Source organism: Nerophis ophidion, linkage group LG06 (assembly GCF_033978795.1).
Source record: "Nerophis ophidion isolate RoL-2023_Sa linkage group LG06, RoL_Noph_v1.0, whole genome shotgun sequence".
Lineage (NCBI taxonomy): Eukaryota > Metazoa > Chordata > Actinopteri > Syngnathiformes > Syngnathidae > Nerophis > Nerophis ophidion.
The window spans coordinates 52996307-53068395 of record NC_084616.1 but is presented as its reverse complement, the minus strand read 5'-3'; the positions used below and the strand labels follow the sequence as shown (position 1 = coordinate 53068395).

Genomic DNA, 72089 nt, shown 5'->3' with positions numbered 1-72089 from the left:
GATCTAGAACTTTGAAAGGTTCTAAAACCGTCAAACAGTTTTAGAACAAAATTTCTCAACAAGCTATTGCAAAGAATTTAGGGATTTTACCATCTACGGTCTGTAAAATCATCAAAAGGTTCAGAGAATCTAGAGAAATCACTGCACGTAAGCGATGATATTACGGACCTTTGATCCCTCAGGCAGTACTGCATCAAAAACCGACATCAGTGTGTAAAGTATATCACCACATGGGCTCAGGAACACTTCATAAAACCACTGTCAGTAACTACAGTTGGACGCTACATCTCTAAGTGCAAGTTAAAACTACTATGCAAAGCGAAAGCCGATTATCAACAACACACAGGAACGCCGCTGGCTTCGCTGGGCCTGAGCTCATCTAAGATGGACTGATGCAAAGTGGAAAAGTGTTCTGTGATCTGACGAGTCCACATTTCAAATTATATTTGTTCCTCCGGAACAAAGAGGAAAATAATCATCCGGATTGTTATAGGTGCAAAGTTCAAAAGCCAGCATCTGTGATGGTATGGGGGTGTATTAGTGCCCAAGGCATGGGTAACTTACACATCTGTGAAGGCACCATTAATGCTGGATGGTCCATACAGGTTTTGGAGCAACATATGTTGTCATCCAAGCAACGTTGTCATGGACGCCACTGCTTATTTCAGCAAAACAATGCCAAACCACGTGTTACAACAGCGTGGCTTTGTAGTGAAAGAGTGCGGGTACTTTCCTGACCCGCCTGCAGTCCAGACATGTCTCCCATCGAAAATGTGTGGCGCATTATGAAGCGTAAAATACGACAACAAGACCCCGGACTGTTGAACAACTTAAGCTGTACATCAAGCAAGAATGGTAAATAATTCCACTTTTAAAGCTTGAACAAATATTTCCTCAGTTCCCAAACGTTTATTGAGTGTTGTTAAAAGAAAAGGTGATGTAACACAGTGGTGAACATGCCCTTTCCCAACTTCTTTGGCATGTGTTGCAGCCATGAAATTGTAAGTGAATTATTATTTGCCCCCAAAAAAAGTTTATGAATTTGAACATCAAATATCTTGTCTTTGTAGTGCATTCAATTGAATATGGGTTGAAAAGGATTTGCAAATCATTGTATTCTGTTTATGTTTACATCCAACACAATTTCCCAACTCATTTGGAAACGGAGTCTGTATGTATGTATATATATATATATATATATATATATATATATATATATATATATATATATATATATATATATATATATATATATATAAAAGAAATACTTGAATTTCAGTGTTCATTTATTTACACATTTACACTCACATAACAATCATCTACTCATTGTTGAGTTTAGGGTTGAATTGTCCATCTTTGTTTTTATAACCATATGCATGTACAGTAGATGGCAGTATTGTCCTGTTTAAGAGTGTCACTACATTGCTGTTTGGCAGACGAACGGACCGCTGTTGTTTTGGGTTGTTTTACCGTCCTGGGAGGATGTTAATGTAACTGCCTAACAATAAACCCACATAAGAAACCAAGAACTCGCCACCGATCATTCTACAGTTATAATGTCATTGGACAAATACGCTCTGGAGGGGGCGTGGCCTCCAGCTCCGCCTGAATTTTGGGAGATTTTCGGGAGAAAATTTGTCCCGGGAAATTTTCGAGAGATGCGCTGAATTTCGGGAGTCTCCCAGAAAATCCAGGAGAGTTGGCAAGTATGGCCATGAGTCATGCTTCAAAGCCCAATTGTATGCGTTTATTCCACGCACTTTTTGACCACTTTTTTACAGACGGTCGCACTGGAAACAAACCTGCAGGAACAGGAAAGCGCATCCTTGACCGGAAAAAAGTTGAAGGAATCCTAAGTAAGTTTTCCCAAACTGAGGGTGTTTTCAGGCCAAAGTTGTGTAACAATAATTAAATAGAAGTTCTGTACGTGAAAGTTTGATCCCTTATTGATTACAGCACACTAGAAACATAACTGAATGTTGCATGATTACAGTTTGTGATTGGCCAAAAAACTAGCATTGTGATAGTCAATATAGTGTTATGTCCATCTACTTGAAGTGTGGTTGTGTGTATTAATGTACTGTGTGTGCAGGGTTTTCGCAAGACATTAAATCATTAAATGGATTTTGTGTAAATTAAGGCCTTAAAAAGCATTAAATGCGTTGTCCAGAGGCATTTAAAAAATGTATTACAATTGTAGGACATGGCCGATAAATGAAAATTAACTTAAGAACGTTACCGTCATCGAAATTGCTACATCTGTCTGTGTTTCTTTTTTTAACTGCAGCTGTCAAACTGCATACCAGAAGTATTGTAAGGTGGGAACGCGACAAAAGAATTGCCTTAATTCGGCAAAACAAAACTGTTCTGGAGGCCTAAACTGTTCCATTCTTTGGTCACTGTAGGTGTGTAGTCCTTAATTGTGACACTATGTCAAGATAATGGGGAAGCTGAGCTTTTTTCGTACACGACTCTTTTATTTCAATCACCTCCACTTCAACACTTATGAGCTAACTTGGCTAACATCACCAACTGTCGGGACGCAGGCGCCTTAAGTTATTCTACGCTGGCCTTCAATTGACAAACAAGGCAATTTTCACAGCAGACCACAACAAGGCAACCAAGAGAGCCGACTCCACTCTCGGCCAGTATCTAGTCTGCATGGATGAGCGACGATGCGTCTAAGGAACTGAGGTGTCCGATACCTGCTCATTCAGCCAAGACCTGTCTCTTCATCCGCATCTCCTCCAGTCTCTCCAAATGGACTCTGGTGTGGCAGAGACCCAGCAGCTGGTCTCGATGGCCAAAAGGCTGTCATGATCCATGGTCCGGATCATGTTTTTGTTATGTTCTGTTGGTTTTGAACTCCCTTAGTTCCTATTTTTGTGCACCCTTGTTTGTTACCATGGGTAATTATTATTTCCACCTGTCTTTGATTAGTGTTCGCCCACCCACCTGCTTCGCGAGCACTAATCAGATGCATTATTTAAGCTTGCCTTTGCCAGTCAGTCGTCCTGGCATCACTTTTTGCTTCATTCCTTGCCACGTACGTTTTGTTTGTTCATGCCACAGTTTGTGAGTTTTGCCTTGTACATAGTCCATGCTAGGTGTCAGCCTCTGTTTCCTGCGCTAAGTTTTTGTCCTTTAGCTCCAAGTGCGATCAGCGCGTCATGCCTTCACCTTGTGTTCCTTTTTGTTTGTGCCTCTTTGAAAGTTGAGAATTAAATCATGTTATTACCTGCACGCCTTGTCCACAGTAGTCTGTCAGCGGAAGGAGAACGACCCCGCAGTAAACTGCAAAAACCACATCGTGACAAAGGCTCCTGGGAGGCAGATCCAAAGTCCACAAAAAAGCATTGCAGAAGTCACGAAAGTTCCACCCCTTGTCACACAGTCCCAAAGGGTCCTGAACCAAAAGACAAAAAAGAAATATATATATATATATATATATATATATATATATATATATATATATATATATATATATATATATATGTGTGTGTGTACTGTATGTATGTATAATAACACATGAAAAAAAGGATGACATCTTGGAAAATCTTTTGGAGGACAAGGGAGACATAGCCTGAGGACTTTTTGAACAGGTAGTTTTGGTCTCCGCTATATGATAGATTAATGCAAATAAGTCAAGTCTGTGTCTTGTAGACGGCCCACAAGCTCATTGATTGAATATAGAGTTTTATGTTAAAGCGTCTTTGGCCATCACTGTTGTCACTTAGCGAATTGGCCATCTGCCTGGAGGAAATCTGCGACTATTGTAAAATATCAATTATTTTTTGTTCTGTCTCGGTCACGTCAGCTTGAAACATTTTAATATCAGATATTTCTTTTTTCAACAGGTTGACGTGTGTGTGTTTAGTAATTACAGGGTCGGCTTTAGATCATTTGACACCCCAGGTGAGCGTGAAAAAGTAGATGCTGGGGGAGGATGAGTAAAAAAAAATCTCAGACTTGGCTCCTATGGGTAAGGGGCAGAGGTGGGTAGAGTAGCCAGAAATTGTACTAAAATAAGAGTACAGTTACTTCAAGTAAAAGTAAGGAGTAGTCACCCAAATATTTACTTGAGTAAAAGTAAAAAGTATGTTGTGAAAAAACTACTCAAGTACTGAGTAACTTATGAGTAACCTGATTACGGCAACAAATAATGCACAAAAACATAAAAATAGAAATGAGCAAATTCAGAGCCAGGAATATCTCTTAAGCAACTAAAACAATAATATGTATTAAATAATAGTACATTAAAATAAAATGAAAAAATGGCACTTTGAGCCACAATTACTTAACAGCACCTTAGCCTCAGTAGGCATTCATTGATTTGATTGATTGATTGATTGATTAAAATTTGTATTAGTAGAGTGTACAGTACAGTACATATTCCGTACAATTGACCACTAAATGGTAACACCCCAATAAGTTTTTCAACGTTTATCAATTACTTAGTAAATGACCAAGTCGGGGTTATCTACCTCATATATACATATACATACACACACACACATATTTCATTTATACACACACATATCATACATACACACACAAATCATTTATACACAAACATATCATACATATATATATATATATATATATATATATATATATATATATATATATATATATATATATATATATACACACATACATTTATATATACAGTATATAATTTATATTTATTTATTTTGCCGTTTTTGTTCACATGTTGAAGGTGTTTTAATGAATATACATGCATGTTTAACATATAGATTCCTATATTTCATGAAGACAAGAATATAAGTTGGTGTATTACCTGATTCTGATGACTTGCATTGATTGGAATCAGATGTCCGCGTTTTCAAATGGAGGAGAAAAAAAGTTCCTCTTTTCTGTCCAATACCACATGAAAGTCGTTGGTTTTTGGCATGTTATCTGTCCAGCTTCCATATTCGTTTTTATACACTTTACAAGAAACACATTGGCGGCAAACTCCGTAGCTTGCTAGCTTGTTTGCGCTGGCTTTCGGAGACTCTTATTTTGCTAACGCAGGCGCGGTGGAGTGGCGCTTTTATTGTGAAGACAGGAACTGTGCGATCAGTCTTTAGGCTTTTGACGGGAAGTGCGGTTGAAATAAAAAGTGTCTTTTTTCCTTTACACTTTTGATTGATTGAATCTTTTATTATTAGATTGCACAGTACAGTACATATTCCGTACAATTGACCACTAAATGGTAACACCCAAGTAAGTTGTTCAACTTGCTTAAGTCAGGTTTTACGTGTGACGGTCATGTGACCGCCTGGCTCTGTTTGATTGGTCCAACGTCACCCGTGACTGCATGTTATCGGTGAAACGCAGGCATGCATAGATCCTACGTCGAAAAACCAAAACAAACATTAATAGATAAAAAAAAAAGGAGCGAGTAGCGAGCTTAATGTGGATAAATGGAGCGGAGTAAAAGTAGCGTTTCTTCTCTATAAATATACTCAAGTAAAAGTAAAAGTATGTTGCATAAAAACTACTCGTAGAAGTACAATTTAACTTAAAAGTTACTCAAGTAAATGTAACGGAGTAAATGTAGCGCGTTACTACCCACCTCTGGTAAGGGGGCATAGACTAGGGCAGAGAAAAATGTGATTGCCAATAAGCACATACACACATGTTGACACAGAAACCACAAGACTTGCAACATTTTACAAAAACAATGTAAGTATATTTTTGTATAATATAATAACAGAAACATTCACAACAACATGTAATATATACAATATTTACAGTATTTTAGTCGATTTATGCATTGCCAGAACTTCTTTCCTCAGCACAATTCTTTCCATTTCCATAGCAGCGCACCTCAGACTTTTGGCAACAAATGTGTGTTCCTACTTCCGGAAACAAATGCTTGTGTTTTCTAATCATGGTAGACTTGGTAATAGAAGACAAAAATGGCAAGTTTGGGACAAATGAGGATTCACAACCTTATCTTTTTGAAGCCGAATATACAGAGGATGACTGCTGCTTCTAGAAGCGAGCACGAAGAAGAGGCCGAAACAATGGCGCAGAGTAAAGCCAAGACAATGAGGTCGGTGTGACTTGGTCATGGTGTAAATGTGGAACTTGCAGCCAAGCTGACATAAGTGGAGTGCTTGAAAAAAATAAGCTGAAAAAATTCCCTGGCCTGCTGAACCAAACAAACAACTGTCCATTGATTGAGTCACTATAATATTGCTCATGACACACATACCCCTTCATGGTTGTTATTTCACCTACAGTACATATGCTGTCGTGTTAAAAATTAGCCAGCTAGCCATCTTTGCTGAAATTTACATTTTCTAAATGTTAGCTGTTTAAAAACTAAATATGAAATAATACTTTACAGATAATGTAATATGATTGTTCATGTTTTTGAGTCAGTACAGATTGGTGTCCTATCGCATTGTGTTGTGCATTACAAACTCAAAAGTAATTTGGGTCATTTGGGTGCTGACATAAAAGCTAGCTTACCTCTTCCGTAGCTAACTTACGGCTAATGCTGTAGCACATCGATGTGTTACGACGCAGGAAAAGGTGTTACTCCTTGTTTGCTATTACAATAACAATGACTGCTTGATTATTAGACAGGTTATGGGCCGTAAATTCAAGTATTCGTGACAGTTTTTGAATGCATTTTTAAAGTGATTTAGAGGTACACTTGATTGCTCCCATTTGCTGCATTGCTAGCTACCTACAACAAACTGAATTTTGCAAATTAGAATGAAAAAAAAACAACTAAAACCTTTTGCCTTTTTTCACTCACAAGGATTAAGAATTAATTACAGTTTAACAGGTTTACAACCTTCAGTAAATAGTGAAAACAGCCCCATTTATTTGCTTAATCTATTCCATAATTTGATTCCACATACTGATACTGTATATTAAAAGGTCTTAAGTCTTGTACATGCACACACATGTTTTAAATTGTATTTTTCAAAGGAAATTTATGGTAAGGTAAACTATTCTAGATTAAAATGTAGCTAAGAAGTGGTGGAACAAGTTAGAGCCAGTCTGGGCAATAAACCCAAGCAATGAACCATGGGTGTCAAACTCTGGCCCGCGGGCCAAATTTTGCCCGCCGTGTAATTTCTCTTTGCCCTTGAGGCAAAATCAAATTAACATTAGAGGTGGCCCGCTGATGTAACACCGTATTCACCGCTAATACTCTTACTTGCCAACCCTCCCGATTTTCCCAGGAGACTCCTGAAGTTCAGTGTCCCTCCCGAATTTCATCCCGGGCAAAAATATTGGGGGTGGGCCTTAAAGGCACTGCCTTTGGCGTTCTCTAATACCTGTCGCCATGTCCGCTTTTCCTCCATACAAACAGCATGCCGGCCCAGTCACATAATATATGCGGCTTATACACACACACAAGTGAACGCAAGGCATACTTGGTCAACAGCCATACAGGTCACACTGAGGGTGGCCGTATAAACAACTTTAACACTGTTACAAATATGCGCCACACTGTGAACCCACACCAAACAAGAATGACACATTTTGGGAGAACATCCGCACAGTAACACGACATAAACACAACAGAACAAATACCCGAAACCCCTTGCAGCACTAACTCTTCCGGGCTGCTACAATATACAGCTCCCGCTATCACCAAACCCCGTCAACCTCAACCCCGCCGCCGAAAAGAGGCATTCCATTTTTATTTAAATTGTATTTGATATGCCATTGATATTTTTTAATTATTATTATAATTTGAAACTCGATTTTGCATGTCACTATAAAGTTATATACTGTAAGCCTTGCTTGTTCAAGATTCAATGCAAAACTTTAAAAGTTAGCCAGCTAGCCATCTTTGCTGAAATTTGCATTTTCCCAACATGTATTTATTTTATCGCTTTCGCCACAGCATCAGCACGTCACACACTGCGGAACAATTATGAAAGAAGATCTGATTTTTTTATTTCTATTTTGCCTATCATTCACAATCCTTATGTAAGACAAGAACACATATGTAAATACTCACCGTCCGTTTCACAACCGTCTCTCTGTGTACAACTGACTGATAAGTCATGTGGTGGACGGTTGTTGATTATTTTACCCAAGTCCAAGTGTATTCTGGGTAAATGTTGACAATATCGTCATCGGTGAGTCACTTGTAAATGATTTGCAAAGCGTAAAGTGTGTCAGGTTGGCAGAGGTGGGTAGTAACGCGCTACATTTACTCCGTTACATCTACTTGAGTAACTTTTGGGATAAATTGTACTCCTAAGAGTAGTTTTTATGCAACATACTTTTACTTTTACTTGAGTATATTTATAGAGAAGAAACGCTACTTTTACTCCGCTCCATTTATCCACATTAAGCTCGCTACTCGCTCCTTTTTTTTGTATCTATTAATGTTTGTTTTGGTTTTTCGACGTAGGATCTATGCATGCCTGCGTTTCACCGATCACATGCAGTCACGGGTGACGTTGGACCAATCAAACAGAGCCAGGCGGTCACATGACCGTCACACGTAAAACCTGACTTAAGCAAGTTGAACAACTTACTTGGGTGTTACCATTTAGTGGTCAATTGTACGAAATATGTACTGAACTGTGCAATTTACTAATAAAATGTTGAATCAATCAATCAAAAGTGCAAAGGAAAAAAGACACATTTTATTTCAACCATACTTCCCGTCAAAAGCCTAAAGACTGATCGCACAGTTCCTGTCTTCACAATAAAAGTGCCACTCCATCGCGCCTGCGCTAAAAAAATAAGAGTTTCCGAAAGCCCGCGCAAACAAGCGAGCAAGCTACGGAGTTTGCCGCCAATGTATTTATTGTAAAGTGTATAAAAATGAATATGGAAGCTGGACAAATAAGATGCCAAAAACCAACGACTTTCATGTGGTATTAGATAGAAAATAGGATTTTTTTTTTCTCCTCCATTTGAAAACGTGGACGTTAATTCCAATCAATGCGAGTCATCAGAATCAGGTAATACACCAACTTATATTCTTGTCTTTATGAAAGATAGGAATCTATATGTTAAACATGCATGTATATTCATTAAAACACCTTTAACATGTGAACAAAAACGGCAAAAAAGATAAATATAAATTATATACTATATGTATATGTATATATATATATATATATATATATATATATATATATATATATATAGATATATATATATATATCTATATATATATATATATATGTGTGTGTGTGTATATATATATGATATGTGTGTGTATGTATATGATATGTGTGTTTATGTATATGTATATATGAGGTAGATCACCTCGACTTGGTCATTTATTAAGTAATTGATTAACTTTAAAAATCTTATTGGGGTGTTACCATTTAATGATCAATTGTACGGAATATGTACTGTACTGTGCAATCTACTAATACAAGTTGCAATCAATCGATCAATCATTGAATGCCTACTGAGCCTCGTTGCTTTTAAGTTATTGTGGCTCAATGTGCCTTATTTTTTTTTATTTTAATGTACTCATTTTTAATATATTATTGTTTTAGCTGTTTAAGAGATATTCCTTGCTCAGAATTTGCTCGTTGCTCTTTTTATGTTTTATTTGTTGCTGTAATCATTAAACAAGCAGGTTACTCATCAGTTACTCAGTACTTGAGTAGTTTTTTCACAACATACTTTTTAATTTTATTCAAGTAAATATTTGAGTGACTACTCCTTACTTTTACTTGAGTAATACATCTCTAAAGTAACAGTACTCTTACTTGAGTACAATTTCTGGCTACTCTACACAACTCTGCAGGTTGGTCACTAACAGTTTAGTTATGTTTTAGTTTTTCCTCTGTTGGTCTTTGTTTCCTGTCAGCTCTGTTGTTTTGGTGGTTTCCAGCTTGTCTCCCTGAGCGCTGTTTCCCCTCAGCTGTGGCGGATTGGCACCTGGCCACACCTGTTGTAAATCAGCAAGCGGCTATTTAAACCTGCCTTGCCATCCAGTCTGTGCTGGAGTATTGTCATCATCAATGTCATTATGACTTGTCGTTACTACCTTTCGTTGAAGCTCTACCTGTATCCTGATGCTGTTTGCAGCGTGCTGTCTTTTCGTTCCTAGTTTCTGTTTCCTGGTTCCTGTTTCCCGGTGTCCAGTCTTCCTGTCTCCTAGTTCCTGGTTTGTGTTTTTTTTTTCTTAAGTTTTGGACATTAAATTATGTTTTTCTGCACCAAGCCTGCGTTCTCTGCATCTTGGGGTTTGTCACCAACTCATTGTGACAAAGTGAAATGTGAGAGTAAAAATAAAGCCAGTTATACCAGCACAACATTTCATTCATTATTTTACACCTTCCCAAAGTCCTCCGGACTTGGTCTCCGGCCGCAGGAGAGCCCCACACTCCCCAGCCATACCTATAGCTTCGCCCCTGAGCTAAGCTACAAGGTCAACTATCCCCAGAGAATTGTAGCAAGCTACTTTTGCAGTGTAGCTTGTAGTTTCAACATTATATATATTTATCATTATACGTATATCTTAACTCGATGTTCAACTTTCCACCAAACAAATACTGAAGCAGAGAAAAAATATTCAGTTCAATTGTTTATTATAATAAACAATTTGCCCTCTTTTGTTTTTGTGTTTGTTCTGTTGTTTTTGTGTATGTTAAGAAAGCAATGACGCACTGTGCCCAAGACAAATTTCCCCGCGGGGACAATAAAGTTGAACCTTGAACCTTGAACCTTGGCTTTTAAACATTTTACCATTTCTTAAAACATCTCCTCCCCAAGTGGTTTGCTCACACAAATGTGCGCTGTCGGGTTAGCCAGAACAAAATAGAATGTTTGTAAAATGTTAAAAATATTTTAAATTAAATAAAAATACTGGTAAATGGCCTATTCATTCACCCTGGAAGAAACATACATAGGACAGCAAACAGAGCAGCAAAATGTCCTGGAAAATGCTATGTTTATGGAGTGCAAGGATTTATTTTGGAAGCCTTCCTAAGCCAACAACGTTTTACATTCTGGTTGAGTTTACACCCGTGCATGATCTCGCACCAGGAGATTCAATCTCAAGTGGTTTCTGATGCCGCTGCGGGCTGTGTTACGATTTTACTACCATGGTTGACCTGCCCTATTTTACAGCTGATTGGCCTGCTAGTTATGTTTTGCTCTAACCTTACACTCCTGCGCGTGCTCTGAGGTCGAGACTTAAAACCAGGGAAGACAAGGCCTTCTCTGTGGTCGGCCCTAAGCTCTGGAACATTGCCCCTCCATGTTCCGAATGCTACCACAGTGCAGTGTTTTAAGTCTCGTCTTAAAAGACCCACTTTTATTCTCTGGCTCGTAACACTACGTGAGTTGTGTGGTCCTCTGTGTTTTTAAATGTAGATTTGTATTAATTTTTTAAATTGGTTTTACCCTGTAAAATCGTTTTTAATCATATTTATTTTTATATTGGTTTCATAACTATTTATTTTTAGTTTTTTATTCAGTCATTGGTGGAACTAAGGATAATATTTGATGGACAGGACTCTCACATTATTAACCGTATCCTCTCGGCATCCATAACCCAGGGGGGATCCTCACATCTAAGGTGCCTTCCAAGGTTTCTCATTGTTCCCATTGTGTTGAGTTTTTTCTTGCCCTGAATTGGGATCCGAGCCGAGGATGTCATTGTAGCCTGAGCAACCCTTTGAGACATTTGTGATGAGGGGATATATTGATTGATTGATTGATTGATTGATTGATTGATTGATTGATTGATTGATTGATTGATTGATTGATTGATTGATTGATTGATTGATATATTGATTGAAATAAATAGATATTAGAGTTGTCAAATATAACATTTTAATCAGATTAATCACACTTTTAAAATTGCATAAATGAAAATAAATCACACTTATAAATGTGGACTAATCATGAATAATCACAGGTTATTACTCAGCTGCATAATTTATATGAACTTTAAAAAACTATATTTTGACACAAATTCAATTTTATTGCCAGACTGTCATTCTGGAAGATCTTTTTTACATGTTTTATTTGAATGCACTACATTTCTTTGCTTGAAATGTGGTAACTGTTTTATGTAAAGTCCAGTCAAGGTGTAGTTTGAAGTGAAATTTGCCAGCAAGGACACCAGTAAAAGTCTCCTCTAATCATCTTTGACATATGCATTGATCTGATCACTGACCTTAAGCTAACAAGAATTTCAGGTAACCATCCATTGTTGAGGTAAAGAAACATGTGCATACAAAATGAATTATGTGTGTGATCTGTGTATGCACATGATTGTTGCCCTCAAGGGACACAGATCGGAATTTTTGGCGAGTATAAACACTCCAAAGTGCTTCAAATCGGATCTTTTTGCTTCCGATTCCGGCCACATCAAGGGGCAGTCTGAATCCGATTGGAAGGTTACCTTTTCAAATGTTACTTCAGTCTAAACGGCAATGCAACTTTTCGTCATGTTTGGGCGAGCTATATTATTTGTGTGCACGGGGAAAGACGCAGCCCACCGCCGGTAGAGGATACTTCCGCAAAACATCCGGTTTTGTTGACCAGAGTCTCTTTTTGCCGGCCGAATTTTCGGTGCATCACGAGTCAGCAGTGCTCAAATAATAGACGAGATGTAAATATATTTTCCTACTGAAGAAATATTGATTGTTGAAGGACCGGAATTGACACTGTATTTACTTACATGTTACATTGCGTAAGTTGTTTATGTAAGTGGGTTAAAAAATAAAGTGAAATTAGATTCACCCGGATCCCTTAACAGCCATAAAAAAATAGAACCCTCTCAAATATATATATATATATACATATATATATATATATATATCCATCCATCCATCCATTTTCTACCGCTTATTCCCTTTTGAGGTCGCGGGGGGCGCTGGCACCTATCTCAGCTACAATCGGGCGGAAGGCAGGGTACACCCTGGACAAGTCGCCACCTCATCGCAGGGCCAACACAGATAGACAGACAATATTCACACTCACATTCACACACTAGGGACCATTTAGTGTTGCCAATCAACCTATCCCCAGGTGCATGTCTTTGGAAGTGGGAGGAAGCCGGAGTACCTGGAGGGAACCCACGCATTCACGGGGAGAACATGCAAACTCCACACAGAAAGATCCCGAGCCTGGATTTGAACCCAGGACTGCAGGACCTTCGTATTGTGAGGCAGACGCACTAACCCACGGTTATATATATATATATATATATATATATATATATATATATATATATATACATATATATATATATATATATATATGTATATATATATATATATATATATACATATATATATATATATATGTATATGAATTTATACATTATGCGACTTTTATTTATTTTCACACAAAAAACCCACTCATTTTTAAAGCGTGGCAACTTTTATTTTATTTCGTAGTAGTAGTAGCGACTTCCTTGTTCATTTTCATCTTCTTTTCTTTGCACTTAATCAAATTGCACATGCAAGTGACATTGGGGCCACATAAAAATCATATTTTACTTGCGGTGTAGATCAGATTTTTTTTTAAATCTACTTTAGCCCCATTGGTTTGCACTGGGAACGTAGTCCTAGTGACAGTACTATTGTAGTATTGATGTGTTTTTTATGCTTTAAAATACTTAATTTAGGCCAAAAATACATAAAATCTGCTTTATAAAAATGTTTTATTTGCAAAATCGAGAAGCCATAATCTTTGTATTCTGACTACATGTCGCCAAACAATTCATTAGTTCTATTGAGCATTTTTCAAACTATGTCTGATGAGTGGCTTCACGGTGGAAGAGGGGTTAGTGCGTCTGCCTCAAAATACGAAGGTCCTGAGTAGTCCTGGGTTCAATCCCGGGCTCTGGATCTTTCTGTGTGGAGTTTTCGTGTTTTCCCCGTGAATGTGTGGGTTCCCTCCGGGTACTCCGGCTTCCTCCCACTTCCAAAGACATGCACCTGGGGATAGGTTGATTGGCAACATTAAATTGGCCCTAGTGTGTGAATGTGAGTGTGAATGTTGTCTATCTGTGTTGGCCCTGTGATGAGGGGGCGACTTCTCCAGGGTGTACGCCGCCTTCCGCCCGATTGTAGCTGAGATAGGCGCCAGCGCCGCCAGCGCCCCCCGCAACCCCAAAAGGGAATAAGCTGTAGAAAATGGATGGATGGATGGCATTGACTGCAAATTTGGGGAAAATTATGGAGAAAATTATTCAATAAATACTTGTATATCAAATAGAATCAAAATAAATAATAAAAAGCTACCAAATTGGATTTCGAAAAGGAAGAAACTCAAATGACCCAGCTGTGAATTTGGAGGAAGAAAATCGAAAAGGGCAAGTTAATAAAGGAAGCCGTATTTTTTATATCGAAAAAGCATATGATTTGTTGTGGAAACAGAGATTGCTGATGGAAGTAAATAAAATTTGAATTAAAGGAAGAATGTATAGATGGATGAAACACTTCTTAACAAGTAGAAAAAAAATGTGATAATAAAGAACAAATGTAGCGGAAAATATGAATTGGAAAATGTAATCCCTCAACGATGTATAATAAATTTAGTACTATTCTCAAAAATTATAAATGAAGTGTTTACTAAAGTGGAAGGATTAGTGGGGATGGAGTAATGTGGAAAAGTGGTAGTAATACAAGTCATAGAGAAAAGAAGATTCAAAATGCTGTAAATAAACTACAAGAATAGGGAACAGCTTGGGGTTTAAGATTTTCAGTTAGGAAGACCAAAGTCAAGAATTTTACAAAAAGGAAGGTTCAAAACAAGTTTCAGATTAAACGTTATCAAAATAATATAGAAAAGGTACATGTGTTTAAATAATTAGGAAGAGAAAAGTAAAAAGGTGTTGAATGTAAAGAGGGCTTTGAGGGGTAAATATTGGGGGTCCCCATTGGGGTAGGGGGAAATTGTTAAAGAATACAAGTCTAAGTCATTATCAAATAGAAAAAAATCATTGAGGATAAATATTCAGAACATGTCAAAATATATACAGATGCATCGAAAACTATAAATGATAAAGTAGGCCTTTCAGCAGTTATTTCACAAAAAAAGCATAGTATCAATCATCCATTTTCTACCGCTTATTCCCTTTTAGGGGTCGCGGGGGGCACTGGCGCCTATCTCAGCTACAATCGGGCGGAAGGCGGGGTACACCCTGGACAAGTCGCCACCTCATCACGGGGCCAACACAGATAGACAGACAACATTCACATTCACACACTAGGGCCAATTTAGTGTTGCCAATCAACCTATCCCCAGGTGCATGTCTTTGGAAGTGGGAGGAAGCCGGAGTACCCGGAGGGAACCCACGCATTCACGGGGAGAACATGCAAACTCCACACAGAAAGATCCCGAGCCTGGATTTGAACCCAGGACTGGAGGACCTTCGTATTGTGAGGCAGACGCACTAACCCCTCTGCCACCGTGAAGCCCTAGTATCAATCAATCAATGTTTATTTATATAGCCCTAAATCACAAGTGTCTCAAAGGGCTCACAAGCCACAACAACATCATCGGTTCAGAGCCCAAATAAGGGCAAGGAAAAACTCACAACCCAGTGGGATGTCCATATGAATGACTATGACAAACCTTGGAGAGGACCGCAGATGTGGGTCCCCCCCCCCCAACACCCCACCCCCCAAGGGGAGACGGGTTGCAATGGACGTCGAGTGGGTCTAGCATAATATTGTGAAAGTCCAGTCCATAGTGGATCTAACATAATAGTGAGAGTCCAGTCCATTGTGTGGCCAGCAGGAGACCATCCCGAGCGGAGACGGGTCAGCAGCGCGGGGATATCCCCAACCGATGCACAGGCGAGCTGTCCACCCTGGGTCCCGACTCTGGAAAGCCAGCACTTCATCCACGGCCACCGGACCTATGCCCCCCCTTCCACAAGGCAGAGTGGGGCATAAAAGAAAAGTAACGGCACATCAACTGGTCTAAAAAGGGAGTGAATTTAAAGGCTAGATTATACAAATTAGTTTTAATATGGGACCTAAATGCTTCTACAGAGGTAGCATCGCTAACTGTAACAAGGAGGGCATTCCAGAGTACTGGAGCCCGAATAGAAAACGCTCTGTAGCCCGCAGACTTTTTTTGGGCTCCGGGAATCACTAATAAGCCGGAGTTCTTTGAACGCAGATTTCTTGCCGGGACATATGGTACAATACAATCGGCAAGATAGGATGGAGCTAGACCGTGTAGTATTTTATACGTGAGTAGCAAAACCTTAAAATCACATCTTAAATGCACAGGAAGCCAGTGCAGGTGAGCCAATGTTGGCGTAATGTGATCAAACTTTCTTGTTCTTGTCAAAAGTGTAGCAGCCGTATTCTGTACCAAACGTAATCTTTTAATACTAGACATAGGGGGACCGGAAAATAATACGTTACAGTAATCGAGACGAGACGTATTGAAGGCATGAATAATGAGCTCAGCGTTGCTAGTGGACAAAATGGAACGAATTTTAGCGATATTACGGAGATGAAAGAAAGACAGTTTAGTAACACTCTTGTGTGACTCAAACGAGAGAGTTGGGTCAAAGATAATCCCCAGATTCTTATTAGTATTGAATAAAAGAATTAGCGACAACGTATCAGTTTTTAAGGGGGAATTTGCAGCAATTTACATTGCAGTTAATTGGATTTAGGAAAATAAAGCAAGAATAGTAGTCATGTGCTGGGATTATATCGTGCATTAATCAGCATAGAAAACATAGCTTCTGAAACAATGCAGGATTTAACATATGAAATAGTACAAACAATCTTTAGGGTAAATTAAGGTAATATTTTTTTATTATTTCTGGGGGTACCTGCTCACGTTGAAGTTGAGGGAAAATAACCAGCAGATAAATGTGTAAAGCAAGCAACAACTAAAACTGAAATAAACACGGATATCAATCACAGTAAAACAGAAGTGAAAAGTTTAGTTAAGAAATAACTTAATGAAAATGGCTGGATAGTTGGAATAAATAAGGAAAAAGGAGGCAGTATTATAAAGTCCAGTGGAGTGTGGGAATAATAAGAGGAGGCAATAGAAATATTATGGAGGAGGACATTATTACAAGAATGAGGTCAGGACACATATCTCAATAGTTCATTGAAATGAATAGGGAAACATTCTGCACGGGCGTACGATCATTGTAATCAAATAGAGAATCTCAAGCACGTAAAATAATAATGACATATAAAAGAGATAGGAAAATAATAAAAATAATTGGTGAAAGTGGAGTAGTTTAACAGTGGACGATATATTAAGATTGAATACGAAACATGTATGGTAAAAATCAATAAATACATTTTAAGAATGACAGGGTTAAATAGAATAATTTAGAGTAGGGTTCCATCATATTTCACGCTCCATATCAGTAAGTGGCAGTAATGCGCTTCTCAAGCTCTCTTGCCAACTGCCAATAAAAGAGAGAAGAAGAAGATTGTTCACCGTTTGTTTCTGTCCTCCAACAACGGAAAGGAAAAGCTGGGACCCTGGAAGTGTGTATAATAAGTCCAGTGCTATTTTCCATGATGATAAATGAAGTGTTTAGTGAAGTGGAAGGGTTAGTGGAGGTGGCACTGTTTGCTGATGATAGGGTGATGTGGAAGAGAGGTGGAAATATAGAAATCATATAGAAAAGAAGATTCAAAAAGAGGTAAATAATGTTCAAAAATGGTGAACAGCTTGGGGTTTAAGATTCTCTCTTGGAAAGACTAAATTCATACATTTTACAAAGAGGAAAGTTCAAAACAAGCTCCAAATTAAACGCTATGGAGAAAATATAGAAGAGGTACACATATTTAAATATTTGGTAATATGGATTGATAAATATATTAACTGGTCAACCCACATCAGCAAAATGGAGAAAAATAAAAAGGTGTTAAATATAATGAGGGCTTTGAGGGGCAAAGATTGATAGGCAGACATTGAAACCAATACATGTTACTTTAATTCAATCTGTATTTGATTATGGATGCATCATTTACCAATCTGCTTCAAAAATATTACTTGGGAAAATAGACAGGGTCCAGTCACAGGCTTTGAGGTTATGTTGTGGAGCTACTAAACATGAGACATTAGACATGAGAAGAGATCAACTATCAGCAGTTTATTGGGCAAACATAAAAGGGTCCAAGCAAGGATATCCTACTCATCAAGTGTTATTAGTAAACTGCCAAGAAAAGAGAAAAAAAAGACTGAATTGTTTCAGTGGGAGAGTGGCCGTGCGCAACCCGAGGGTCCCTGGTTCAAATCCCACCTAGTACCAACTTCGTCACGTCCGTTGTGTCCTGAGCAAGACACTTCACCCTTGCTCCTGATGGGTGCTGGTTGGCGCCTTGCATGGCAGCTCCCTCCATCAGTGTGTGAATGTGTGTGTGAATGGGTAAATGTGGAAGTAGTGTCAAAGCGCTTTGAGTACCTTGAAGGTAGAAAAGCGCTATACAAGTACAACCCATTTATCATTTATATGTGAAAAAGCTCAAATTGACTACCCGTATTTTAAAGTTAGCCCGACAGTACCAATCCCTGCAATTCCGCCTTGGATGCATGACAACCCAAATATATATATGCAATTATTAAAGAATATAAATTTAAATAGTTACCAGGTAGAACAATGGATTGAGGGAACGTTTTTAAACAACATCATGGGATACACAGATGAATCAAAAACTACAAGCAATAAAGTAGGAACTGCAGCAGTTAACTCACAAGGAAATATTAAATAAAAGAATCAATGATAAGTTATCTGTTTTTACGGGGGGAATTGGTCGCAATGTATATGGCAGTTATTTGGATAGAGGAAAATAAAGCAAGGAAAGCAGTCGTGTGCTCGGACTCCAGCAGTGCATTGATTAGCATAAAAAACATACAGAAACAAGACAAGATTTAGATTATGAAATAGTTCAGGCAATCTGCAGTATAAATAAAGCGGGAGGAGTGGTAACATTTCTTTGGGTTCCTGCTCATTTAGGAGTTGTGGTGAAGGAATTAGCAGTTACGCAAAACAAACAACCACTAAAACAGAAATAAACATGAAGATTAAAGGCCTACTGAAACCCACTGCTACCGACCACGCAGTCTGATAGTTTATATATCAATGATGAAATATTAACTTTGCAACACGTGCCAATACGGCCTTTTTAGTTTATTAAATTGCAATTTTAAATTTCCCGCGAGTTTCTTGTTGAAAATGTTGCGTAATGATGATGCGTACGCGTGACGTCACGGACTGTAAGGAAATATTAGCGCTGCCCCACTAGCGGCTAAAAGTCATCTGCTTTAATGGCATAATTACACAGTATTTTGGACATCTGTGTTGATGAATCTTTTGCAATTTGTTCATTTAATAATGGAGACTATAGAGAACAATGCTGTTGATGGAAAGCGGTGGATTGCAGCTGTCTTTATCACCGAGACACAGCCGGTGTTTCTTTGTTTGTTGTGAAGCAGATCGGTCAAGCGAACATGTTTTCTCTGCGCCAACCAGCATGTCTTTGGATGGGATAATTGTGATATTAATTCTTACCGGAGCAATCTATGAATTATGGGACTTTCTTCTGTAGCTGTCAAAAAAGGCAGCTGTGAGCTCGGCTCCTCGGCTTCTCTCTGTGCGTGTTCACCGCAGCCATCCGACCTCGAGGTATGTCTTTAGAATCTCACTAAAACACTATTAAAACAATAAGCAGATAAGGGATCTTCCAGAATTATCCTAGTAAATGTGTCTAATTACATCTGAAATGCTCACACTGCCGCCGCCCACAGCCATCGCTTTTTTTTTTTTGTAGTCCTTCACTATCAATATCCCAATTCACAAATATTTCATCCTTGCTCAAAGTAAAGGGGAAATTGTCGCTTTCTTGGTCCAAATTGCTCTTACTGCTGGTGGCTTCCATTAAAAACAATGTGAATATGTGTGGAGCCCTGCAACTCGTAACGTCACGCTTACATACTTCCAAGGGTAAAGGCAGGGCTTTACTATTAGCGACCAAAAGTTGCAAACTTTATCGTCGATGTTCTCTACTAAATCCTTTCAGCAAAAATATGGCAATATAGCGAAATGATCAAGTATGACACATAGAATGGACCTGCTATTCCTGTTTAAATAAGAAAATCTAATTTCAGCAGGCCTTTAAGCACAGTAAAGAAGAAGTGAACAAGATAATTAAGATAGAACACAATAACAAGTTTCAGGATAATTGGAATAAGGAAACAAAAGGTATGGAGTATTACAATGTCCAGAGGAGAGTATGAGTAATGAGAGGAGGCAAAATAAATAGGAAGGAAGAAGACGTTATTACTACAATGAGATTAGGACATACATAAATAAAAGGAAACATAATACAGGACTGTGTGACTATTGCCACCAGAGAGAAAGTGTAGGACATGTTTTAATACATTGTAGGAAATAAAATAGAGAAAGGGAAATACTGGAAAGTAAGTTAGCGAAAGAGAAGATTAAATTAGCAGTGGAAGATATTTTAGGTTTGCACTCAGAACATATAGGTTATAAAACATTATACACATTTTTAAAAAACACGGGGTTAAATAAATGAATACAGAGTAAAGAAGAAGTGAACACAGAGTTGATACAATACAGAGTATTCTTTTATTTATCCACACTCTATTACAGTGGGTGGCGGTTATACACACCAGAAGGTTGCTTGCCAACCGCCATTAAACAAAAGAAGAAGAAGAACGGAAACGCGGTGACTTGTTTTCACGTCGGAAGTAAATTCACGGCGGACCATTACACCCAACGCGGAGCAGCTGGCAGTTTTCAAGTGCAATACTACTTATTTTTGTAAATTGAAATTAAATAACAAACTATTCTTTCATCTATTCAGATTTAAAATCACCGTTTTTGAATTGTACGAGAAAATGTTTACCAAGCCGTTTCGCGTTAAATCAAACACCGTAATGAAGGCATCGGATAGGTGAGTGAGTCATTTGCTTATTGCTCCCTATTATTAAAATACTCACCCTCTCATTTTGTCATAAAGACAGAAAAAAGTCTGTTCATCAATCACCGTAACAGTGCAACATTATTATTTGCTTGTCCAGGAACTGCTGATGTAAAAGCACATCTGAACCATTAGGTTGAGTAGTGTATTTTTCCCACTGTACAAAACAAACATGTATTATCTTCATCCTAGTTTAATGGTATTTCAAAACCCAAGTTAGTTTGGCTATTTCTCCATAGTGCCCTATTAAAGAAAACTGTATTTAATTACCTTTGAGTTTGTGAGTTTGTTGGTAATAAGCCCACACATATATAGGTGCTGTAAGCACAATACCAATGGCGCGCATTTTGCAAATTTAATGTCATATCAAATCAAATGTTTATTGGATTCATCACTATACAGTGTACATCCACGACAGAACTACTGACTAAACTACTACCAAGTGTGGATTCAGGCCGGGTGGCCTATTGCAAGTTCCAGGTAACCTTACATTATTATATTTTATATATACTAAACCAAGTTGTGGTAGTAGTTTAGTCTATAGTTCTGTCGTGGATATAAACTGTATAGTGATGAATCCAAAAAACATTTGATTTGGTTTGATTTGACATTAAATTTGCTAAATGCGGTTGCGCATTTTGCAAATTGCGCGCCATTGGTATTGTGCTTACAATATAGGCAGTACGTTCATGCTAAAATCGGCTAATAATTTAAGCATCCATTCAGAAGAAAACAAGAGTGACTATTGGGTTTGTCATTCTTGACTTTAAATAAATTACATTTGAATATTTATTTACCGTATTTTTCGGAGTATAAGTCGCTCCCGACTATAAGTCGCACCTGCCAAAAATGCATAATAAAGAAGGAAAAAAACATATATAAGTCACACTGGAGTATAAGTCGCATTTTTGGGGGAAATGTATTTTAATTAAACCCAACACCAAGAATTGACATTTGAAAGGCAATTTAAAATAAAGAATAGTAAACAACAGGCTTATTAAGTGTACATTATCTGACGCATATATAACCAACTGAGAAGGTGCCTGGTATGTTAACGTAACATATTATGGTAAGAGTCATTCAAATAACTATAACATATAGAACATGCTATACGTTTACCAAACAATCTGTCACTCCTTATCGATAAATCCCATGAAATCTTATACGTCTAGTCTCTTACGTGAATGAGCTAAATAATATTATTTGATATTTTACGGTAATGTGTTAATAATTTCACACATGAGTCGCTCCTGTGTATAAGTCGCACCCTCGGCCAAACTATGAAAAAAAACCTGAGACTTATAGTCCAAAAAATACGGTACATGTTACCTTAAAACATTCTTAAGGATATGTCTCATTGCCGTGACATACAGTTGTGTTATGTCTTTAGGAGAAAGCTTAAGGCTGATATATCGGCAGCCTTTCCCTCCCTGTCTTCTGATGAATTAACTGAGGTGGTCCCCAACAAAGAGGAATTAAATGTTGTGAAGATTTACGCACACAAGGGAGACACGGTGACATTATATGTTCTTCATAGAAACCCACTGTTTTTTCAACTGGAGAAAAACCTGTATCCTACAGGTAACGCAAATAGTCAAATCGGTCTCACAAAAATGACAGTAACTTAATTTAATTTCACTATGTATGTATTTATTTAACTGAATGTTCATCTTTTAATAGTCTATATGCTTTGGCGCTACCCTGATGCTCTACCAACATTCAGGACATGGCCTCCTGTACTTCACAAGTTGATTGGAGGAGCTGGTAAGCTTCTTTTTTAATGCCTGTAAAGACATATTTTACAAATGCATATGAGTATCACCATATATGATGTATTCTTATTTAAAATACAATAGAACCTCAACATACAACTTAGTTGGGTCTGTGATGGTGCTCTTACCTCAAAACACTTGTATCTCAAATCAAGGTCTTGCATTTACATTTATTGAAATCAATTTAATCTGTGCTTGGCCCTCCCAGGACATACAAATTTTAACATGTTACAGCCCTTTCGAAAAGAACAATAAACATTTAGATTATAAATATTGTATGATAAACATTACAATAGAATGTAGTAGTCACAAATTCAGTAGTTTTATGTAGGAACGTAATAATAATGTACAGTATGTACCATGGAGAATGGACTTCCATGGTATCTCTTTCTAACTGCTTCCCCATGAAACAAACCATTAGCAATTTCTCAATTTTTTCATTAATAATTGGTCATTGTTTCGTTATTATTTCAACATCTTTGTTTGATGTTATTGACTATTTGCTTCAGTGTGGTGCAGAATAGCAATGCTTGGCTCCGACCGCTACATCAAGTTGGCCAGCTGAATGCTTGGTCATATTTTTATTTCTTTAATCTAATGACTACAATCCACTACTTTTTGTAGCACTGTCCTTCACACTCACTTTCATCTTTTCCAAGTTTGGAAAAAACAAATCTCTAGCTTTAAGCTAATGCTAACGAGTAAGACCAGTTGTTTTGGGCAGATCTTACATTGTTCACTGTGGCATTTGCTATGCCAACTAATGTTGGAATTTCTTGTAACTCAAATGTTTGCCGGCATCTTAATCCTTGATCCTGCCAGTAGCATATGCTTGTCTCAAAGATTAAGCCATGCAAGTGCAAGTGCAAACGAGTTTGACAGCCCTTATCTCGAAACACTCTTAATTTGAGTTATTGTACCAGTGGGCACTGTGTATTAAGCATGTACAGTTTCTGAATACATTTTTGTCCACAGATCTCATGCTTCCAGGTGTGGTGCCGCCTTGTAGCGGACTCCCAGACTTAAAACAGGGAGACAGCTGTGCTGTGACAATTGTCAATAACAGGTACAGATCATATAAGGTTTTGAAAAGTTTTTTTTATTAGACCCGTTACAGTTTTTGACATAACTCCTTGTAATTATTCCAGAGCTCCATTTGCAGTTGGCACAGCGGCAGTTTCCAGTGCAGAAATGCTCAGTTTGGGTATGAAAGGGCGAGGAGTATGCATTTTGCATACATACATGGATCATCTCTGGTGAGTAGTTTCTTTTTTTATTGGCCACACCTTCAATGACTAATGGAATAGTTTGGCCTGAGCGTGAGAAGATCACACTTTTTGATATCATTTAGGTTGATTGTTCCTTGCATATTCCTATGATGACACATCTCTGCTCAGTGGTTGTATTGTCATTTGTTGTGGAGGCAACAGAGCACCTTACTTAGTACAATGCATACATCTTGTAGTGTAGGGATCTGTTCAATTAGTTTTAGTTGCTGAATCAGTGTTAATGTTTTATCTAGGGCCTTTGGAGAAAAGTGTAGTCCCCCCGTTATACCAGACCCAGAGGGTAAACAACCTGTTGCGAATGATGAAGAATGTGAAGATGACGAGCAAAGAGATGAAGAGGAGGAAGGCAATGGAAGTGCAGAGCAGGAGCTGCGACAAAACAAGCCACTTGTAGATCAAACCTGCCCTGGTGTGGGTGAGCTGAGCCTTGCTGAGCAGGAGGAAGGAAGGAAGGAGTGGGAAAAAGCAGATGAAGAAGGGGAAAATAATCAGGATGATCATAAATCACCACAAGGTACCTGTTTCAGTATATTTAAAAACAAACATGGGTCTGTTTGTAGATACATTTTTTGGTCTTTTTTATGTGGGACACTTACTCAACATGACTTGAATAAATTGTGAACCCAATGAATTAACAGATGTATTTTTTTTACAATGTAATGCTGTCGCAATACCAATGCCATGTTTTGTCTGCATGGACCGATCTTGTTTTTTTTTATCTGATGTCTTGTTCTTTGGACCAACCACAGTGGAGACTGAATAGATGGTGTCCCTGCTGGCTGCATTACGTTAGGGACAGGTACTAAACCTTGGTTCCTTAATAGCGCTGGTGCCGACGTACACAGTATTAACCAGACCACAAAAATAAGTAGCTATTGATGCCTCATTTTGGTCCTAAATGGATGCATTGAGAGAGTTTTACGCTCTTCTTCAATTTAAATTTGTCTAATGCCAACAGCCATCATCAGATCCACCATCGCACAAAAATGCGAGTTCCATTCATTCATACATTCAACTCGTGTGACTGTAAGTCTTATAAGATGCCTACTGATGTTGTGCAGGCTCTATGTGAAAAAAGGACGGTAGGCCGGAACTCGACATATAGTTTTTATCCAAACACAAACTTGTCTTTTGTCAAAACACAGCATAAGAAAGCAAGGAAAGACCAACAGCATACTTCAGGCCTTCACAATAAAATTACTGCATGCTAAATCATGTCTGACAAAATAAGGATTTCAGTAAAATAGCTTACACACACATTTTTTTGCACATTCACTTCAATTTATCACTAATAGGGTTTTTTATGATTTTTGTCTCATATGACTTATAAATGGTATTACAATATTGGATGCTCATGTTTAAACAATGCCAAATTGTCAAATTATCCGGTTCATGCATGTTGACATAAGTTTGCATGCAGTTTTCAATACCTGTGTTCGAATCCTGTGTTTTGCAGTCTTTTTTAACAGTGTGCATTGTGTGATATCACACTGTTGTAGAAGTACTTATGTACATGGGCATTTGTAGTATATGCTGTCAGCTAGCATCCTTCCCTCTGCATCATACTCTGAGACTGTTGCCTGCAGTGTCCCGTGTTTTTCCTTCTTGTGTCATGAGTTCCCACCTGCTCTGATTTATGCAAGCGAAATATGTCCATGTTTGACTAAACATTTTTACAGTGAACTGTTCTGTCAGGACAGACATTTACAAAATTGGAATAGCCGCTGAACTGCAGATGTTTTTTTAAGATGTCCATATAAGACTGCTAAAACAATGCGTACCGTTCAAGTCAGGTTTCTTTCTTATGTTTTGGTCAGTGTTGGTGCTTCCGTTGACATTCAAGAAACCTCTTAATTTGGAATCAGAAGTACTTTATTAAGTAGCCATATGTAAAAAAAAAATGGCTAGAAATGGTACTGCAATCATGGTCCAAGTTCTGTAGTCCCCTCTCCCTGACTGAGGTTGCCTATTTATATACGTACTCTCATGCATGAAAACACAAGCTCTAGGGCCATTTAAAAAAAAAAAAAGAATCACCTACTGAAACCCCAAAAGGGCCCCCTTGGCCCCCGGCTGAAGTTTTTCATTTTCAATTCCTCTATTTTTACTTTACCTAACAGTGATCCCTGCAGTCCGACATTATTGCATAATTTGAGTAAACAAAATAGAAGGTAGGATAAAGTATTATTTTCAGCATAATGCTGCGTTTTTAAATGCAGTTCTGTATCGATCAGAGAGTGGGCAGGTATACCTAATGATGTGACTGGTGACTCTATATACTGTTTATCCATCCATCCATCTTATTCCGCTTATCCGAGGTCGGGTCGCGGGGGCAACAACCTAAGCAGGGAAACCCAGACTTCCCTTTCCCCATCCACTTCGTCTAGCTCTTCCCGGGGGATCCCGAGGCGTTCCCAGGCCAGCCGGGAGACATGGTCTTCCCAACATGTCCTGGGTCTTCCCCGTGGCCTCCTACCGGTTGGACGTGCCCTAAACACCTCCCTAGGGAGGCGTTCGAGTGGCATCTTGACCAGATGCCCGAACCGCCTCATCTGGCTCCTCTCGATGTGAAGGAGCAGCGGCTTTACTTTGAGTTCCTCCCGGATGGCAGAGCTTCTCACCCTATCTCTAAGGGAGAGCCCCGCCACACGGCGGAGGAAACTTAATTTCGGCCGCTTGTACCCGTGATCTTATCTTTTCGGTCATGACCCAAAGCTCATGACCATAGGTGAGGATGGGGACGTAGATTGACCGGTAAATTGAGAGCTTTGCCTTCCGGCTCAGCTCCTTCTTCACCACAACGGATCGGTACAACGTCCGCATTAGTGAAGACGCCGCACCGATCCGCCTGTCGATCTCACGATCCACTCTTCCCTCACTCGTGAACAAGACTCCTAGGTACTTGAACTCCTCCACTTGGGGCAGTGTCTCCTCCCCAACCCGGAGATGGCATTCCACCCTTTTCCGGGCGGGAACCATGGACTCGGACTTGGAGGTGCTGATTCTCATTCCGGTCGCTTCACACTCGGCTGCAAACCGATCCAGTGAGAGCTGAAGATCCCGGTCAGGACCACATCATCTGCAAAAAGCAGAGACCTAATCCTGCGGTCACCAAACCGGAACCCCTCAACGGCTTGACTACGCCTAGAAATTCTGTCCATAAAAGTTATGAACAGAATCGGTGACAAAGGACAGCCTTGGCGGAGTCCAACCCTCACTGGAAATGTGTTCGACTTACTGCCGGCAATGCGGACCAAGCTCTGGCACTGATCGTACAGGGAGCGGACCGCCACAATAAGACAGTCCGATACCCCATACTCTCTGAGCACTCCCCACAGGACTTCCCGAGGGACACGGTCGAATGCCTTCTCCAAGTCCACAAAGCACATGTAGACGGGTGGTGCAAACTCCCATGCACCCTCAAGAACCCTGCGGAGAGTATAGAGCTGGTCCACAGTTCCACGACCAGGACGAAAACCACACTGTTCCTCCTGAATCCGAGGTTCGACTATCCGACGTAGCCTCCTCTCCAGTACACCTGAATAAACCTTACCGGGAAGGCTGAGGAGTGTGATCCCACGATAGTTGGAACACACCCTCCGGTCCCCCTTCTTAAAGAGAGGAACCACCACTCCGGTCTGCCAATCCAGAGGTACCGCCCCCGATGTCCACGCGATGCTGCAAAGTCTTGTCAACCAAGACAGCCCCACAGCATCCAGAGCCTTAAAGAACTCCGGGCGGATCTCGTCCACCCCTGGGGCCTTGCCACCGAGGATCTTTTTAACTACCTCAGCGACCTCAGCCCCAGAAATAGGAGAGTCCACCACAGATTCCCCAGGCACTGCTTCCTAATAGGAAGACGTGTTGGTGGGATTGAGGAGGTCTTCGAAGTATTCCTTCCACCTATCCACAACATCCGCAGTTGAGGTCAGCAGAACACCATCCGCACCATACACGGTGTTGATAGTGCACTGCTTCCCCTTCCCGAGGCGGCGGACGGTGGTCCAGAATCGCTTCGAAGCCGTCCGGAAGTCGTTTTCCATGGCTTCCCCGAACTCCTCCCATGTCCGAGTTTTTGCCTCAGCGACCGCTGAAGCCGCACACCGCTTGGCCTGTCGGTACCTGTCCACTGCCTCCGGAGTCCTATGAGCCAAAAGGACCCGATAGGACTCCTTCAGCTTGACGGCATCCCTCAACGCTGGTGTCCACCAAGGGGTTTTAGGATTGCCGCCCCGACAGGCACCAACTACCTTGCGGCCACAGCTCAGATCAGCCGCCTCGACAATAGAGGTGCGGAACATGCTCCACTCGGACTCAATGTCCAGCACCTCCCTCGTGACATGTTCGAAGTTCTTCCGGAGGTGGGAATTGAAACTTTCTCTGACAGGAGACTCTGCCAGACGTTCCCAGCAGACCCTCACAATACGTTTGGGCCTGCCAGGTCTGTCCGGCATCCTCCCCCACCATCGCAAATGAAGTTTATTTTCGAACTTTTCTGAAAAATAAAAAAAGCGGTAATGTTCGTCATCAAAATATAGAGTTGGGAGAGTGGCCGTGCGTAACCCGAGGGTCCCTGGTTCAATCCCCACTTGTACAAACCTCGTCACGTCGGTTGTGTCTTTGAGCAAGACACTTCACCCTTGCTCCTGATGGGTGCTGGTTAGCGCCTTGCATGGCAGCTCCCGCCATCAGTGTGTGAATGTCTGTGTGAATGGGTGAATGGGTGAATGGGGAAGTAGTGTCGAAGCGCTTTGAGTACCTTGAAGATAGAAAAGCGCTATGCAAGTACAACCCATTTACCATTTACATTTTCATAAGATGAATTGTGATACTTTTGAAGAGTGAAATGTGGAGGGTTTCATTTGCATTCAAAAGAGAACACCTCCACACAAGATTTGATTGCAGACATACATAGAAAATGGGTTATAAATGTGACAATAGTTACAAAAAATCATAGCCAATACATATTATCTTAAGTAGACTATAAGGATGTGTATTAAATATAAATCAAAATCACTATAGATCTCCTTTAGCATTGCATTTACATGTTTGTAACATATAAATTAGAGTAAAGTTCAACTTGGATGTCACAAAATCTTCTCTGTTTCAGCAGCGGCACCGTTTCAAAAGTGCTAATGGGGTACGAGTACCGATAAAAATGTAGACGGTACTCCTCCCTGCTGTTGTAGTGAACTCCATTTTGCCTCAATTTGCAGTTTCAAAAATAAATCCCGATCAAATCCTTAATGATGAATAAAAAGTGTTTAGTATATAAAACCTTTTAAAAAGTCACTGTGCCTTTACCAAATGTATTGTACTTCACGTAAATGATTTACGCAAAACGTTGAGGTGTACAATATGCACAATTGAGATTGTGATTAATTTTTTTTAATGTTTTTGATTAATCATACGTCATTAAATGATAAATAAATGGGTTGTACTTGTATAGCGCTTTTCTACCTTCAAGGTACTCAAAGCGCTTTGACACTACTTCCACATTTACCCATCCACACACACATTCACACACTGATGGAGGGAGCTGCCATGCAAGGCGCCAACCAGCAACCATCAGGAGCAAGGGTGAAGTGTCTTGCTCAGGACACAACGGACGTGACGAGGTTGGTTCTAGGTGGGATTTGAACCAGTGACCCTCGGGTTGCGCACGGAAACTCTCCCACTGCGCCACGCCGTCCCATTGTAAAATACCACCTGATAAATCTCCAAATACAGGAAATATTTGCCCCTTGAGTTTAGTTTTTTAACGTTTACCTTAGTTTGCCCCTGCTTCCAGTTATTGAGTCTTTTCTTGGACATTTCTTATGGGAGAATGGCCTTTTGGTTTGTTATTATAACGCGATGCTGTGTCATGTTTTCCAGTCTGGGAATGTGATAAAAATACAAATATTGTTAACCGGAATTTTTGCGATTCAGTGTGTGTGTGTGTGTGTGTGTGTGTGTACACACACACACATACATATATGTATATACTGTGTATATATATATGTGTACATACCTTCCGCCCGATTGTAGCTGAGATAGGCGCCAGCGCCCCCCGCGACCCCAAAAGGGAATACGCGGTAGAAAATGGATGGATGGATGGATATATATATATATATATACATATATATATATATATATATATATACATATACACACAGTATCCATCCATTTTATACAGCTCATTCCCTTTTGGGGTCACGGGGCGCTGGTGCATATCTCAGCTACAATCGGGCATATATATATATATATATATATATATATATATATATACATATATATATATATATATATATATATATATATACACACACACACACATGTATGTAGGTACATGCATAAATATACTGAGTTGAAATCGATACAAACAAGCAAGTCAACAACAATTTTTGTTTAAAATGCTTTTTTGGTTGAATTAACAAGAGAAAATACTTTCTGATCTATTTTTTAATATTCAAGAAATATTCAGTTAAAGTACAGTTAACATTTTAACAACAGAATTACCTGCTATTTCTGCTTTTGTTTTTCCAACATAAAATAACACAATGTCAAAAATAAACCGCAACTGAATCTCTTCAGGTTAAATGAGCAGTGGTTTGACCTGCTACTACACCCATTTTAATAAACAACTAAGATAACAGAGAAAAGTCACAACAATTGCAAACGACACAACACAGTAACATAAAGCCATAACTCAAAAACTATAAGCCAAAACACGTCATTGCAATGGTGGAACAAAAACGACAGCGGACAAGTTTTGGTGACAAACAGACTTCTTGAGACAGAAAGTTGAAAACAGTGTTACGAACAAAGCTTGGAAAGGTAATTGAAATGCAACAACTTTTTTAGTCGTAAATAGTACTGGGCAATATCACATTTTGCTCGACGATATATTGACCTGCAAGTAATTGCATATAAATGATATTATTGACATACATTTTTTTGAGATCAAATTAAACACTGATGTAATGACAATACATGCAAATGTATTATATTTTAACATTGTAATTGAAATGTAAACTTTTAAATACCAAGTTAAATAAAACAAACAAATAATACAAATAAAATGTACTCTGTTTGTAAGCAAAATGTTGCACTGTAATAAAAATCGCAACAAAAATCAATAGAATAGGTTATGTCTCTGTTTTTAAGACGAGGGTGTACAATCAACGTGGGGACGACGTGGCTCGTGTGGTAGAACGGCTGTGCCAAAAACCTGAGGGTTCCTGGTTCCATCCTCTGCTTCCGTCATCCCAGTCACATCCTTTGTGTTCTTGAGCAAGACACCTCACCCTTGCTCCTGACGGGTCATGGTTTGGGCCTTGCATGGCAGCTCCCACCATCAGTTTGTGAATGTGTGTGTGAATGAGTGAATGTGGAAATAGTGTCAAAGCGCTTTGAGTACATTAACGGTAGAAAAGCCTATACAAGTATGACTAATTTTCCATTACATTTATCAACTATATACAACCAAAAAATAAACAAAATGGCTAAATGAAGTTATTACCAAAATTATCAGTTATCATTATTATCATGGTATTGTTGAATGGGCTCAATAAGTACTTACACACACGCTAAACTCTTTTAACAAAGTAATTTTTTTTAATAACTAAAATAAATAGCCACTCAATATACTTTATCAACAAAGGAAACATCATATTATTTTGGCTTCATAAAAGCCACATAATTGTATCTGTGTGTTTGAATATGTTTATCTTCCATTTTAAATTGTAAAGGGTAATCAGTTGTTCCACTTCCAGTTTGTTACTTCACATGATTTCACTCTCTGTTGAGTTTGTGTCCGTCTGCTTCTATTTGTTGAGATTATCTATCACTTTGTGCAAAAACAGTACATTCTTTGTGAATACTGTACCACAGTTGTTTGGACAGCAATGTGTTTCTACATTTTTAGATTGGGGAATGATATTTCGTAATGGGAAAAAACAATGTCTGTTGTTTACATATAAGCATTTAAGATAGCTAACAAGCTAGTGCCAGTCGGTCCGCAGCCGCAGAAACTGATGCAATAGAGTGACTGCTCTTTCAGACAGTCTCGCTTGCTGAACACGCACCTTAAAATAACACTAACTTCAATATGAAGGAAGAGCCACATGCGGTTTAGGAGCAGCGGGTTGGCCAGGCCTGTTAAGTGAGGCAACGACGTCCCTTCGCCGCACAAAGAGTCAAAAGCTCCTGAAGAAGGACAAGATGATTCACCCCCTTTCTTTTCATTTTGCTTTAGTATGATCGCACGCAGCTTTTGAAACTGATAAAAAACGTGAATACTGTTGAAGCATACACATAGCGATTTATCGACGCTGAAAAACTTAACTGATACAATTCTCATTTATTGTCGGTTAATCAACATATCTTGTCTCGGCCCGGGCCTCTTAGTTAATAACTTTTTTTGACTTCTTCAATAATACTAATATATTATGTTAATTAAGGAAGTTGGTTCGTCGCCGAAAGTTGATTCACTGTTACTTCCGTCATAGTTTGTCGTGTCCTTTGTGGCTTAAAGTTATATTTCGGCTTTATATTTTTTTGTTGATGCATTTGTATTTGTTGTGGCTTTTGCAGTCGTGCTGTAGCTGAAAGTTTTTGTGTTGTAATTTATGATATTGTCTTGTCACGTTTGCATTTGTTGTGACCTTTTTCAGCCGCCGTAACTATCTGACATTTTTGTGCCGACTGATGGCGATTACACTCTAAATGTTTCTCATACCATTAGTCTTGCTCTTCAATTATGTATCTAACTAAATGTGTAAACTTTAACATTGGGCTCCACAACTTTAGGCACTTTGGTCTTTGCTGCCACAGCCACATTTTCTTTTCTTTTAATGGGGTGCAGCTTCACATGAAAAAGCCAGATTAAATTCAAATCAAACAATCCGCTATTTATTGATCACAAGGCATTCTGTGACACATGCAGAGCTATTTCATGTCCGCATAATTGTGTCGTGTAAATTAAACCAGATTTTTTCTGATGTGGGAAAAGGGGGAAATAATTTCACCTTTGTTATAATTTGGTTTCCTAGAGGACATGGACTCCTTGTTCCTGCAATGTTTCCTCTGTGCTCTCAAAAGCAAGGTGAAGAAATCGGAGCTCCCTCTGCTGACAAGCACATTTCTCCGCAACCACATGTTTTCCTGCTGGTAAAGAATTACTCATTATTCACAAATTTGCTGAAGAGAAATTAAATTATTCTCTCAACACCTTGTGTTTTTCTAGCCCGAGTGGAAAACAACTAGATATTAAAAAATCCAGTTATAAAAAGGTACAGTATATAAGTATGTGACAGTGTTACATTATTCATTTCAGAGTCCATTATAATTCCAACTGGCCTTTATATGAACAATCTTCCAACAGCTGTCCAAGTTTCTGCAGGTTATGCAGCAGCAGCACAGCATTGTACGAGTGAAGGAATTGACGAAGGGTGTGGAGAGTATTGTAGAAGTGGACTGGAAAAACCCAATGTAAGTTTGGCTTTTAATAAATATACATTCAGTTTCTATACATTTACAGAAAACGGCATTCATACTGAAAAATACCATACCTTTTTGTGTATTTCTTATTTGTCACTTGTAGATTACGCTCCTTTTGTGTTCCTGAGGAAACGGAAGTTGAAGCAATTCCACTACAAAGTGGAGGAGAAGAAATATATCATCCTCCTGAGATCACCATTTTATACTCTGTGTCAGCCCGATTAGAGCCTCTTTTTCAGGATGCAAAAAAAAGGTTTGTAGGTTTTTCCCGAACCTGACTCATGATGCATTTACATGTCTCTGTGGTTAAAATGTTTTGTATTTCCTTTTTGAATGAAAAACTGACAGCGGTGAGGCTATGCTGTGGCCCTCCTAAACCTATGACCTATTTTTGAAGAGAGTGAGATAAATTTACCACGGCTCCTCACTTAACTAATTTCTGTGTGAATTATATCTTCAATCAATGTCATGTAATGTCTTGAAATGACTGTCATTCATTACTTTTCCCAACTAAATTACTCCTGAGATTTCAATGTGCAGTAACATCAAATGCTGCTAAATATACTGCAAACCATTCTAAAATATATCAAGTGCTGCCCACATCCATAGATCATGAAACCTGTAATCGTATAACTAAAGCATGGGTAGGCAATGCACACCTCCCGCTGAGCCCACTCCTCCGATGTGACTTTCGAAAGGGTTGGCCAGCATTGCAGAGGCCCACCTCCCCAGTTCACTTCTTTAGAGAAGCTAAGCAAAGATGACGTTTCTTTACACCCAAACGAACATTTTATTGGGGCCATTAGTCACTGTGCTAAGACTTGGTAGTCGTTGTAGACAGTAGAGCAGCGCACACAGGTTAACTTGGTTTCAGTGGGTAGACCTAGAGCAGAAAATACTACTGAGTCCAGACCAAGACGCGTTCCCATATGCACCTGGGGCGTCATGTATTAAGACTTGTGTGGTTATCCTATTAAAAATGGTGTACGCTCAATTACAGAAAACGTCACATAAAAAAGTTCAAATGTATTAATGAGTGCACGCATTAATTCAAGCACATGTCTTTTGTACATCCCAATCAGTGTGGAATTGGGAGCACATGTTGGTGTGGATTGCCACTCCTTGTCCACCTCCCATTTAAATACGCAAATCATATTTAAAATAGCCATGCACCTGAAATCTACCGTGTTGCACAGTCAGAAAACACGAAGATAATGAGCAAGACGGCAAAAAAAAAAATCACTGAATACGAGTTGGAGGTGCTTCTTGCTGGAGTGGAAAAAAGAGCTTTAATCCACTATTGTTGCCAGTTCGTGCAGCAGTGCATGCGCAGGGAAAAAGGTGTAGTTTACTATTTCACACATACTTTGCACGGGTTTCTAACATAGGTACACTTTGCACACAAACAATCAGGGACTTGTTTAAAAGATCTTAAGATGTAGTTTAACCAAAAAAAAACAGCTGATTTTTTAACTTAACCACTGACTTGAAGTGATGCTGTAAAAACGGGATATTAAATTAGGGGATACATATGCTCTTATTGTGCATCACAAGCGCTAATGTTAGGATAATTACATACATATATGCACTCACCAAGAAAACACCCATCGCCCACAATCCCAGTTTGCAGGATCGCCAACTGTACTGTTCCTGCAGTGTAAATTGACTAGTCAACAGCAAGCCAAACTCCATCCAAAATTAATATGGGAATCAGGGAGTAGCATCCAAGTTACAAGTACTTTAATAGGCGGCACTATCACATCCAGCGTGAACCACAATGTAACTAAAGAAAACATGCAAATATATCTTAAATAATGACTACATAATATTAGTAATAATCATTTATATACAAGTAAAACACAACATGAATCAATTGTGATGTCAATAAAAGTTCAGACTTCAAAACAAATAAGCGGTAGAAAATGGATGGATGAATGGATAATAATTTTGCACAATGCAACAAAAATTATATATATAGAGTTGTGGTCAAAAGTTTACATACACTGGTAAATAACAATGTCATGGCTGTCTCTAATCTCCAATAATTTCTACGACTCTTATTTTTAGAGTGATTGGAGCACGTACTTGTTGGTCACAAAAAACATTCATGAATTTTGGTTATTTTATTAATTTATTATTGGTCTACTGAAAATGTGACCAAATCTGCTGGGTCAAAAGTATACATACAGCAGTGTTAATATTTGGTTATATGTCCCTTGGCAAGTTTCACTGCAATAAGGCAATTTTTGGTAGCCATCCACAAAGTTCTGGCAAGCTTCTAGGGGAATTTTTGACCACTCCTCTTGACAAAATTGGTGCGGTTCAGCTGAATTTGTTGGTTTTATGACATGGACTTGTTTCTTCAGCATTGTCCACACGTTTAAGTCAGGACTTTGGGAAGGCCATTCTAAAACCTTAATTCTAGCCTGATTAAGCCATTCCTTTACCACTTTTGACGTGGTAAAGGAATTGTCCTGTTGGAACACCCAACTGCGCCCGAGACCCAAACTCTAGGCTTATGATTTTAGGTATTCCTGAAGAACTTGGAGGTAATCCTCTTCTTTCATTGTCCCATTTACTCTCTGTAAAGCACCAGTTCCATTGGCAGAAAAACAGACCGAGAGCATAATACTACCTGTTGCGATCTGCTGCTCAGATCTTCACATGTTTGTTTTTTCATTCTGTCTGACCCGTTTATTTCCTGTTTTTGTCCATCACTATGGTTACACATCAGTTCACCTGCTACTCACGCCCCGCAAACCTGCTACAGATAATCACCGTCACTTTATAAGCCGTCCTCTTTTGTTTGTTCAGCCTGGGTTCATAATTTGCTTTCACGCAACAAGTTACGCCTGCACTCTACATCGTATGTATATTCTCGCTAGCTTTTCACGCTCAGCCATTTGTTTATTCCAGCTCTCATGCTGTATGTTTTGTTTTTCTCTTTAATGTGTCTATGTGCCAGTTTAGTTCTCATTTTTGTATATCCTAGCTTTTATGCTAGCGTCCTTTGTTTGTTTTATTCTACTAGCTCCAGCATTTTTGTTATATAGCTATTTTTGTTATTTAAATAAATTGTGTATATCTTACCTTTGCTGTGTTCACTTGACGCATCCTCGAGGGAATCGAACCCGGCATCACAATGCCGAACAGACGTAACACTACCACCACCATGCTTGACGGTAGATGCTGTTCCTTTTCTTCTACATACATATTGCTGGGTATTGTGGCCAAACAGCTACATTTTTGTTTCATCTGACCACAGAACTTTCCTCAAGAAGGTTTTATCTTTGTCCATGTGATGTCAGATGAAAAAAACATTGAGCTGTTTGGCCACAATACCCAGAAATATGTTTGGAGGAGAAAAGATGAAGCTTTTAGTCCAGGAACACAATGCGCATGCACTCTTAGTACAAGTGGCCTCTGGACGTTTATAGTAAATTAATTATTAAAATATTTTAAGTTTTGACAGAGTACTTGCTTCTATTTTCACCGGCGCAGCTTTTAAAGACTTTAAAGTACCGGTTGGTCAGATCAGCAAATACACTGACGAATCGCATGCTAGTTAAAACATATCACGCAATATTTGTCAGCCAATCAAATCTTTGCATTCCAAAATGTACACTTGGCAACTCTAAATTCAGAGAAGGGCGAGAGAAACAAATGTAGTGACATGGAAGAATGAGTGATATCCACAGAAGTAAGAAGAAAACAAGTGAGACTTATTCAGAGGGAGGGCATAGTCAAGTGAGTGTTAAAAGGGAAACAAGAGCGATATGTCCCTGCTTGCTTCTTTTGCTCTCCCTTCGCTTGACCAACTGCTGGGGTGGACAGGTTGAGAAAAAGACAACCTTCAACAACTACAGAATAATAAATACAGATGCTCTCTGTCAGAAGAGGAAAATGGTGCTTTTGGTTCCGACAAAACATGAGAATGTGAAATGCCATTATGACACATTGTGACCAAACACACACTCATATCTGAACTGTAAAAAAACGCTCACAAAACCTAAAGAAAGAGGAAAACCAAATTGTCCATTTTATTGTTAGTGTGGTATGATCTCTTTTTTGTTTCCTTTCAATTTTGAAGGTTTTTTTGTTTTTTTTTTTCAGCAAAGTCTACCTTCTTAATACCTTGTCTCTGATAGTACCACAGCATACTTGACTGTTTTTTTTTTCTGATGCTCCTGCAGGAAAGGTGTGATACTGCAGCCTGCAGAGGTGAGAAGTATTGTCACTGACTATGTGAAGATGAATGGCTTGGTGAATGAAAATAATAAGAAGTAAGTAAATTGTTTGATTATGTAATGAAACAGTGCAATATTTGTATGAAATCAATGTATTATTTTGAATATATCTATTCTCTCAACATTAACATTAGAGGTGCGAATCTTTAGGCACCTCACGATTTGATTAACGGTACAATTCAAGGGCTACAATTTGAATATGAATCCATTTGGTATACATCTATAATTAATTATAATCTATGTTGTTTTTATAGTGAATATTGTTAACATTTTGTATATTATATAGTCTAAATTTATTACATGTAATTATCAATGATGATATGTCTACAAGACTTCCTTTTTGCTACTGATGTATGCAGTTTTGCGTCATTTCCGGTTTTTGTATAAGCATTTTTTAATACTGCGGCCTCATTTTTCAATACTATCCATTTTCTACCGCTTATTCCCTTTTGGGGTCGCGGGGACGCTGGCGCCTATCTCAGCTACAATTGGGTGGAAGGCGGGGTACACCCTGGACAAGTTGCCACCTCATCGCAGGGCCAACACAGATAGACAGACAACATTCAGACTCACATTCACACACTAGGGCCAATTTAGTGTTGCCAATCAACCTATCCCCAGGTGCATGTCTTTGCAAGTGTGAGGAAGCTGGATTACCCGGAGGGAAGCTCTTCTGTCCTCCACTCGTTACCTGTATTAATGGAACCTGTTTGAACTGGTTATCTGTATAAAAGACTCCTGTCCACAGATTCAAACAGTCAAACCCCAAACTTCACTATGGCCAAGACCAAAGAGCTGTCGAAGGACACCAGGAAAAGAATTGTAGACCTGCACCAGACTGGGAAGAGTGAATTTACAATAGGCAAGCAGCTTGGTGTGAAAAAATCAACTGTGGGAGCAATTATCAGAAAATGGAAGACATACAAGACCACTGATAATCTCCCTCGATCTGGGGCTCCACAAAAGATCTCATCCCGTGGGGTCAAAATGGTCATGAGAACGGTGAAGAAAAATCCCAGAACCACACGGGGAGACCTGGTGAATGACCTGCAGAGAGCTGGGACCAAAGTAACAAAGGTTACGATCAGTAACACACTACGCCGACAGGGAACCAAATCCTGCAGTGCCAGACGTGTCTCCCTGCTTAAGCCAGTGCATGTCCAGGCCCGTCTTAAGTTTGCCAGAGAGCAAATGGATGATACAGCAGAGGATTGGGAGAATGTCATGTGGTCAGATGAAACCAAAATAGAACTTTCTGGTATAAACTCAACTTGTTGTGTTTGGAGGAAGAAGAATACTGAGTTGTATCCCAAGATCACCATACCTACTGTGAAACATGGGGTGGAAACATCATGCTTTGGGACGGTTTTTCTGCTAAGTGGACAGGATGACTGATCCGTGTTAAGGAAGGAATAAATGGGGCCATGTATCATGAGATTTTGAGCCAAAACCTCCTCCATCAGTGAGAGCTTTGAAGATGAAACGTGGCTGAGTGTTCCAGCATGACAATGATCCCAAACACACTGCCCAGGCAACGAAGCAGTGGCTCCGTAAGAAGCATTTGAAAGTCCTGGAGTAGCCTAGCCAGTCTCCAGACCTCAACCCCATAGAAAATCTGTGGAGGGAGTTGAAAGTCCGTGTTGCTCGGCGACAACCCCAAAACATCACTGCTCTCGAGAAGATCTGCATAGAGGAATGGGCCAAAATACCAGCTACTGTGTGTGCAAACCTGGTAAAGACCCATAGTGATCGTTTGACCTCTGTTATTACCAACAAAGGTTATATTACAAAGTATTGAGTTGAATTTTTATTATTGACCAAACACTTATTTTCCACCATCATTTACAAATAAATTATTTAAAACTCCTACAATATGAATTCCTGGATTTTTTTTTTCACATTCTGTCTCTCACAGTTGAAGTGTACCAATCATGAAAATTACAGACCTCTGTCATCATTTTAAGTGGGAGAACTTGCACAATTGGTGGCTAACTAAATACTTTTTTGTCCCACTGTGTGTGTGTGTGTGTGTATATATATGTGTATATATATATATATATATATATATATATATATTTATATATATATATATATATATATATATATGTAGGTGTGGGAAAAATCACAAGACTACTTCATCTCTACAGAACTGTTTCATGAGGGGTTCCCTCAATCATCAGGAGATTTTAATGGAAGCATTCACATACAATGGTTTATATAGGGCACAGAGTGGGTGGGTACAGGCAGGCGTAGGGTGTGGTGATTGGCTCATGTGTTACCTAGGAGGTGTTTCCGTCTGTGGCGGCATGTTGAAATGATTTAACTGCGCTTGTTGAGGAATGATAGATCTGGATGATATATAATAAACAGTTTCTCTTTTAAGCATAGGTTGCATCTTTTATTACCACTGTTGTAAGGTGTGCTGGATGCAAGAATTTGCCATGTTATTGAATATTCAACATTATTGTCTTTGAGGTTCCAAATGTGTTTGCTGAGTTCTGTAGAATTCCGCAAAGTCTGGTTTCTAAAGGAGGCGTTGTGATTATTCCATCTTGTTTTGAACGCTCCTTCGGTTAATCCTACGTACGTGTCGGATGTGTTAATGTCCTTGCGTATTACCTTTGCTTGGTAAACGACTGATGACTCTAAGCACCCTCCGTTGAGAGGGCAATCAGGTTTCTTGCAACAGTTACATTCCTTATTGGTTTCAGAGTCGTTTAGTCCGGGGTTGGGCAGGCCTTTTGCAATTGCTTTGTTGTGGTTTGAAATGATTTGTTGTATGTTATTCATACAGCTGTAGCTCGATTTAATGTTGTTCTTGTTGAATATTTTTCTTAGGGTGTTGCCTTTGGGAAGTGTTTGTCGATCAGAGTGAGGAACTTGCGGCCGATGTTGGTTGAGACGTTTTTACTGAATGGCGGATTGTACCAGATGATGTTGTTTCGTTTTCTGCTCTTTTTTGGTTGGTTTCATTGAGGGAACCCCTCATGAAACAGTTCTGTAGAGATGAAGTAGTCTTGTGATTTTTCCCACACCTACATATTGCGCTCTACCACGGTATCGAGCACTATTCTCTGGATAATCCAATCAAGACATATATATATATATATATATATATATATATAAATATACATATATATATGTAAATATATATACACGTATATATAGGTATATATGTATGTATATATATATATATAGGTATAGGTGTATGTGTTTATATATATATATATATATATATATGTATATAAATTTAGGTATATATATATACGTACGTATATATAGGTACATATATATACAAATATATATTTGTATATGTATATATACACATAAATATATCTGTATATATCTATATTTTATCTAGATCTTGTATATGTATATTTTATATACAGTGTGTGTGTGTGTATATATATAAATATATATATATATAAATATGTATACACACACACATGTATGTATGCATGCATGCATATATATAAATACATATTCATTTATATATACAGTCGTGGTCAGAAGTTTACATACACTTGTGAAGGACATAATGGCTGTCTTGAGTTTCCAATAATTTCTACAATTCTTCTTTTTTGTGATAGAGTGATTGGAGCACATACTTGTTTATCACAAAAAACATTCAGGAAGTTTGGTTCTTTAATGAATTTATTCTGGTTCTACTCATAATGTGACCATATCTGCTGGGTCAAAAGTATACATTATCAATTTTTGTCATGTAGAAAAGTTACAATCAAATCAAGTTAGCTCCATGGCATGGCCTCTTAGCTTCATATGAGTGATTATGATCGATGACACCTGTTGACTTCTCTGAGCCCATTTAGATAGGGCTCATGTGATTCAGTCATTAGACTCGGTTACAAACGAGACAATGGGAAAGTCAAAGGAACTCATCACAGATCAGAAAAAACGAATCATTGACTTGAACAAGTCAGGAAAGTCACTTGGAGCCAATTCAAAGCACCTTAAGGTACCAAGAGCAACTGTGCCAACTATAGTTCTTAAGTATAAAGTGCATGGCACAGTTTTTTCACTGCCGTGATTAGGAAGAAAACGCAAGCTATCGCCTGCTGCTGAGAGAAAATCGGTCAGGATGATCAAGAGTCAACCGAGAACACCAAAAAACAGGTCTGCAATGAATTGGAAGCTGCTGGAACACAGGTGACAGTGTCCACAGTCAAGCGTGTTTTGCATTGTCACAGACTGAGAGGCTACCATGCAAGAAGGAAGTACTTAAGACCCGTCTAAAGTTTGCTGATGATCATATGAACAAAGATAAGACCTTCTTGAGGAAATTTTTGTGGTCAGATGAAATAAAAATTAAGCTGTTTGGCCGCAATACCCAGCAATATATTTGGAGGAGAAAGGGTGAGGCTTTTATTTCCAGGAAAACCAATCCCTACAGTCAAGCTTGGTGGTGGTAGTATTATGCTCTGGGCCTGTTTTTCCGCCAATGGAACTGGTGCTTTACAGAAAGTAAATGGGACAAAGAAAAAAGGAGGATTACCTCTAAATTCTTCAGGACAACCTAAAATGATCAGCCCGGAGGTTGGGTCTTCGGCGCAGTTGGGTGTTCCAACAGGACAATGACCCCAAACACACATCAAAAGTGGTAAAGGAATGGTTAAATCAGGCTATAATTAAGGCTTTAGAATGACTTTCCCAAAGCCATGATTTAAACTCCATTGAAAATATGTGGACAATGCTGAATAAACAAGTCCATGTCAGAAAACCAACAAATTCAGCTGAACTGCACCAATTTTGTCAAGAGGAGTGGTCAAAACTTCCTCACGAGGCTTGCCAGAAGCGTGTGGATGGTTACTAAAAAACGGCTTATTGCAGTGAAACTTGCCAAGGGACGTGTAATCAAATATTAACATTGCTGTATGTATACTTTTGACCCAGCAAATTTGGTCACATTTTCAGTAGACCCATAGTAAATTTATAAAAGAACCAAACTTAATGAATGTTTTTGTGACCAACAAGTATGTGCTCCAATCACTCTATCACAAAAAAATAAGGGTTGTAGAAATTATTGGAAACTTAAGACAGCCATGACATTGTTATTTACAAGTGTATGTAAACTTTTGATTACGACTGTATATAATATGATTATCACCCAAACCTTATGTAAAGTAGCAAAACAACAGAAGAATAAATGCCTCTTACATTTTAACAGAAGTGTAGATGGAATGTGTTAAAACAGAAAATAACCAAATATTAACAGTAAATGAACAAATAAAGTCATAATCTATCGATTTGTTTTACCGCTTGTCCCCTCACATTTTTGACAAAATATTACAATGACAAATGACACAATATGTTACTGCATACATCAGCAGCCAAATTAGTAGCCTTTGTAATAATAAGTCAAAATCCTAAGTCAATATTCAGTGGATCGGTCTACGGTCAGCAGACGTAAGGCAAAATAAATTGTGTTACCCGTAAACAATAGCAACTTATCAGAAAAATTTGACTTTAAATGTCCTTGATATTTACTCCTCAAGGCCATTGTCATACTGTAGAAATAAGTTAAAACAGTGAAATGTCAAAATATAACGTGACATTTCACACACCTGTTTACAGTTTAACAAGTTTTTGTTTCTTTTATTGTGTCACAATTTTGATGAGGAGGATAGATTAAACTAGTTTTTCTATTCAAGCCTCATAAGCCAGCGAGTTCCTTGCTATCCAGTTAAATGATACTTGACTGTAAAAAAAAACATGTAATTTTGTTTGTTTCCCCCCACCAGTTATGTTAGCATCAACCCTACACTGTGTGACTGTGTGCTTGAAAAATCAGAATACCAGAAAATAGAGTCTCTTAAGTGGGAGGACCTTTTCAGCAGGTAACTACATTTTTTCTGTAACTACAACATGCCACTATGATTAAAATTCGTAACAGTTTGTAACTTACACTTTGCTTGCTCACTGTCTGTACAGTCAGATCCATAGTAATTTGCCCATATTATGTTTAGAATTTTTACTTTGTACACCACCACAATGGATTTGAAATAGCACAAATCCATAAGATAGAATTTATGAATGGCCCTAAGCAGGTCAGGGAAGAAATGTCATTCATTTGTGTGGTATTGGACTTTTTTCACTAGACAATGGAATGTCAAAATAAATCGATTCCATTCATCATGTATCCAGATAGGTGCAATATTTTTGTGTTCGGACAAAGTTTTGTGTGGGAGAGGCGTCTTACCTGCTGACAGTTTTAACTGACACTTCAGCTTATGTCAGGGCTGTTGCAGCTTCCTAATGTGTCTAAACACAGATGACTGGGTCGAAAAATTTTTTAAATAAGGTTTCCCGACCAGCCATATCTGTTCTCCGCCTTGGCATCGCCAATGGAAGACAGTGAACCAGGTGTGCGAAAGCATAGTAAACACAACATTATTTTTTTATTTTATTCAACCAGGCAAAAATCCTATTGCGATTAAAAACCTATTTTTCAAGGAAGTCCTGCCCAAGAGGCAGCAAAGTTACACATAATTCTACATTCACATTGCACATTAAAATGGCAGGATTGACATGAAGTAAAACAGTTACAGATAACTGAGGCTGCTTCGAATTCTCTCTTTAGATTTAAAAGCATTTAAGGATAGCAATTCAATCCGCTTCAAGTCTCTTTGTAACATGTTCCAAGCTCAGGGAGCTGCATAGACAAAAGCTTTTTCCCCAGCTCAGTGGGAACAAAAGGACCTGAGAGCAACAGCTGATCATTGGATCTCAGAGCATAAGAGTCCATATTTCTATGTGTAATTAATATACAAATGTAATCGGGCAATAGTCCCAGAAGAGCCTTGTATATAAAAGTTTACCAATGACTAGGAGACTACTGTCTCCTAGTGGACCGAGAAGGCCATCCTACCTGAAAGTACAAGTCACAATGGTGTGTCATGGCTCTACAGTTTGTGATGAACCTCAAAGAAGCATGGTAAACAGAGTCGACCATCTAAAGACAGGAACGAGTGGCATTCATATAAAAAAAGATCACCATAATTTAGCACAGATAAAAATGTGGCAGAGACAAGGCACTTTTTTATACCAAAAGAAAAACATCTCTTATTACGGAAGAAAAACACCAATTTATGTTTTAATTTCTTCACCAGTTTATCAATTAAAATTTTTAAAGTGAGAGAGTCATCAATTAAAACATTAAGGTATTTAAATTAATGCACCACATCTTTAATAGTCCCTTCAAGAGTGGACACTACCTCCATTACAACCAATAGGTGGCATTTATGGACGTTGTTGATAAATGGCTCTGGCTTTGCATAATAGAGCTTTAACTTGCACTTACAGATGTAGCGACCAATTGTATTTATTGACAGTGATTTTCTGAAGTGTTCCAGAGCCCATGTGGTGATATCCTTTAGGGATTGATGTCGGTTTTTGATACAGTGCCGTCTGAGGGATCAAAGGTCACGGTCATTCAATGTTGGTTTCCAGCCATGCCGCTTACGTGGAGGGATTTCTCCAGATTCTCTGAACCTTTTGATGATATTATGGACCATAGATGTTGAAATCCCTAAATTTCTTGCAATTGCACATTGAGAAACCTTGTTCTTAAACTGTTTGACTATTTGCTCACGCAGTTGTGGACAAAGGGGTGGACCTTGTGAAAGACTGAGCATTTTTTGGGAAGCTGTTTTTATACCCAATCATGGCACCCACCTTAACCTGCACACCTGTGGGATGTTCCAAATAAGTGTTTGATGAGCATTCCTCAACTTTATCAGTATTTATTGCCACCTTTCCCAACTTCTTTGTCACGTGTTGCTGGCATCAAATTCTAAAGTTAATGATTGTTTGCAAAAAAAAAAAAAATGTTTATCAGTTTAAACATCAAATATGTTGTCTTTGTAGCAGATTCAACTGAATATGGGGTGAAAAGGATTTGTAATTCATTGTATTACGTTTGTATTTACATCTAACACAATTTCCTAACTCATGGAAACGGGGTTTGTATATGGTAAATCACCTCGGCTAAAATTGGGCACCCCTGCCTTAGTGTTAGTCTGACTTGGTTATTGGGATGGTGGTCTCCCTTTAATAGGGATTAATATCGTTAGGATTGTATCGATACCAATATCGGTATTCCTTATCAATACCATATTCATTGATACTCTTACAATTTTCACAACAGACCACAGCTCTTATTTTCTGACATTCCCAGAGTACATGAAAAAGAGTTCCTTCAGCTGCCTGTCACTTTATACATACTTTATCTACTCTACCCATTTTAAACAAATGAGAGGGTGTAAGATATAATATATTCAAGATCTTAAATTAACCCAGTTTAATTTTAATGCATCTTATTGGCCTTTTTCAATCATACTGTAGAAATCATGTCATGAAATCAAAAGTATGATTTGTTGTCATGGAATCAAAAGTATAATTCCATGACAACAAAAATATTTAAATCAATCATCTATTTTAAAAGACATGAATCAATTGCATTCCTAGTATGATGTTAATGTGTTATTCCAAATAACTTTTAAAAAATGTTTTAAGTTATATCCTAATTTAAAAAACAACAACATATCCTTTCAGAGAATATGCATTTTTACAGCATGTTTAAAAGAGTTAAAATTAGAATAACTTATGGCTATATTTTATTGATCAACAAATTCAGAATTGGATGTTTATTTAGATGGCTTAATTGCAGTTCCTCTTTAGTAATTTTGATAGAAAGTACAGTGTGATTGATGATTCATAGGCCAAACCTTTTAATTGGCTAATGTCTACTGCAGTGCACAAAGTCAGAACGCTGAATTCTACTACAGAAAAATTAATTCTCAGGTGAAACTGTCTTGTGAGCCAATTGTAATTACAGTTAATGTAAACGTGTCAACTATTTAACATTATCTTTGTCAAATGCTTATGTGTCTATACAGACAATTGTAAGCTTTTGACTATGTACTGTATAATAACCAAATGGGGTCAGGCATGGGAATTACATTTTTTTCCTGGAGAAATCTTGTGTTACAAACTGTTGTAGTGTTCCTTCCTTATTTGTGATTATTCCAAACTGATTAACAGATCTTACCTGTGTCTTTTTTATTGCATACTGGCAACACTGGAAGTGAATGTGCCAGCGTGTCATCATTATGATGGTCAGCTGAGTAAAAAAAAATACCAATAGCCATTTGGGTTGGTCGTCCTGGATCAACCCAATTAGGAACCAGTACCAAAAAATACTGGTTCTCTGTATACATCGTACTCTTGGCATGTTGCAGTATAGCAGTGTAATTTTGAGAGGTTTGAAATGTAACATATGAGGGCTGTAAGGTGTAGATTTTTCCATTGGCTGATTGTGCTTTTTTGAACAGCATTGTCTCAACATGGTTGGAAAGAGTAGTTTGTAGCATGTTTTTTTTTTACACTTTGCATTTCCTATGAGAGATGTAGAGGGTATCATGATCAGGTTAGCAGAATTGACCCATCTTTATAAAATATAGCCATCATTGTGGGTGCCACACTAAACAACAGCTTCCTAGCAACATGTGGGTGCTCCTTTTTAGTTGGATAGTCAGTCTGCCACATTTAGAAACAAATGGACTTCCACTGAGGGATGAAGCTAAAGGAAAGACAGCAATTGCTGCCCTTGCTTAGTTAGAATTTGCTGTTAACATTGTAGCTTTACAGGAAATATAATGATTATTGTGAGAGATTATCAAGAGGTTTAATTTTTGTGTACTTTCACTAGTAACAACTTCACTTTTTAATCTGTTGAGCATTTTTTTGGTATTTGAACAGCAAACTATTTGTGTTATTTGACTTCCATTCATCCATAAAACAGTCTATATAAAAGCCTCTCTTTCTTACAGGACACTCGAGAGAATGCAGCAGTGCTATCAAATGGTGTTTCCTGGACAGATACCCATAATAAAGAAAGGCCACGTTGAGCCCATAGATATCACTGTCGCTTCCAGAGGCTCCAATAAAAAGGTGATCACACTCCCTGATATCCTGTCTTTGTAAAATTGTATGGTGCTTTTAAATTTTAAAAAAATTAACACAGGGATAAAATTTCTGAAAACAAAAACAAAATTACTGTTGTTATCAATTGTCGCATGTTGTCTATAAACAGTCACTCCAGTGAAGTCAGTGAGTGGTAGTAAGCTTCCCTCAGATCTTTTAGACATCAATGCCAGGTGGAAGGAGCACTTTAGGAACCTGCGAAACGGTGAAGATGCATGACAGCAGCTGAAGAGGAAGCCAAAAAGGAATGAGCTGTGTGGGGAAATCAGTACAGAGGAACTCAAGAATTCTCTTAAGTTAACGGCAAGTGGCAAACAGGTGTGGATGGCATTCACTTAGATTTCCTGAAAAATACTGGAGAAAAGATGTGGGGAGCTCTGCTACAACCCGAAATTATGCAATCACCATTCTTGGAGGATGTTCAGTTTTTTTTTTCATTTTGTAGAAAAAAGCAGATAACACACATGACACTGGTTTTAAGAAACACTAAAATGAATTTAAAAAAAATAAATTGTGGTAGTCTGTAACAGTCTCATCAAAAAAACACTACAACACACCACTAGTACATTGTTGCGTCACCTCTGGCATTTACAACAGCTTGTAGTTTCTGAAGAATGAATGGCCTTAACGCTTGACAAGCCTTACTCTTCATCAATATTGCTCCAACTTTCTCTGGTTGCTGTTGTATCAGCTTTGAAGGTTGGATTCTTGTCATCAATGTCCACCATAATTGGATGCAGATTCAAACTATTTGCAAGACTTGACATTTTGTATCTTTCTTCTTGGAACAATTTTTGCAATTTTTTGCTCTATGACAAGGTGCATCATCATCTTGAAAAATGATGTAATCATTTTGATTGATGAAATAAGAAAAGTATATTAAATGTCAATTTAAACTTGTGCATTTATTGAAGATGTAATGACAGTCATCTCCACAGTGCCATTGTGATGATATGCATGTTTTCTTTAGGCAGTCGTCTTCATAAATCTCATTGGAACGGCACCAAACAGGAGTTCCCGGATCGTCACCTTGCCCAATACAGATTTGCGATTCATCACTGGATATGACTTCCATTCAGTCACCCAGTTTTCCTTAGCCCTTTGTAACTAGGAATGAATACTGTTCAGATTTGAACTGACTCGGTACCGATTCCTGTTACCTGGGATTTGATACAAGTACTCAACAATACCAATTTTCAGTTCAGTTCAGTGACCGTCTTTGCTGTGTGTTCAGTTCTAAAAAGTATTAATACTGTAAGTACTGTTTTATTGTAACATGCATCTTAGTTGTAGTTTTCATTAACACATTTGAAGGTTTTGAAATTACCATGTAACATCAATGTTTCTTATCAGTATCATGTCAATAGCAAAACCCAATGTGTATTAGCGTCAAGCAAGCACTGTTTTTGAAAGTGGAGCCTTACTTTACTTACATCAGAGCGTTTTTTGAGTCAAATAATTTTTTGCAACATTATCTTGGGATAGTTTGGCTAAGTCTGCTCTCAGTGTTGCTGAAGTGATTGCCAAGTGCTGGGCAATGTTCCCTCTAATTTTTCATGTATCTGAGCAACTGCACGATCTCCCTGAGCATTAGTTTGGCAACATGTGAGCAACACCACCACACCAGCATCACACTTGTCCTTGGACTGACATAACAAGTTTCATAATAATAATCAAATACCAGCAGGCATTATATTATTTTCCCATATACTGTACGTGATTTAGCCCACTGACAATGGGGGAAAAAATAATTCATGAGCTGTATGTTGAATGTCTGGGAGGAGGTCCTGCTGTACATTAATTTGAGACATGTGCACCTTTCAGAGATCACATTTAGTTCAGTTTAAAACATTCACATTCATTGTACAGTGAGACGTGTGCTGTAGCACAAACATGGGATACAGTGTACTTTTTGTCTCTAACTGCATTTCACAATTAATATCCATGAATTAACATTTTTAATACATAAAACAAGAGTAAACACATACATTATCTGATTGTGAGTTTGGGTGTACATGTAGTGAGTTTTCATTTTGCCAAAATAAGAGTTAGCATGCAGCATGGCCCTGCGATGAAGTGGCGACTTGTCCAGGGTGTACCCCGCCTTCCGCCCGATTGTAGCTGAGATAGGCGCCAGCGCCCCCCGTGACCCCAAAAAGGAATAAGCGGTAGCAAATGGATGGATGGAACTCTTTTAACTCTGCTGCTTTGCGCTAACCTGCAAAATAGCAACACACACAAATAACACGCTATTGATTACGGTACATTTATTGGCTGCATTCAAATTGCATTAGTGTTTGACCTGGCAGTTCTGGTAATGTTTTGTAGGAGTTGTCCGACTATGTTTGTGGCCTCAATGCATCCCTGGCTGAGCAGAGTGTGTGCAACTTTTAGCGCAAATGAAAGAGTTTGTTTGTATGTTTTGGTGTGATTATAGCAGAAAGTGACTATTTTTGTTGTTTTAGTGTAGTTACAACAGTCAGTAATCAGTTTTGCTCGATAAAAAGATTGGTGATGCAGACTGCGTCCTTATTCTCCTTAAAATGTCTCGGCAGACATTGTCATTGTTTTATTTGTTGAGACTACTTGTCACCTGTCATTTTTCCCCATTTATTAGTACTTAGTCCAGATTTTAGACACAGTTGACTGTGAACAATCAAACATCTTTTGTAACAGTGCATGATGATTTACCTTCTTGAAGAAGTTTGATCATTCTCTCTTTTGTTTCAATTAACATTTCTCCTGTTAGATGTCAGCTGCCTGTACTCTCTGTTCCTCTTGCCTGAACGCTGCACTGAGTTGCAGGACGGGGAGATAATAAGGAGAACCGATACAATTAAGCTCTCCCATTTGGCTAACCATCGAGCAAGCTTACTTGTTGTCACATCAGTTTGCTCTCCAAGCCATTATGTGAACGGCTGTTTACTTTGCTTCTAATCATTTTTGGATTATTACAATCCAAACACTGTTTGCTCCAAACCAGTTGTAGTCAAAGAGTATTTTATTTGGAGACAGTGACGGATTGTAAACATAGCTCACAACATCGGAGGTATATTACTTGGGAGAGCGCGGCTACAGGTTAACAATAATGCGTTAACTATAAATTATTTCAATGGCGAGAATTGTTTTGTTGCGTGATCAACCCGCATTTGTCCTGACTCCTTTTTGACCCTCTGTCTGTTCGGTGATATGGGGAAATGTAATGGCATCCAGTTTCTGTTCAAGGGCAACTGCATTTTTTCTGGAATTTTGCCTATAGTTCATTGAATATAAAGACATTATGATGGATGTTGTTATTTTTTATTTTTTTAATTCTAAGTATTAAATAAGTGCGATCAAAAGTTCGCTTACAATGGAGCTTGTGGGAGCCGCGCAATTCTGCCGCTTAGGCCTTTAAAAAGCATCCAAACACCTCCATTGAGGTTTTATATACATAATGTAAATATATATGTAATGTTGTAACGGAAACATTTATAATAACATTTATTATTTACATAATTTCATCACTTTAAGCATACACGGCACATTCATTGCAAAAATGCATCACGATGTCAGCCTTTTTTTTTTTCTTAGCTGATTATTACTGTAGACTTTATAAGAGCCAACAAACTTAATAAAATATAATTTATTGTGCAAGGTCTGCTGTCATTAGGATGCCGACTGCTGGGATGTTCATGAATTCATTTTCAGATTAAAATTGACCTATAATCTTCACTAAGAAGCAGGGTGGCGGGACCAAGTGTTTTTTTTGTGTCGTCCTCACCAGTTTCGGGTCTTATATGGTTGTCAAAATGTACCAACTTGTCGGAATGTGTCCTCGTTCTTCTACCATTCAAGTAGGAGGCATGATTTATGATCTACTATAAACTTACAGGCCACGGGGAAGCAGCAGACCACTCAATGTAAAACAGGCACACACACAAGTGATCATGGCGCGTTATAAATAGTTTGTCTATGTTAGGGCTTATAATAACTATCACTAATACTTGGTCAATGTTCATATCAAGAAATGTATATGGAGTATTGTTCGATTTTTTTTGAATAGGTATTCATGGGATTTTATGGGCGAAAGAGATTAGTTCCCATCGGCGCCGCTGTAAGGGGACTTTTATTTACCCTTATTTGCAAGTTAGAATGCTTTTTTTTAATCCTTTTGTCGTAATGTCTTTCATAATGATTGTGAACAAAAAAAGTGCAGTTAACCTTTAAGACACAAGTTCGAAAATAGCACGCTGAAATGCACAAAGAAAGGGCGACATTATGGAACTCACAGGGCCAAAGCTATTGCAAGTCATTCTTCGGAATAGACAACACAATTTTATTTTCAATTGCCGTGAGACGACACCATTTGAGCGAACGGCGCTTTGCTGCTTGTAGAGAGGAGCTTCGCGTCTGTGTTGACCTTACAGTTAAGTGCATTAATAACTTCAAATGTAGATCATTACTCTGCTTTAGTAAACTAGAATAAAAGCTCAAGAAAAAAAAAACCGGTACAGAGCAAAACTCAGAGCGCTTTTATTGGAGACTTTGATCAATCAAAACACCTTCTTGTACCTATGACACACTTCCGGCTTCACAATCAAAGGGCTACGCTTCACATCCGGACTTACTACCAAACAATGAAAAATTGTCTTGCATTAAAGTCTTGCTTTGTCAAAAAAAAAATAATAATAATGTTATTCTGTAATATTCCTACCTAAGAGTCAAATCTATTTGATATTCTTTTATAATTTGTTCTACTAGTTCACAATTACAGAATGTTTATCAGGCTGCATATTGCATTTTATTGATAAATCGAGAAGTTTAAACACTGCCATGCAAAAATATGAGTACCATTAACTTGTATAACCTGTAATGTACAGAATGTATCAGAAGCATTTATTCAGGTATAAATATCACATTGTACATTACCAAACATATTGGACAATTAAAGCATGATCATAACGATCCACATGTTATGTTATTAATGCTTGAAAATGGTATCTAAACACGGAAGTAGCTCCTCCCCGATGGAGTGCTCCTACAGCAGGAATGCAAATTATGGATTGCTACAAAATACAAAATCTGGCAAGACACCAATGTCCTGCAAGTATTTTTTTAATTATCTTTAAAAGTGTGCTGAGCTGTTTAAAAAATCCTATTGTCTTCATAATGCTCTTTCATTAAAGCAAACTAATTTTCCGATTAAAACTTGGAAATTATATTTCTAGGGTACACTTATTAATGACAAAAAACTATTTATCTGCGATTATTTGTCATTAATTTTGGGTTGACCATGAGCAAACTGCGATTAATCAGTGTTTAAATATTTAAATCGTTTGACATTCCTGAAATAAATCCTGTGGTATGTTACATGGGACATATAAGTGTCAAAAGGACAACCAAAAAATGTTGGTAGATGAGAATAAATCTGAAGGTAAAATATAATGCACCCAATTGCAGAAACTGTAGTCTTAATTTTCAAAATTTTCTTTCGGGGCTTCCGTGTCAGCAATTCGTGCCGATAGAAGTTGTTCCTCTTTTTTTTCTCAAAGGATGCTCACATCCCTGTGCTTCTCAAGGCTGGTACTGATAACCGCACAATTATTTTTAAAGTATTTGGTTTTTTTTATGTAACTGTAGAATGTGCACACCTTTCTTTGTGGCTGGCTTTAGGGCAACTTCTTTACAGGCTCTTGTTTTAGGTGGCTGATGAGGCTTTATGTGGTGTCGCTCAATGTTTAATTTTCCTCCATCGTGGAATGTTTATAAAACATTAGGTGCAAATAGCACGCAAAATGTTTTCCTCTGAAACAGTGAAGAAGTCCCACACGCCCGATGTCATATTTAATTACAGTTAGCGCAGGGGATATTTACCTCAGAGGTAGTTTGCAGCACACTGAGGTTACCTCCAGTACCTTAGTCAGGAGAAAAGGAGCGCTTAATTTGATCACCCTAAACCACTTGCAACACTTTATGGGTAAGCTTGCCTAAAATTGTTGTGATTTGATTTTATTGGCGCTACTACTTAATGTCAAATTTGACGTCATAATTCCATATAATATTTATTGTGCATTAGAAAAATACGATGAAGCTATTATGAACGTTGTTCATGTTTTTTGTTTGTTTGAATCTGATCAAGTGTTTGGCTTTTTGAGGTTGGATGCATAGTCAGTTACAGTACATGTAAAATTAATAAAAATTATAAGCATTTTTTTACCTACAAATTGATTCAGACAACTCAACGTTATGTTATGGAGACGTTTTTTCTCAAGTACCTTAAACAAACCTTTGGCCGTTTTCAACTGCAATGTGTCTTAAGAAAACAGAACAGTTGATATAGTGTTTTGGCTCTAATGGTTTCCATGTCCTGCGTGCAGGTTACCCTAATAAAGAACCTGGATGTATATGGTTTGGATCCTACTGCTGTGGCCACTGCATTACAGCACCGAGTTCAAGCCAGATCAGTCCTACAGCCTGTTCCAGGGGCCAAAGACAAAGTCCTGGTCCAGATTCAAGGCAACCAGAGTCAACAAGTTGGCCGTTTGCTTATTGGTTTGGATCCTTATCACATTCTTACTTTGAACTTCTTAAAATTGTATTGTTCTTCTCAATAAACTTTCCCTTTTGTTCTTCATTTCAGATCATTATCATATTCCTTGCAAGTACATCCAAGGGTTACACAAAGCTGTTAAATGTGGAAAGAATAAGTAGCATTTCAACAGTCTACCCTCCTACACCCTTGTGCATCGCTTCCACAGCTGCTCTATTCTGTGTAATTGATGATGGTTTGTGATGTCATACCATAAATACTGTAGGTCAAGCTGCTCACTATTTGACCTGTCAAAATAAATTTTTACTGATGTCTGTTAACATTGCCAACTGAAGACAAATAATATTCTGATGTGAAAGGAAAAAAAGTATATCCTCAAATGTTTATACAATTAGAGCTCTCAGTTTGAAACAAGAATTTTGGCTAGCAAATGTATCCAACCAATGTCAGGACCCAATTTTATTTTTCAGATGTAAAAGGTTATAGATCATCTTTTTGTCATTATTTCAGGATTTTTGAAATGTCCTGAAGTCAATCAAATCAAATTTCTGTGCGCGTAAATGATGTATCTGTCCACCAGTTGGGTCATATACTGACAAATACGGAAAATATGGGAAAAGCAGGGAGTGAAATGACAAACTACTAAGGACACTGGTTACAAAGTACAAGGATACTGGATACAAACTGTAAACATTGCACATCATGTTCCTGGGCTAACCTCATCAACAGGACAGTTTATTAAAGATATTCGAACCATTTATTGCCCTGTGTGTAGTTTGTTGTTCAAATTATCAATTCATCTGTACTAATTGCTGTTACAGTAAGACATTTAACAACAGGCCATTCTGTAATTTCAATACAGTATCAAATTTAATTTTATGGCTGCATTTTGTTGCTTTGATACACTCTGCCTGGTCGGCTCCCACTTCTCCATTGCATATATATTGTGGCCTGTGCAGGAGCGACCATCCTTCATGTCCGTGATGAGGCGAATGACCGTTGTAGTGTCAGTGTACTTACCAATGATAAATGAAAGTCTATCCTACCTGTGGAAGTAGCAGCTGTCATGTGTAAAAACATCTATACGACAGAATTGAAGATGCATTCTTGTGGAGTGCCAGGGTAACCTGATGTGTAGCTCAGCAAACTACAAAGATCTAGCGAGAGTCAGGTTAGTGCAGTGGTTCACAAAAGGGGGTACGCATACCCCTGGGGGTACTTCAAGGTATGCCAAGGGGTAAGTGAGATTTTTTAAAAATATTGTAAAAATAGCAACAATTCATAAATCCTTTATAAATATATTTATTGAATAATACTTCAACAAAATATGAATGTAAGTTCATAAACTGTGAAAAGAAAAACCAACAATGCAATATTCAGTGTTGACAGCTAGATATTTTTGTGGACATGTTCCATAAATATTGATGTTAAAGATTTCTTTTTTTGTGAAGAAATGTTTATAATTAAGTTCATGAATCCAGATGGATCTCTATTACAATCCCCAAAGAGAGCACTTTAAGTTGATTACTTCTATGTGTAGAAATATTCATTTGTATTTGAATCACTTATTTATTTTTCAGTAAATTTGTAGTTATTGTTATATCTTTTTTCCAAACAGTTCAAGAAAGACCACTACAAATGAGCAATATTTTGCACTGTTATACACTTTAATAAATCAGAAACTGATGACATAGTGCTGTATTTTACTTCTTGATCTCTTTTTTCAACCAAAAATGCTTTGATCCGATTAGGGGATACTTGAATCAAAAAAATGTTCACAGGGGGTACATCACTGAAAAAAGGTTGAACCACTGGGTTAGTGCATGTCTGCACACTGCTTGACATCTAGTCCTCAATCTTAAGGGAATATGGCCTGCCACTCTGGAAATGCAGCAACCTTCGATATCTTGTAGTGTTCAAGCCGAGATATACACCATGTACGGTTTACTTAGGGGCTGAACAATATTTTAAGTTAACTTTAACTTAACTTCAACGACATATCAATCAAAAACATTCTGACTTTGATATTCTTGTTTGTTTTTTTTATTAGTCACTTTTTTTTTTCACACAACACCAACAATATTCTCTATTCAGATATACACTCAATACAAAAAAAAAAGAGATATGCAATCCCCGATGGACCTTGTGTAAATGATTCATTAAGAAATATTTCCGATTGTGTAGAAGTGATTGATGTCTTTTAACTGTGAGAGTAAATTAAATGATTTGCAGCAAACTTGCTTTTGATTAAGTCTGAACTAGTTTTGAGGCTAAGTTAGAAGATTTAGTTTAATACCCGACACATTGCTCCAACCCTGAGCTGGTGGTTAAAGTACCGCAGATATTCACACACACACTAGGTGTGGTGAAATCACCCTCTGCATTTGACCCATCCCCTCATTCCACCCCCAGGGAGGTGAGGGGAGCAGTGAGCAACAGCGGTGGCTGCGCTCGGTAATCATTTTGGTGATTTAACCCCCCATTCCAACCTTTGATGCTGAGTGCCAAGCAGGGCGGGTCCCATTTTTATAGTCTTCGGTATGACTCGGCGGGGTTTTGAACTCACGACGTACCAATCTCAGGGCGAACACTCTTGGTATGTTATTCTGATTGTGGACCAGAACTAATCACTTCTTTAAAAAAACATGTTATTGTCAGGCATGTGATTTTTCCGTCTAAAGTTCAAATTCCGTCTTTTTTAATCTCGGGGAGGGGGGTGGGGGGGATTATCTTCCGTTTTTTTCCGACCCTAAGTAAAGATTTGTTTACTTGCCGATTCGTCTTTTGTAATCAAGACGTAGCTTATATTACGCCGTAGTTGATTGGTCGATATGTACCTTGTGACCAATCAGGACATCTGTTATGAATGATGACGTTATTACCGCCATTTTCCAAATGTAAACGATGTCGGTTCTCGAGACAAAGGACGCTTCACGAGTAAAAAAAATTGATAAACTTGTCAAAAAAAGTTTCGATGGGACTGGATGGAAAGGGAAATCACTGATACTGTTGGAAATAAGGAAGTTACGACTTTGTTCGGCGATTTTATTCGAAAAATCAATCGTCCCGGAAAAGTTTTGTGCACGTGGTGTCATGATAATATTGACTATGGATCACAAGGTTTCAAGGCTTTGGAAGTACATGCGAAACGCCAAAAACATATGAAACAACTTGAAGCAAAGAAAACAAACTTTTCACTAGCTGGTACTTTTATATGTCAACTGAAAGTGAGCAAACCTTACGGACTTCATCCTCTGTTTACATCGACAACTGCCATTGACATCGAGAGGAAAGATCCACCCAAACAACCCACTTCAGTTGCAGACAGGGAATTTAATAATGAGTTAAGCTAAAAAATATTTGATTGCGAAATACGCATGTTTGTTTTAAATAGGTGGCAGAAGGGTTAGTGCGTCTGCCTCACAATACAAAGGTCCTGCAGTCCTGGGTTCAAATCCAGGCTCGGGATCTTTCTGTGTGGAGTTTGCATGTCCTCCCCGTGAATGCGTGGGTTCCCTCCGGGTACTCCGGCTTCCTCCCACTTCCAAAGACATGCACCTGGGGATAAGTTGATTGCCATCCATCCCATCCATTTTCTACCGCTTATTCCCTTTCGGGGTGGCGGGGGGCGCTGGCGCCTATCTCAGCTACAATCGGGCGGAAGGCGGAGTACACCCTGGATAAGTCGCCACCTCATCGCAGGGGCAACACAGATAGACAGACAATATTCACACTCACATTCACACACTAGGGCCAATTTAGTGTTGCCAATCAACCTATCCCCAGGTGCATGTCTTTGGAAGTGGGAGGAAACCGGAGTACCCGGAGGGAACCCACGCATTCATGGGGAGAACATGCAAACTCCACACAGAAAGATCCCGAGCCTGGATTTGAACCCAGGCCTGCAGGACCTTCGTATTGTGAGGCAGACTCACTAACCCCTCTGCCACCGTGAAGCCCGATAAGTTGATTGGCAACACTAAATTAGCCCTAGTGTGTGAATGTGAGTGTGAATGTTGTCTGTCTATCTGTGTTGGCCCTGCGATGAGTTGGCGACTTGTCCAGGGTGTACCCTGCCTTCCACCCGATTGTAGCTGAGATAGGCGCCAGCGCCCCTCGCGACCCCGAAAGGGAATAAGCGGTAGAAAATGGATGGATGGATAGATATTACTTTGCGAAATATAAATGTGTTTTTCTAAAAATAAAAAGCCTCGTGAAAATATTTTATAAAATTACAGAAATTCAAAGAGTCGCATTATTGATTCCAGTAAACAATTTATTTGAAATAAGTTTACATATAATACTATTTTGTAATATTAAGTTCTTATGTAGTCTTTTGAAACAATAATGTCAGTGGTGTAACAATCTTGAAGGTAAACATTTTCACACTTGTTTCATGCAATATGTCAGTGTCCTCACATTATTATTATTTCCTATTTTCAAATATGAGTAAACCATACTAAAGATGTTTAATTATTTTCATAAATGTATATGATATAAATTTAAACAGTAAAGTATGACCTAAGAGCTAAAAAGAAATCATCAGTTCAACATATCCCAAGGAAAGACATTGTCATGGACCCTGTCAACGGAAAACTGTGTCTCAAGATCAGAACCTCAAGCAAGAGGTACAGGGATGATCTAGAGCAGATGGAAGTGGAGAGAGAGTCCAAGAGGCAGAATTTGGCTGTGAAATCCAAAAAGAAGCTACAAAAGCAGAGACCAAAAGGAAAATGCAGGTTGCTCAGAAATTTGCAAGGAAAGCTCATGTTAAGGGTCTCCGAGCAAGTAAATGTGTGAAGTGAACTGAAGTAATGTGGTAATACTGTAAATAAACTGTAGATAATAACACTGATCAATCAATCAATCAATGTTTATTTATATAGCCCCAAATCACAAATGTCTCAAAGGACTGCACAAATCATTACGACTACAACATCCTCGGAAGAACCCACAAATGTGACTCTTGTGGATGTAAAATGAACACAAGATGTAAATATTAGTGAGTAAATACTAGGGCTGTGAATATATCGATTTTTTTCGATTCGATTCGATTCTCGATTCAAAAACGATATTTTTCCGATTCAAAAATATTCTGTATTCATTCAATACATAGGATTTCAGCAGGATCTACCCCAGTCTGCTGAAATGTTAGCAGAGTAGTAGATTTTTTTTTAAAAAAGCTTTTATAATTGTAAAGGACAATGTTTTATCAACTGATTGCAATAATGTAAATTTGTTTTAACTATTAAACGAACCAAAAATATGACCTATTTTATCTTTATGAAAACATTGGACACAGTGTGTTGTCAAGCTTATGAGATGCGATGCAAGTGTAAGCCACTGTGACACTATTGTTTGTTTTTGTTTTTTATAAATGTCTAATGATAATGTCAGTGAGGGATTTTTAATCACTGGTATGCTGAAATTATAATTAATATTGATACTGTTGTTGATAATATTATTATTTTTTTCATTACTTTTGGTTTGTTCTGTCGTGTTTGTGTCTTCTCTCTATTACTCTGTTTATTGCAGTTCTGAGTGTTGCTGGGTCAGGTTCGGTTTTTGAATTGGATTGCATTGTTATGGTATTGCTGTGTAGTGGTTTGTTGGATTGATTAAAAAAATCAAATTAAAATTAAAATAAAACATCGATTTTTTTAAAATGAGAATCGATTCTGAATCGCACAACGTAAACGATTCGATTCATATACGAATCGATTTTTTGCCACACCCCTACTAAATACTGTTTGGACTGAACCATATACAGTGATTCATTAGGATAATTGGGGTATGTATGTTCTATCAATTATGTTTTCATGTCTTTAAACACAAAAATATTTTCTTCAAATGCTGCTGCCTGTGTTAATTTTATCATGTTAAATTGATGAAAAACCAATTTAACATGATAAAACCCCAGACCCCCGGAAATGTTTTCAGTCTTGTTCATTGTGGTCAAATCACATGCCTGTATTGTTGAAAGACACCAGCCTGTCATCAATGAGAGAGGTGAGTTGGGCAAGTTGCATCATAAGAGATGGGTTGAAATTAGAGCTTATAAACGCAATCTGAGTTACCGTACAACTCCCAATAACTTTAACTGGAATTTATTTTTGTCTGTGTAATTCCCCTCAGGACTGTACGTACAACCACTGTTGCAGTCAGTGGATGTTTTTGCATGCTTTATATGTGTGGGGGGCCTCGGCTGTGGCTTAGCCTTTGCAATAGATCTCACTTGATTAGGTAAAGAGGTGGAATTGACATGTTTAACAACATACAACTTTATTGGCAAATTTTGTCATTAATCATCTTGTTTCCTTCTTCCGCAGTAAATAAGATGTAAGTGTGGGCACGGCTGAGAGGCCTCGAATTGCTAAAAACTTGGCCCATCTATAAATATTCATCTTTACACTTGTTGGTAGAGTTAGCGTTAACATTAAGATTTCGACTTAGTTTCAAGATTTGGATTCAGATTTAGATTTGACATTTAGATTTAGATTTTCTTTTTTTTTTTCCCTGTCCAGCTACTCGGGTAAATCCTATTGTTGATGTAGATGCCCATAGCTGCTGTACAGATTTACTTGACAAAAGAGAAGTGTGGGATACTTCTCTTGTTGCCTTACGTATATTTGACTTTATTAAATGGATTTATTTAATGTGTGGCGCAGCCGGACCGCAGCAGGAGGGTATAGAAAGAAGAAAAAAAAGAAGCCAGAGGTAGAAATAGCTGGGACAAGAAGGGGATTAGAAAGAGAGACAACAAAACATCAGCAAATAAGATATGAAAAATGATAGCAAAGAACCAGTTACTTAAGTAGTTATTAATAACGCAGCGGAGACGGCGTGGCGAAGTTAGGAGAGTGGCCATGCCAGCAACTTGAGGGTTCCTGGTTCAATCCCCACCTTCTACCATCCTAGTCAAGTTTGTTGTGTCCTTGAGCAAGACACTTCACCCTTGCTCCTGATGGGTCCTGGTTAGTGGCGTGCATGGCAGCTCCCGCCATCATGTGTGTGTTTGTGAATGGGCGAATGTGGAAATAGTTTCAAAGCGCTTTGAGTTCCTTAAAAAAAAAAAAAGGTAGAAAAGTGCTATACAAGTACAACCCATTTACCTTTTACCATAACACAGATACGACAATAAACAATATATTTAACAAGAAAATACTAATGGAAATATATTAATTACCTCAATTATCAACAATACAACTGTTTCATATGTAACAATACATACATTCATGGCCATACTTGCCAACCTTCCCGGATTTTCCGGGAGACTCCCAAAATTCAGCGCCTCTCCCGAAAACCTCCCGGGACAAATTTTCTCCCGAAAATCTCCCGAAATTCAGGCGGAGCTGTAGGCCACGCCCCCTCCAGCTCCATCCGGCCCCGAGTGACGTATCGACAGCCTGTTTTCACGTACGCTTTCCCACAATATAAACAGAGTGCCTGCCCAATGACGTTATAACTGTAGAATGATCGAGGGCAAGTTATTGGTTTCTTATGTGAGTTTATTGTTAGGCAGTCTTATTAACATCCTCCCAGCGCGGCAACAACACACAACAACAGCAGTCAGGTTTTCGTCTACTGTAAAGCAGTTTGTCTGCCGTAAACAGCAACGTTGTGAGACTCCTAAACAGGACAATACTGCCATCTACTGTGCAAGCATATGTGACAATAACATCTACGGCTTTTAGAGCAGTGGTTCTCAACCTTTTTTCAGAGATGTACCCCCTGTGAAGATTTTTTTAATTCAACCAAAGCATTTTTGGTTGAAAAAAAAAAAGATAAAGAAGTAAAATACAGCACTATGTCATCAGTTCCTGATTTATTAAATTGTATAACGATGCAAAATATTGCTCATTTGTAGTGGTCTTTCTTCAACTATTTGGAAAAAAAGATATAAAAATAACTAAAAACGTGTTGAAAAATAAACAAGTGATTCAATTATAAATAAAAATTTCTACACATACGACAATTAGGTCCCGACTTGTCCAGGGTGTACACCGCCTTCCGCCCGATTGTAGCTGAGATAGGCCCCCCCCCCCCCTTCCCCTCCCCCTCACGATGGATGGGTAATGGATGGATGGATAGCTGTAAATATACTACTCCCCTCTTAACCACGCCCCTCGCCCAACCCCCGACCACGCCCCCCACCTCCTGAAATTGGAGGTCTCAAGGTTGGCAAGTGTGGTCAAAATGTATTCTATCAGATAATGCGCCACTTCTCTCAGCACATTGTTGAAATCACAAATGCTTTGGTGCTCACGTGTTTGTTAGTTTGCATTGGAACAAAACAAAAGAAAAACATTAAAAAAAAGCCAAATCTCATATTATTTTACAGAGAACTCCAAAAACGGACTGGACAAAATTATTGGCACATTTTCAAAGTTGTAAGAAGCACCGGTAGTTGTATCCTAAGCATGTGATGCTCCTTTAATTTGTAATAATTTCACCTGTAACAAGTAACATCTGCTAGCAATATAGAAATCACACTTGCAGTCAGTTAAAATGGAGAAAAGTTGACTCAACCTTTGCGTTGAGTAGGGCGAAAAGAAAGAAGAGCAAATAACTCTCAGAAGACTTGAGGAATAAGATTGTGGAAAAGCATGGACAATCTGAAGGCTACAAGTTCATCTCCAGAGATCTAAATGTTCCTGTGTAAACTGTGCGCAATGTCATCAAGAAGTTTAAAGCCCCAAATGTCCCTAGCTGAAGCAGCTACCTCTCCTCACATGAATCTCTACTCCAGTGTTACTGTTGAATTCAGTGTTTGCAGTAGAATCAGAATCAGAAATACTTTAATAATCCCCGAAGGCAAAATAGGATTTTCAGCACAATCCCAGGGTGTGCATTGAAGGCGAGTACACCCTGGACAAGTCGCCACCTCATCACAGGGCCAACACAGATAGACAGACAACATTCACACTCACATTCACACCAATCAACCTATCCCCAGGTGCATGTCTTTGGAAGTGGGAGGAAGCCGGAGTAGCCTGAGGGAACCCACGCATTCATGGGGAGGACATGCAAACTCCACGCAGAAAGATCCCGAGCCCGGGATTGAACCCTGACTACTCAGGACCTTCGTATTGTGAGGCAGACGCACTAACCCCTCTCCCACCGTGAAACCCCCCTTCTACACACAGCCACAAAAGTAAAATAACAAAACACTTATACACTGTGGTGGCCTCTGTGGTGTTCCACAAATCGTCTGCTGGGGTGGGGGGGAGCATGGCCAGAGACAGGAGCAGACCCAACAAAGCAACCAAGAGAGGTGGGAGCAGAACAGGCAGAGTGTATCAAAGCAACAAAATGCAGCCATAAAATTCAATTTGATACTGTATTTAAATTACAGAGCCACCAACTCTCGGCCAGTGTCCAGCCGGCATGGATGAGCGAGGATGCGTCTAAGGAGACCGAGGTGTCCAATACCTGCTCATTTAGCCAAGACACTGTGAAGCTTGTCCGTCCCGGCGCTCAGTGCCAGCTTTGCAGCCCTGTCTCGTCATCTACTTCTCCTCCAGTCTCTCCAAACAAACTCTGGTGTGGCAAAGACCCAGCAGCTGGTCTCCATTGCCAAATGGCTCCCGAGAGGCAGATCCAGAAGTTCACAAAGAAGGGAATGGCACTGCTTTCTGCTTGCTCGCTTCAGCGTCGTCACTTCTTGTCTGCATATGTGACTCTTTTCGCAATTGCTACCATTGTCAAATAATGTCAGGTAATAAAAGCGTACCCTCTCAAGGGTATGACTCAGTGACCCGCCCCCACCACCGGTAAATGGCCGGGATGTTGCCTTTGTTGGTTGGTTGGATTTGGTTGAATTGTTTAATTGACAAACCGAGATAAGAGTAAATAGCGTTGGCTACTCCCATGTAAAAAACAAAACCCAGAAAAAATAAACAGCTTCCAGCCCAGGGGGGGCTACGGCCGACTCTGTAGACGGGCACGGACCACCCATGCCGCCGGGACTGTGTTGCTAGTGGGCTTTGACTTCTTGGTTATTTGCAAAACCTAAATTACCATAGCATGGTGATGATCAATATAGTGATTGCTGATACGACACATCCTGGGTGGGCATGCTTTCTTGTGTGTTGCAAAGGATGAACAAAAATACAGTGAATGGATTTCAGGATACACAACGTACTGTCTTATGCTGGTATTCCACAGTGTTAAAGTGATTTGTTTGGTGGAAACTGGAGAGAAAGCATGCCTGTGCCAGACACCAGGCCCCAAATGCATAACTTAATTCTTGACAACAATCCAAATGTATCTCATTGACTCCATATGTTCTATACAGAGGAGTAGTGCAGTCCTTCACAGGGATGATACTACACTTAAAAAAATGATAAATAATGTATGAAAGACAGCTGTGTTCGATGTTAACACACACACACTCATCAGAAAGAATGTTTTATTTGGAGCCTAAATAATTTCTTGGAAACTTTCTTTTCCAGGGTGGAAGAAGTAAATAACAAACAGGACAACTTCAGAGATTTTTGTAAGTCAGTTTTAATGTTTTAATGTTTCTTAGATTTGCTCTCATATTCACTTGGTTAAAAATGATACATACAGCCACAGATATATTTTACATACTAAATAATACTAACTAATAAATACCCTTAAGTGGTGTGACCTCATACAAATGCTGGAAGCATCTTTTTAAGTGTTTTGTTTGTGTCACTATTTCAATTTGTTTTTTGGTTGGTCTCTTATGGAAAACGAAAAAATGCAGTCGAATCGTCTGTGGATAATACTCACTTTAAATACTTTGTAACTTTACGAATGTCGTTTATGAAAACATTGAACAAATATGGTCCCAGTATTGATCCCTGGGGTACGCCACAAAATGTTTTTAGAGCTTCAGACGTAAAGTCGCTTGGCTACACGTAACAGTGAGATTGTTCTCACTGTTATTTTCTGTACAATGATGAGAATGTGGACACCTAAGTCTGAAGGCTTTGTGGGTGATGCTTTGTATCAGGTGATGGTGCCTTTAAAGTTTTGTGATGCTATGTTACAGATCCCTTACGACCATATGGGCCTTTCCTGAGGTCAGAAAAACTTAGGAACGGGATACGAGGTATTTATTTTGATGTCATTTTAGAAAAGACGTGTCACGTACTGTGAGTCCTGTCATACGTGTCAGTTGGCTAGTAAGCCAAATCTAAATTTACAACCAGGGCCACGCAGTCCTATACCAGTTATTGAGCATTTCATTATTGACTGTGTGGGTCAAAGGACTGGTGCACAGTATTTGTTGAGAGTAATGTGCCACAGTACACGGTATCCAGCTGTATTTCCTCTGCGTGGTGATAAAACTAAACACCTAGTGTGTGCTATGACACAGTTTAATCCAGTATTTAATTTTAGTTTTTTCTCTAAAACGTTTGCACAAGTTGTAAAACAGTTAAAAATAACACAAAACCTGTCCTCTGCTTATCATGCGCAAAGTCAAGGTGCTTTAGAAAGGTTTCACCGAACACTTAATAGGGAAGAGCACATTTTTTGGAATTTTGCCCTTTTGTTCACAATTGTTATTTGAGACAAGAAGACAAAAGGTTGTTTTTTTCTCGCATTCTAACAGACAAAAAATGGCTCGTTCTTTGTGGCAAGCAATGCAGCTAGTGGGAGCAATCCATTCTACCTCTAAATCACTTTAAAAATGCTTTCAAAAACCGGAAATTATACTTTGTTTATCTTCTGTAACCTGTGTATTAACCAAGCTGTAGCGATATTTATATTGTAAGAGCAAACACTAAGGCAACTATTTTTGTTGCGTACTAACACATCGACGTTCTTTGGTAATAGCCCTAAAGGCTGAATCCGGAAAGAAGCATAAAACGCGTTTAAGTTTGTAATTCACATCACTGTGATAGAACAACAATTTGTACTGACTGAAAAACATGATCACATTACAGTATCTGTAAAGTATTAGCTCACATTTCATGTTTTGTTTGTACACAGCTAGCCAGACAGCTTATGTACTGCAGTGTAGAGCAGTGGTTCTCAACCTTTTTTCAGTGATGTACCCCCTGTGATCATTTTTTTAAATTCAAGTACCCCCAAATCAGAGCAAAGCATTTTTGGTTGAAAAAAAAAAGAGATAAAGAAGTAAAATACAGCACTATGTCATCAGTTTCTGATTTATGAAATTGTATAACGATTCAAAATATTGCTCATTTGTAGTGGCCTTTCTTGAACTATTTGGAAAAAAATATATAAAAATAACTAAAAACTTGTTGAAAAAAAAATAAGTTATTTAATTATAAATAAAGATTTCTACACATAGAAGTAATCATCAACTTAAAGTGCCCTCTTTGGGGATCTTAATAGAGATCCATCTGGATTCATAAACTTAATTCTAAACATTTCTCCACAAAAAAATAAATCTTTAACATCAATATTTATGGAACACGTCCACAAACAATCTAGCTGTCAACACTGAATATTGCATTATTGTATTTTTTTTCCAGAGTTTATGAATGAATTAATATTTTGTTGAAGTATTATTCAATAAATATATGTATTAAGTATTTTTGAATTGTTGCTATTTTTAGAATATTTTAAAAAAAATCTCACGCACCCCTTAGCATACCTTCAAGTACCCCCAGGGGTACGCGTACCCCCATTTGAGAACCACTGGTGTAGAGTGATGCGTGTATCATGAGCATTAGTATAGTGACTTACTCGAAGGACAGTTGTCTGTGTGGTCAAGCTGGCCAGGGACTTGGCTCAAAGTTCCAAATTTGCAGCGACCGAAATACAATAAATATTGTACATTTTACATATTGTTTTGATTTTGTCTGTTACTACATTATATATATATATATATATATATATATATATATATATATATATATATATATATATATATATACTCCCATTAGCCGCATCTTGCAAGAGTTTATCATCTTTAAAATCCTAAAAAAAAAAAAAAAGACGTGTGTTCTTGTCTCTCCTAATGATTGTGAACGATTGGCAAACTTCCCAAAAATGTGCAGTTCCCCTATAAGTCTTTTTTAAGTCGTTATTTTTTGTGTCTAAATGCAAGGGGACCTGGAAGCCCTACCTTGGATGTTGTTTGCTAATGTAAGGGATTTGGCCCACTGACAATGAAAATAAATGAACTGTATGTTCAATGTCTGTGTAGGGGTCCTGCTGTGCAGAAAATTTAGACACGTATGCCTTTCAGAGATCACATTTAGTTCAGCTTAAAAAACTTATATTTTGCACAATGCCTATCCCAACTGCATTCGCAGTGTACAACCTGGACAAGTTGCCACCTAATGGCAGGGCCCCACTGAATTTATGTTCAATGAAATTGTTAGCATAACCCTGCTCTAGTCATGTTTGCACATTTGTTATTTTTGTCTTTTGTTTAGTATACTTCCATCCATCCATCCATTTTTCTACCGCTTATTCCCTTTGGGGTCGCTGGTGCCTATCTCAGCCACAATCGGGCGGACCTAGGCTTGGGATCTTTCTGTGTGTAGTTTGCATGTTCTACCCGTGACTGCGTGGGTTCCCTCCGGGTACTCCGGCTTCCTCCCACCTCCAAAAACATGCACCTGGGGATAGGTTGATTGGCAACACTAAATTGGCCCTAGTGTGTGAATGTGAGTGTGAATGTTGTACTTACTTTTGGTAACTGTTATACTATAGCAGTTGCTTTAAGGACATAATTCACCACACCTGTTTACTTGACTTTGTCATCATTATTCACTGCCATTGTTCTATTGTTGCAGGGGCTTGGCGATAAAAAGCCTTCTGAACTTACGTACAAAATGCTAGACCTATTAGGTGAGCACAGGCCTGGATTCTTCTTTGTGCAGCTTTTCCTGAGACTCCTGCCTTCTCAGGTGCTTTAGCCAACACTGCTATCTCGGACTGCCTCGAACTTGCTGCTGAAGCAGGCAAGTTAATTTTAGTCTCCCAACCGACCTGTGTGGCTGCATTATTTCCGGTTGGGGCAGAAAGACCCATGGCAGAAACTTCCACTCTTGTTGCTGCTGCTGCACCACCCTGGCGGCAACTGGATTCTGAGACCAAAGCCAAGAGGTGCCGTCCCCTGGGCAGTTTCAGTGGACCGCTGCCAGGAAACACCAGGGCCGGTGGTCAGCAGTGGCCGTGAGCGTCGGCAGTGCTGCTGGATATTGTTTATCCAGGACTCCTTCTCTGGACCACGGTTCCAGTATGAATGATACGAGTGCGGGTGAGCAGAGGAGTCCTGCCAGCATTAAGGTTGGACAGTCTGAGTCCCATGGCCCCCCCAAGGAAGCGGCCAATTGCAGCCCTATCCACACTTACGGTATAGCGTTTCAGTTGGAACTTTGTGACTGCCACAATGACAGGCACAGGTGCAGTCTCAGCGCGACAGACTCTATCAGGCTTTACAGCATGCTACCCATCATGGACATCTTTCATCGCCTCCTCGCTGAGTTCCCTACCCTGGTGCAGCCCACGTTCTCGTCAGCTACCGCCAAGTTTGGTGTGGAATACCACATTGCTATCACGGGCCCCCCTGTGCACTTCCGATCCCGAGACCTGCACCCTGCAAAACTCTCCATTGCTTGAGCAGAATCCGAGACCATTGAACACCTCGGGATCATTTGCTGCTCAGACAACTCGTGGGCGTCGCCCCTCTACATGGTGGAGAAGCCCGCACCGCTATCCAGTCCCCCGTATACAAGATTTTTCTGTCAACGTGGGTGGGAAAACTGTTTTTTCTAAGTTAGATCTCGTCAGGTACTGGTCCACCCCTTTGATATCCCAAAGACTGCGGTCATCTCCGCATTTGGCCTGTTTCAATTTTTACGGATGCCTTAAGGCCTTAACAGCACCGCGCAAACTTTACGGCGGCTGATGGACTCTGTTCTACATGACTTGCCATTTCTGTTTGTCTACTTAAAGTTAAAGTAAAATACAAATGATTGTCACACACACACACACACACACACACACACACACACACACACACACACTAGGTGTGGTGAAATGATCCTCTGCATTTGACCCATCCCCTTGTTCACCCCCTGGAAGGTTAAGGGAGCAGTGGGCAGCAGCGGTGCCGCGCTCGGGAATCATTTTTGGTGATTGGTCTTGGATCTACTTCAATTGCAATCAACACCGACGCTTCAGGCTATGCTGTAGGTAGGTATGTAGGTCTTTATTGTCATTGCACAAGTACAACGAAACTTTGTTTTCAGCACAAACCCATTCAAGATCAGACAAACAAACAGTGTACAGGATTACAGAACAGGAACGCTGATGGGTCGCCACAAGGCACCCCGTAAAAGATGTGAAAAAGGTAATCACTGGGGAAGGATGAGTAAAAACATACAATCTAGACTGAGCTCCTAAGGGGGCCCAGTCTGGAGGGGGAAAAAACCTCCATAGCAGAGCACATATTACAACATACATCTCAAGATATCTAACAAAAGAGTGAAGGGAGTGGTGGGTCACGGTGGCAGGCGGCAGCTCTTCAGGCGCTGCCCATCCATCCATTACCCCTAAGGGATTCGCATAAAGGGTGTTGGATGGGGGGTGGGGTATGTGTGTTTGGCGTATATTCTGGTGGATGTATGTGTGTGTAAGCCTGCCGCGTATCCTTGTTCCGCGGCCTTGATGTTGTGCAGTCGATAGTCAGTCCATAGTCGACAACAACAAGTGTGTGTCTATGAGAGACAAGAAGGGAGTTTGATGTGTCTTCGCCGCACTGTCCTTCGGGAAAGTCTCAAAGCCAGGGAAACAATCCAAGTTAGAATGTTTTGTATGCGAGTGAAAATACAATTGTCTTTTCAATCTAAATTGTCTACCCAGTGGGCACCCGTCCTTAGTTTAACGTCAAGGTGAGGTTGAAATTACGTTGCGACGTCACTCAACCAAATCACAACCAAATCACAACCAACTGACCCCACCACACCATATGTTGCAAATCTGGTTTGTTTTCATCATTGGGGGACATCGTCTGTTCAACGTCGTTTCAACGTCGTTTCAACGTCGTTTCAACGTGTACAATTCTACTTGCCAAACATTCTGCGCGCATCGGCCATTTGCGACAGTTTTCAACGAAACCGCTGCTTGATGGCAGCGTGAACTAAAAGCCAAGCTTGTGCGCATGCATGCTGAAGTACTTCCTTTCCAGTCCAGCAAGCAAGACTAAGAGCGAAGATTTGAATTGGAAATCGAACTATTTCACTGCAAAGAAAACCATCGACGTCCATAAAGATTCAGGTTTGTACCTTGAGATAATACTGGTTATTTATATCGATATAATTGGCCCTTTCACAAGAGGGTTGCAGGAAAACGTTTATTTTGACTGTATAAACTGGACCTGAGCAAACTTTTTTTTTCTCCCCAAGCAGACAACAATTTTTTTCCCCACCTGCCCAAAAGCAAACAATTGTTTTTCCAGGCTAACACAAAACAAACAATTTGTTTGGGTTCTGTACCCATTGTCTTTTACAGCCGCGCCAGTCACTGTATTAATTTACTTCCTCTTGATTTTGATCTTCAAAACACCCGTCTGGATGGCAGTTAGTTTTTTCTGGCTCATTTTAATGGTTATTTAAAATATTGCCAGTTTATTTTAAGTACAAGTACTTTTTAATTAGTTTGACTTGTTAGCAAGGCTTTGTCTCAAAAGGCAAGTCCACGGGTCGCCCATAAAAGGATCCATGTAATATTAAATGCTATGATCTTTACTTATTTTTTTATTTTACTGATAAGGCCAGTACTGCTATTACAAGAGCTTTTGTCAAGTATACATGTTGGCCAACATGTATACTAAAATATATGACAATAAAATATCCAGACAGATTTTGTTGAAAGATGTTTTATGATTGACAATAAAAGACTGCACGGAGCGCAGAAATTTTGGGGGGGTACAAAGTTTTTTCTCTTGGCACAAGAAGGCAACCAACTTTTTTTTTTTGCAGAGCTTACCGGAGCAAACTTTTTTTTTTATATATATATATATATATATATATATATATATATATATATATATATATATATATATACGTCAGGAGAACAAACTATTTATTTTTCAGTTTTTGCTAAACAATCTCTTTTTTTCCCCAAAAAAACATACCCTCCCCCACGTTTCATCTGGTCCGCCCCTAAGTCTATGTACATGTACCACTACCGGTAATTGAAAAGCAGAACGTTAATGCAAGGCAATGTACCAATGATTTCAGTTTATGCATATGGAACGACACAGTACACTTGCTATGATACATATGATACCAAAAAGGATATTTTTTTGATAAAACTGTCCTTCCATGTGCTGAAATTGGAGACAGTGGAGGAACTACTTGACCTTGACGAGTTGATAAAAACTCAACCAAGCAAGAAAGATTTGCTGGTAAGTAATTATAACATTATAATTGTGTAGCTGTTTTTACATCGGAAATATTATTGTATTTAGAAAGAAATTTCAGGTTATGAAATCGTGTAGATAAAACACGTGTAAATAAAACAGGCTCTATACTTGAATGTATATGTATGTTTTTGCCAGCCCCTTCCCCCAGTGTATGCTAAACACATTCTCTTGTATATTTGCAGACAGCCACGCTCTCAAAGATTGGTGGATATGACTTAAAGAGCTGTTTAAGCACCATCATGGACAAGTATTTTCCTCTTTCTCTTTATATATATTAAAAATAGGCGATGTAAGACCCAAATTCTAATCTATGAGTGCTAGATCGGGAGTTATAATAATGCAATATTCCGTACTTTTTGGCCTGCATGTATGACTTGCGTGCTCAATTTCAGGCTCACGACAAATGAATTAATGTCCAATCTGAACAACAAGGGGAGAGGGGGAAAAAAATAGCTTTGCC

The 72089-nt window shown here is 38.8% G+C and overlaps 1 protein-coding gene across 1 annotated transcript; it reads left to right on the top strand.

Annotated features, from left to right (window-relative positions):
• The first annotated feature begins 20655 nt into the window (after positions 1–20655).
• eif2d (eukaryotic translation initiation factor 2D) lies at positions 20656–55002 on the top strand. The gene is made up of 15 exons (XM_061904211.1): positions 20656–20894; positions 22312–22502; positions 22602–22685; positions 23669–23759; positions 23842–23949; positions 24216–24496; positions 33018–33135; positions 33212–33257; positions 33350–33456; positions 33569–33718; positions 37659–37748; positions 43472–43567; positions 47561–47681; positions 54074–54248; positions 54337–55002. Exons 1-15 carry the CDS (start codon positions 20839–20841, stop codon positions 54405–54407), a joined length of 1785 nt encoding a protein of 594 aa, XP_061760195.1. The 5' UTR covers positions 20656–20838; the 3' UTR covers positions 54408–55002.
• The last annotated feature ends 17087 nt before the right edge of the window (positions 55003–72089 follow it).

Bases quoted from the DNA above. Each gene is read 5' to 3' on its own strand.
- eif2d (XM_061904211.1), top strand. From the start codon at position 20,839: ATGTTTACCAAGCCGTTTCGCGTTAAATCAAACACCGTAATGAAGGCA. The intron at 24,497-33,017 runs GTACCTGTTTCA...TTGGTTTCCTAG, and splicing joins TGATCATAAATCACCACAAG to AGGACATGGACTCCTTGTTC. The intron at 33,719-37,658 runs GTTTGTAGGTTT...ATGCTCCTGCAG, and splicing joins TTTCAGGATGCAAAAAAAAG to GAAAGGTGTGATACTGCAGC.